At 47.9% G+C, this 72,089-nt stretch overlaps 1 protein-coding gene across 1 annotated transcript; it reads left to right on the forward strand.

Moving 5' to 3' along the window:
• Positions 1-12,397: 12,397 nt before the first annotated feature.
• On the forward strand, positions 12,398-17,807 carry LRRC3C (leucine rich repeat containing 3C). The gene is made up of 2 exons (XM_029573198.1): positions 12,398-12,742; positions 16,005-17,807. Exon 2 carries the CDS (start codon positions 16,093-16,095, stop codon positions 16,873-16,875), a length of 783 nt encoding a protein of 260 aa, XP_029429058.1. The 5' UTR covers positions 12,398-12,742; positions 16,005-16,092; the 3' UTR covers positions 16,876-17,807.
• The last annotated feature ends 54,282 nt before the right edge of the window (positions 17,808-72,089 follow it).

A 72,089-nucleotide genomic window follows, 5' to 3' on the forward strand; every position in this document is an offset into this window, starting at 1 on the left:
CCAGGTTCTGTTGTACTTGGCGTCTTTGCTCTGAAGTGAGCAGGTAAGAGTTTAGTTGGCGTATATCGGCCCAGTTGGGGTTGTGGCTGGTTACAAGCCCCGCTATCATTTCTATGAATTGTTTCGGTTTATCCTCGTATGATGGGCCATGTAACTTCCAGTTGAGCAGGTCGCTACTATTAAAGGGCACGTAGGTGTACACTGGTACTGGGACGGGTCGTACTCTACCCCCTTCTTCTTCTTGTGGGACATATGTCATGGTCTGTCTGATAGGGAACAATTGGGCCGTGGTTCCGGGTTGCTGGGACGGGCCCCCCTGGTCTGGAGGTTCGGCCGCTTTCCGGGGCCTTCTTCCCTTCCGGCACTGAGATGACTCCCTGCGTGCGTCCTGACACACATCCGTAGCCCTCGTCCTGTGGGCGGGCCCAGTGGAGGAACTAACAGGCTCTAGAGACTCCGCTACGTCCTCATAATCCGAGACGTCCGGGTCGGAGGTCTCCATCTTGTCTGCCTCCCTCCTGTGATGTCTGCGTGAATCGGGATATATCTGGACATACTCCGGGGGTGGCAAGTCTTCCTCATGACTTACAGGGAGTATGGGCTTAACTGGCTCACGTGACCGGCTGGGGTCGGTGACTTCGGGTTCCGGCACGCCACTCCCATCTCGTTTAGCCCTTGGACTTAAGGCAGGGAAAAGTGAAACAGTGCTTCTACTTCTTGCTGGACCCTTCTTCTTATTGAGGGTACTGAGCATAGTTAGAGCTGCCTTTTCTACTCCGGACTTGGCCCACTTAGGCGGATTGCGAATGACTTTAATCCACCCTTCAATATAGGGAATATCATCCGGGCATCCGGGGTTTCCCTCGACTATCACTATGTTCTGGACTCTAGCAGCCCGGCTAAAATCGAAGGAGCCCTCCTCGGGCCAGTCAACAGATTGTCCGAGGCCGGGCCACATAACCTGGCATCTCTGAATCATGCCGCCTTTTGTGCATTCGCTGGGGTTGAAAACTTCCTCAAAATGCCTAGTCATTAGAGACAAAGGTGTGGACCCACCCCCGCCCATCCTATACACTTTGCCAAAGGATAGGTGCACAGACAGAGGAGGGAAGGGATGGCGGACTGGTAAGGGGTCCTGATCCGCCAGACACAATAGGATCACACTCCCACCGACTGGAATGCGGTCGCCCGATCCAGAACTGCGATGAAACTCACCTCCCGGTACCTGGCAGGCGGGTTTCGGAACGTAGTTCCTACTAAGCGCCTGTTCTGTTTGGAGGGTGATCAGGCCTCCCTTCAGACTCAATGGAGTCTGGCCGTCTATCCCTGAGTATGCATACTCGCCTGGTTCTGGAATCTTCACTCTGGACAGGACAGTTCCTTCTCTCGGACCACCAATCCCCTCGGCCTCAGTCTGATGTGCCCACGGCAGCCCCTGGAAGCTCGGTCACTGAAATCAGGGGTGCGCACTCACTGAACGTCCAGGTGCAAGCCGTTGGCTGTCCCACGGGGTCGATTCAAAAATACAAAAGGGAAAGTGGGAAATACCCCAAATTCCAAAAGGCCTCCTGGCTGGCTCACCAATGTAATAGGGTACAAACAGCAGCTACAAACAGAAGACTTCAGGCACCTGGTCCGAGAAGGAAAAGTTTGTATTCTTTTTGCCAGCAAAAATAGATGCAGCTGAAATGGTTTTCAGTAAAACTGCACACCCTCCCAAGCAGGGAGTAACTTCTTATACATTTCACATTTCTTATCTTTTACACATGCGTGCCTCACATTGCTGAGCAAGCATATCCCGGCTGAGGGGCTACTGACCCCCTCCTCCTTCCCAACCTGGAACTTTCCTGAAACTTCTCCTGTGTTCTGCAGGAGAGACTGCCGGGACTTGCAGTTCTAGAAAGGAATTTGTGAGTCTGTAGCAATACTACCCTATACATAATACATTCATTGTTCTAATCATAGCTGTATGCTCAACAAGGTTACAGACTTGGCAGGCAAACAGTGAAAGCTTATCAGACAATAGGAACAGCGAAAGCCAAAAAATGAAAACGTGCTGACAGAGAATTTCTCACTGTCCTACTATAAGTTTTATTCTAGGCAGTAGATCCTTTATGAAGCGGGTGGTTCTGGTACATGAAGTCCTGCTGGTAGGAGTTTCAAGTTGTCCCCTGTCAGAGTGAAGTCTCTGCCCACTACATCTCTTTTTCCACCCTTAGGGGGTCACTTTATCTCCCTATGCCTGGGTTTACCCACGCAGAAACTGCAGTGCACATGTGCGATAAAGCTGCTGTGACATTCACACCCCCCCCCCCCCCCCCGAGGTGGCTGCCTGCACGTCGCTAAGGTGTCCTGATTAAATTCAGGCTTAGGCTGTAAGTGGCAAGTGAAGTGAGGCTGGCTCTGCCCCCCCCCCCCCTTCCCCCCCCCCCCCCGTTGCAGCCCTTTGCAAAGCATTTTTAATGGGTTGTTGTAGAGATCGGACCCTTCAGCACAGCCCCTGGTCCTTTCCCACACCAGTGAGCTGTCAATGACTGGGAAAGCAGAGGTCCACAGAATGGAGAAAGGTTCACCACCCAGAACCTCAGGAAACATCTTTGCTTTTATGGTTTACTCTTCAAGTCATTGACACTCCAAATTAAAAGCATACTGCACTTGCTCAGTGTGGGAACCATCAAGAGCTCCTGATCCAGTCCTGGCTTTCTGTCTCCCCCACCAATACAACTTCTGGTTTTGTACTAATCCAGTTCTTCCCAAGGTGGCTAGCTATCTTTCTGTTCAAAGGACTCTTTCCCCATGTTTCCTCCTTATCTTAATACCCCGTGTTCCTCTAGCCCAGGGTATGGTGGCAGGAAATCATGGCCTTCCCCTTTAGCCCCCTTCCCTCACATTAAGATCCTGACTTCCCATCCTCTGCTCTAATGTGTCAAGTCCCTTCTCCTTGCTCAGTGCACCTCTCCCCCAGCATTAGGAATAAGAACATAAGAAATTGCCATACTGGATCAGACCAAGGGTCCATCAAGCCCAGCATCCTGTTTCCAACAGTGGCCAATCCAGGCCACAATTACCTGGCAATTACCCAAACACTAAGAAGATCCCATGCTACTGATGCAATTAATAGCAGTGGCCATTCTCTAAATCAACTTGATTAATAGCCGTTAATGGACTTCTCATCCAAGAACTTATCCAAACCTTTTTTGAACCCAGCTACATTAACTGCACTAACCACATCCTCTGGCAATAAATTCCAGAGCTTTATTGTGCGTTGAGTGAAAAAGAATTTTCTCCGATTAGTCTTAAATGTGCTACTTGCTAACTTTATGGAATGCCCCCTAGTCCTTCTATTATTCGAAAGTGAAAATAACCGATTCACATCTACCCATTCTAGACCTCTCATGATTTTAAAGACCTCTATCATATCCCCCCTCAGCCGTCTCTTCTCCAAGCTGAACAGCCCTAACTTCTTTAGCCTTTCCTCATAGGGAAGCTGTTCCATTCCCTTTATCATTTTGGTAGCCCTTCTCTGTACCTTCTCCATCGCAATTATATCTTTTTTGAGATGCGGTGACCAGAATTGTACACATTATTCAAGGTGCAGTCTCACCATGGAGCGATACAGAGGCATTATGACATTTTCTGTTTTATTCACCATTCACTTTCTAATAATTCCCAACATTCTGTTTGCTTTTTTGACTGCCCCAGCACACTGAGCCTTTAGGCCCCATCCTTTCAAGATTCTTTGATGCTGTGGCTCTCCCTTGCCCTCCAGACCTGCCTCCTTATTAATTTATTTATTTTATACGCCTTTCCTTGTAAAATCAAAGTGATTTATGAAAAAATATAAAACGTTTTATGATCTGCTAAACAACACATATCCTATTTAAAAAAACAGCACACAACACCATCATAAAATAAAGCAAGCAATTGCATATTGCAGTTCTGGTGTGCTTTCGTAGGTTTTTCTGCCAGCTCCCAGGAAGGCAGGACCCAGGTCGCTCGCATTTCCCAACATGCTACAATTCCTGGTCCTGGGGATTGCATTCCATGGCTTTGCTTCCTAGTTTTTATTGTTCTTCAGGTTGCAAAACTTTTCCACTGCTGTGGTGCTGACTTGCATCCACTTAGGCTTTAAGGAGTCAGTTAAGAGGAAGCAGAAAGCTTCTAAGAGACTGCAGCTGGATGTTACCCAAATATGCCAGTGAGCATTCTGCTGTTCATGTTTCATACCCTCGCCTCGCACTGTTTCCACTTATTTTTATGCCTTCATTGATCGCCTCCCGTCTTGATGTGCCACCTTTCTCCTTTTATTTATTTAAAATGTGTTTATCTTCTGTCTGTAGCAACAATGTCATGCTAGACAGATTGCAATAAATACATAGAATACAACTATAAATCAAACATAAAATCACATAACAAAAGCAAGTGAAAATTCATAAAAACTACATTCCACATAATTAAAATTCTTTAAAAGCTTCTTGAAGTAAAAATGTTTTCAGCTTTTTCCCAAACAATTCTAAACTTGTACAGAATGTAGCTGATTTGGGAGTGGATTCCAAACCTTTAAGAGAAAGAGCATGACCACGTGTTTCATTCAGCACTCTTTCTCTTATAGGTTTGGAACCCACTCCCAAATCAGCTACGTTCTCTAAAAGGTTTAAAATTGTTCAGGAAACAGCTGAAAACCAGTGCCAGGTACTTCAAGCAAAGGTTGCAGAACAGGACAATATTCTTTACAAGATTAGATAGATAAACTGGTGCATTCTCTTGTAAAAGTTTATGAATCAATACCAAAGTTTTGAACTTAATACGCTGGGTAACAGGTAGCCAATTCCATGGTCCTGTGAAGAAGCTCCGAGCGGTAAATGAACAGTTGAATTTTGTAACAGCCAGAAAGCTCAGGTATGACATTGGGGAAGGTCTATATAAAGAGAATTACAGTCATCTATTATTATACAAAGAAATACTTGAACTAAGGTAAGAAAATCTGGGATTTCTAAAAAAGGTCCCAAAAGACATAATAGTTTTCTATCCCTGCACACAGAGAAGGAGAATTTAAATTCCCTACCCCCAAGTCTGTTCAGATTCAGGGGCTGCTACAGCCCTCAAACTGATCAAAGGCATGTGCTAAGCACATCACAGCAAAATAAAAAAAAAATCAAAGAAAGGGCACAAAGGAAGAAATCACAGGACAGCGCCAGAAACTGCAGAGAAACTCAAACATTGCCCAACTGTGTGGGTGTTTTGTAAGTAATCTTCCAGTAGCTGCAGAAAAGGCTCCTCTGATGCATTAAATATTGTGCAATATGGTACAGATGTTTAAAACCAAAAAAGGCAAAATTATAACTCCAAAGGTAATTACTAACAAACAAACAGGAGTGCCCGTAATATTAAGTCAACAACTTTTTTCATTATTCAGATTTTTTAACATAAAAAAAGACGTTTATAGTGGGACTCCAGTTCATTGGGGGCTGAATCTGGGGTGCAATGTAATCCCCAGGACCTATCTTTCTCTCTCAAAGGAAAGGTAAACAGTTGCTGGAGTGCCAGGGTTCCTCCAGCAGGGAAGAGGTTTATACTTCCAGGGCCCCTGGTGCAGAAATGGGAGTGTGCCCTCATCCAATGCAGAGGACAGTGGGTACTCGTATGCCTGACCTGCTGGGAAGAACGATGCACTCTTACAAAAACTGATGGAAACCAGTGGTAGTGTTCAACTGAAAAATCAATTTAAACAAGAGGATTGTCAAAATCATACATAGCAGAATAAAAATCATAACAAGAAAGGCAGTGGTTTCTTTAGCCATGGTGCTTCTTCTAACCACTTTCCGTCCCCTAACTGACACAGTCTCCCCTTAGAGAGTGGGCTGATTGGTAAAGGGGACAATCATAAAACTGGGGGTAACCCAAACCCCCAATTGCTTACAAAATAAATGTTTTGAAAAATTATCTTCTCAATCACAAATCCCCAGGTTCTCTTTTGCTGTTCACTGGGTGTAAAGACGGAAGAAGTCTGTCCTCCTAGAGATGGGGGTTTGCCTTGGAGCACTAGAGAGCAATAACCAAACTCCCCCCGTCTCACAGTCTCTGGTTTACATAGACCCCTTCTGCAGCTCCTAGGTCATTCCACCAGGGGAGCAGAAATCCCCTAAGGCCCCACAGAGGAAAAGATCCTGTGCTCATGCTCAGGGGAAAGGGCAGAGGTAAAGGCAAGGGGAGCACCCCCAAAATGCAGAACCCCTAAAGTGCTGTATGAAAACGGGAAAAATAGTAACGGGCTACATATTCATACATCCGATGAGGGCTCTCCTAGTCATCAGAATGCAGATAAACTGTAATCATAATGTGTCATAAAAACACCCAGAAGAAATGTTTACCACCTAACTGAAACAAATAAATAGTGGTAGAGAAATATAAATCCATAAGAATCAATACAGCTCCTCAACAAATAATAAATCCTATTCCTGAGGAATCGACGCAATTTCAAAGTCTTAAAAAACAAAATCTCAGCATCTTAAAACTCATTTACATGGACATCTGTGAAATCAGGAATTAATCCTTACCCTGGTGTTCTATGATGTTGTTAGAAAGGATGAGCATTAGACTGAAAAGCAACAGGTACAAACTTACAGGGTTATTCATCAAAATGCGTTATGGCATTATCGCGGGAGTTATTCATGCAAAGTTTATAGCATTTTGATGAATCTAGGTAGTGAGCCCACTGGGAACCCGAATGGAACTCTCAGCTACCACTCACAATGCCAGGGCTACACCTAAACAGAGAAAAGAAAAATAAGGTACACTGCTGTGTGGATTACTTCCTGTACAATGGTTGCTCTGCAGAGATGTTCAATTCTCTTAAGTTTTGGGCATTTTTGCAACTGAGGACCAAAATAATACATCTGATTTTACAATAAAAAATACCTCTTAGCTTAACTTGCCATTGTCTGTGATCACCTTTAGCTACCTTTTTTTTTTTTTTTTTGATAAATTTATATTTCCCCTTTCGTGACACTTCAAAGTGGATTACAATCAGACACAGTGGGAATTTCCATGTTCCCAAATGGGCTTACATTCTAACAAGTGTGAACTAAATCTGCATAGGTAAACAGAAGTATGCTCAAAACTCAAATTATCCAGCAAAATGATTTGAAACAGAATACTTCCCTTAAGCACTGTTGAATATGATGAATTCTAGCATTTCAAGTATTTGCAGGCATCATATTTTTTAAATGCTAGGGAAGTTGAAAACTGGATTTGGGAAGATTTATGCTATGTTTATATCTAGAGCTCAGTTCAGGCTTGCTCACCCCCACCCCCCTTAAACTCCTGTTTCCTTCTCCTTTACTATCCCTTTCAGGGAGGGACCCTGAAAGGGAGCATGTAAGTGGATGACCAAGATAGGAGTGGAATCATTTTTTCTGTAATGGTGTAGATTGGAGAGACTTTGAGATGTTCAACTACCCCAAGAATGTGTCCTGTTCTGGTGACAGCAAAATGTATTCTTTTGCTCTTCCCAGTATTAATATCAAATCCTGACCTATAGAATTGTGTAGGCATCAAACCAACACTCAAAATGTGATCAGACATATATTTCTTCTTAGCTGGCTGGTTGAAGGCTGGAAGAGTTATCCTGCCATGTTCACAGGTCCCCTCATATGTTACATGAAGAAATATCCCCCGATGGTTGCAACCCATCATGGGACAATTATGGCACTAAGAATTACTATTTTGCTATAATTCACCCAGAAATTGGGAGATGCAGATAATGTCTTAGACCCGTAACCTTTATTAATTTCTAGTGTTTGAGAGAACCGAATAAGAAAGAGATGCCAAATTAATTTCTATCCCGAACGGATTCCTGGAGATTATGGTGCTCAGCTTCAGCAAGGTTTAGGGGAAAAGGCAAGAGATGGGTTCTGAACCCCAGCGGAGACCCCAGGGCAGCAAACCCAACACAATGACACCTTCTTGCAACTTTCCTAGGAGCTGCTTTGGGAGTTTGCTGGTAGCTGCCCATGGTGCTGAATCCCCTACTCTCGTGGGCTCTCATATTTCAATACTGACATTTCACAGCTGCAAAGGAAGCTCAGATAACACCTACCTACCATGAACTAGGAAACAGCTGGTAAGAGAAGATCTTTGCAGTATACAGCATCTTCTAGCAAGTGCCAGAACAAAGTTTCTTAGATAAACTGATGGTCTGTAATGATATAACCATTGCCTGTCTGTAAAAAAACACATAAGGACTTCTAATGGTGCTTTCTACTCAGAACACACAACTACGGCAAATAAAAGACTGAATGTTTTCCATAGCAGGCCCCAAGTTGTGGAACTGTCTTCCAGAGTCATTACATCAGATAATGGAAAGAAAGAATTTCAAACAAGAACTGAAAACATGGCTTTTTAGACAAGCATATGATTTAAGTAAAATACCAATATGCTGATAATTTCAAAGTCAGTACCAGAAATAATGTCAATGCAAAGTGCAATAAATAATGAACGATATAAAGTGTATTGTTAGTAGAATTAGAATCTGTATTTACCCTTAGGTTGACCCAAAATGGACAAATATGAACTACATTAACCCCTTACGATGGTGATGTCCCAGAAAATGTATGAATATGAACCAGAACATGTATTTATTACGATGTTAACCTAGAATGTGAATGTTAACGCACAGCATGTGATCATTGACCAAGAATATGGATGATGATATTGTAAACTATTGTGATCTTCATTTGGAACCACCGTATATAAAATGCATAAATAAATAAATATCAGAAGAGAAGCTGAGCAGTGTCTGACAGGCTTGACATTGACTGTGCAGACGGATCGAGTGTGTTCCTGTAACATATCTGCCCTGAAGGTGGCAGGACTGAATAGTCTTGGAGCAGCAGGGGCTGAATTGAAGGCTTGATCAAGGACTGCCTACCTCCCTAAAAGCGAGAGGCCAGAGGCTCAGGTGTAAGCGGACAGAGACACCTGGTGGAGTCTGACAACAGAGACACCAGTGGCCAAGCCAAAGCCCGTCTGCTCTTGGTGCTCTCGGATTTCTGCAGCCCTGGAAATAAGAAGCGGCCTAGTCCCCATGCCAATAAGGCGAAGGCCCGAAGATTTCCCCCAAGGAAAGTTTTAGGTAAAGCCCAGCAGTCTCTAAAGAACAGCGCCCACTGCACAGGACATCATTTGTCCACACAACGCTTAATTAAAGCGCTTCTTCATAATGCCTTCAGCAGGCAAAAGAAAACAAGAGCTCTGGGCGAGCTTTTCATGCTTACTTTTCACACAATGAATAATTTAGGGCAGCAGGGCCTTGGCGGGCCAGGCAGGAGTGAGGGCTCCAGGGCAGCTGGGAGGAAGGACTTGAACAGACAAGAGGTGGCCTTGTCTGAGGGCCCCAACTACTGTTTGTACTCCCCCTGCCTCTCATGACTTCTTCCAGAAATAAGAACCTCTCTGGTGGCTGATATGGGAGGCAGCTGATTGGCCCAGCAGGGAAAGAAGTAGCCTTGGAGACGACTAAATGTTCCGACTCCTTAAGACAGAGTCAGGAGGGGATTAATCACCCCGGACAAGGAGAAGGGAGGTGCTGGGTAATTGATTAGGCCTCCTGAATACTAGAAGTCTCCGGCGTGCCTTAGAGGGAGTGCTGTTAGCAGAGCAGAGCCGAGGGATGGGGACTCAGCGTAAACTCCTTCAGCCTCTCAAGGGAAAGTCAGTCATTCAAGCCTCCGACTCTTAGCAATTAGAAGGGATCCCCGGGCAGGAAATCCTTCTAGCATCAGGAGAGAGGGAGGGAAGAAGGAGAAACACCAACAAAAAAGCTGTTTTGGTGAGTTTTGCGGACCACAAAGGGCCCCTTCTGCACATGGATATCTGCAGGTTGCTTGGAAAATCTGCCAAAGGCAAATTATCAACGATTTTTTTTGTTAAACATTCGAGACAATTAATGTAAGAATGCATACGATGCAATCAGGGCACGATCCCCTCTAGGGATGAGGATGACACATAGGAACCCCCCTTTCCCACTCAGATATCCCAGGGTAATGGAGCTGTTTAACTTAATTTGAAGCTTTATAGACTGCTTTTCCATTCTTAATAGGCTGCTCAAAGCAGAATCCAATACCATAAGCCTCTAACAGCAGACAAACAAAACAATCCAGACACTACTGTGGCAGCAAAGAATGAGGGTGAGCCGTCCTGCACAGCCTCATCATTGTGCTTGATGGAAAGGATTCATTTAGCATTACTCTGCTCCTTAGCTTCTGCCTGTAAGAACTTGGTCAGATATCACCTTGCTGCAGGAGGAGGGCTCAGAGGAAAAGTGAGAAGATACTTCTGTAATGAGAGGCTGGGAGAGGTCTGGAATGGCCACTGGCAGAGATGGTGACAACTCCAGTACGCTCGGGACAGATACAGAGGTCAGTGGTAGGAAAAAGATTAGGAAGACTGCAGAATTGCAAACAACCCACCCTTCACTCCTTCCAGAGCAGAGCTAAGGAGGAAACAAGGTGCAGAGAAAGGAAACAGGACCCAGTGATACTGCAGAGTCCGGGGGAAACGGTGGGAACCAGCTGCATCAATGTCAGCAGGCTGACAGAGGCCAGGTACATCCAGCAAGACAGTAAGAACCCAGATGCCAGGGTTTTCAAGCATCAGTCTTCCTTGATTTGATAGCTGTTTAGATTACAAAGTTTGGGGTAAAATGTGGGGGTGGGAGAAGGTCAGGGATTGGATTAAATATGAGAATATGTGTGCTAATCTACCCAGGGTGCTGGCGATTAGAGAACCAAAGAGAACAACAACAACAACAAAGCATTTAGATAAGAGGGAAGATCCTACAAGCAGTCGACCTTCTATGTTTGGCAACTGGGGAATATCGGTTGCAGTATAAACCAAGAAAACGGAGCAGACTGGATGGGCCAACTGGTCTTTATCTATATTATGTGTATCTGCATGCTCTACACCAGAATCCATAGAAGAGCTTTCTCTCCTCTTCCTGTCCACCAGGAAATCTCTCTGCTTATCCCCAGGCTTTTCTGAATTCTCTTACTGTTTGGCCTCCCTCACCTCTCTTTTCAGTCTATTCTAGCAACGGTAACATGGAATAGACTTAGTTTTTGGGTACTTGCCAGGTTCTTATGGCCTGGATTGGCCACTGTTGGAAACAGGATGCTGGGCTTGATGGACCCTTGGTCTGACCCAGTATGGCATTTTCTTATGTTCCCACTGCTGTTTCTGTGAAGAAATATTTTGCAGTTTTGCTCCTGATTCTATCCTTTTAACATCACACACATCTGTGTGTGTATGTATATGTATGCATATACATACACACACAGATACAGATACACTCATAAACTCTCTCTCTCACACACACACACACACACACACACAGATACACACACTGTCTCTCATATACACACACACTCTCTTTTTCACACACAGATACAGAGATACTCACACACACAAACATATATACACACACTCTCAGATAAACACACACACATACAGTACTCTTTCACTAATGTGATGGATTACTCCCTCGGAAACGTTTTGCATCTAAGGAAAGTCTATCTCTCTCTCTCTCTCCATGCCCTGCTCCTCCCACCCCCCACCCCCATCTGTCTTTTTTTTTATCAGCTCCTGCTTCTTTATCTTCTTCCTCTCTGTCTTCCTCCCTTTGATTCCTTTTATTTCTCCAGTCTCTCTTTCTCCCCTTACTGACTCATTTTTAGTGTGTATGCCCTCCCTTCCACCTCAGGTCTTACACTTGGACAGTCCCATCAACTCTTTCTCATCTGGAAGAGGACACCCCCATTGTAAGGCAGAACTGCACAGCCTTATAGATAACAAGAACACATTTATCCAAAGCCATAATCAGCTCTACTGGCTACTCATTTAATGTCCTGGAGCTCCTTATCTCTGTTTCAAAGGATTTATCTTAATCCCCAGTATAGTACTTCAGAAAGCAAGCAGGAAATCCTCAGTCTTCCTAGACTCAATAAATAAAGTGGAGAGCATGAAAACCCATGGCTGGGACCTCTCTTAAATAGCATTCAAATGTTAAACACCCCAACTAACATCTGCTAAGAAATACAGGAGGATCTATGGTGGGGTGATCCTGCACCCCACATCCCCTGTCAGCCAGAAGAGAGGAACATTCAAAGCTAATCAGAAGCTGCTTGCACTGAAAAGAATCCTATGTTTGTCTGGATTTATGGGCAGGAGATCGACCCAAAGTCAATTCTCTGCTGCTGTGCCTTTTAACTCTGGTTGCATGGAGACTGGGATCCTTCTCTCTCTCTCTCTCCCTTCCTCACTCTCTCTCTCTTTCCAGGGCGGAGTTACGGCCCCCAAAGGAGGGGGATCATTGTCTAACAGGGAAACACACAGAGCCATTTACTCAGAGAGAGAGAGAGAGAGAAAGAGAGAGCAGCAAGCTGCTTGCACAGGCTGAACTCACTCATCCCCCACCTGCTGGCTGCAAAGCTGGATCGGATCTCTGACTGAAGGAGAAGTACCGCTCCCTTTCCCACAGCTCTTCCACCCCTGCAACAGGACGATGAAAGAAGTTGCTGTGGAAATATTAGCGGGAGCTAGGCAGACTACCAGAGCAGGGAGGGCGGCAAGGCCAGGAGATGCCGGTTGCTCTTGAAGAAATTTTGGGCACTTTCTCCCTATTCTGTCTTCTTCCTGGTGATGGGACTTCGGGCCACAGAGGAAGGGCAAGCAGTCAGATGGACCGGTGAGTCAGTTTGCTAACACATGTATAAATACATTGCAACTAGAGGGATTATAGGTGATCTGTTATTCCAAAGATATCAAGGCTTCTGCCAGTGTCAGGGGAGAACAAACCTGCACTTTACTTTTTCATAAAGTGAAAAATGATAGTTCTGAGGTGCAGGATGTAAGAGAAAAAATAGTACTTCTCACTTCAACAAAGGCAGAATGAAAATCCCCCCATTGAGCTAGAATTAAAAAGCAAAAGCAGGTTCCCTGAGGAAGGTGCTTCTCAGATTGACATCTCTCTCCTAGTCAGCTTGGCTTTGAGGGCTTCAGGAAGAGATGATGGAAATGCAGCCAACTTGATTTAACTTTTGACAGCAAAATCCTGGGTCTGGGGGATCCCCACGATCCAGGGGAAGGGAATGTGGGAGAGGGAGTTTCCTATGGGAAGGGATGAGGAGGGAATTCCTCTTTCAGTGCAGTACTATTATTTTGAAGATTGATGGTGTGTGTGTGTGCACATGTGTGATTGTATGCGAGTGTGTGTGCATGTGTATGTGCGCGCATGTGTGTGCATGTATGTCTGCATATGTGTATGCATGTGTGTGCGTGTGTAGGGGACTCTCCCTTGCTATGTGAAGCTCTTTGTATTCTGGTGTCTGACTTTGTGACCTCTGCTGCTCTCTCTGAAGGGCTGGGGATTCATAGACTCAGTAATAGGGAGACCAGGGAGGACTGAGTGGTCCATTGGGACTATCTCACCCAGCAACCAACCCAGCTCTGTATGGGTCTAGTACTAACAGGAGGAAGTCTCCCCCCAATCAAGTTCTTCACCTAACTGAGGGGAGGGGGGTGTTTCCATTTTAATTCATACTATTTCATGAATAAAAACAGAGTTCTCTTGCTAAACACAGTGATTTGGGGACCTCAGCCTCCCTAGGTCTACACCAGGGGTGGGAAAACATTTTATAACTGGGGCACATTACTGGTTTTCATTTGTAAAAGAAGTTGGGGGTGGGGGTGGGGGGGAATTTCCCTTGGAACTCTCTCCCTCTCATTCACACAGGCCTTCACCTCTCCCTCTCTCATTCTTCTCTCTCTCGGGCAGGGGAGGAGTGGAGCCCTCTTAAAGCATTTTCCCTTTCTTTTTCTCTCATTCACACATGCTCCCTCCCTCTCTTACTCACACATGCTCCCTCTCTCACGCACACAAGCTCTCTCCCTCTCTCTCATGCATACACATGCTCTCTCTTACACTCTCACTCATTTTCACTCACATTTTCAGCTGCCCCAGGGGTCTCCATTCCTCTTTGGCTGCCAGAGGGATGGGCTCCACCAGTAGCCCCAAGGTCTCCCTTTCTCTCAACTGACATCTTCAACAGATGACATGCGCAATGGCAGGACCTATGGGGATGACACTGGTTCCTAGCACCAGTGGGCCAGACACAAAAGAGCAGCAGCATGAGGTGATGGGCCACCTCTGCACCAGGGGCTGCAGTTTGCCCAACTCCATTCTAAACTGTTTTCCATGAATGAACCCCTCCCTCTCTCCTCATTTACAAGGAACCCTTTGGGATGTTTAAGTTTTCATGAGTGATGGTGGCTTCTACAAAATATCAAAGCAATTTACTAATCAAATACAAACCAATGCAGATATAATGTGCAAAGGCTCCCTGCTAGCAGATCACAGAGGGAGACTTTATTTATTTATTTATTCATTCATTATGAATTATTGCTTATTCTTTTTATTATTGCTGCCATTATTACTTATCTGCAGAACATGCCAAGACAGACACCAGATTGTTTTACTGTCCCAGTCTTTTCCTTATGGTGTGGATATGGCCCAGAAAAGGCTTTCACAATAGTTAGTAAATCATGGTAATGTGAGGACCTGTTCCTTGGCTTCTTAGCTCAGAGCTGGTTATGCCCCTTCGTCCAGTGCTTTTCTTCTATTCCCCTCTTCCCCCAACTCTCTCTCCCTCTCCTCTCCCCTTTTTCCGAATCTACAGGTCTAGCTCTAGTAATCTATTATCTAGATTTATTATTCATTGACTATATATTGGGGTTTCTAATTTGTGCCCTAATTAGCCCTATGTTTTGCTGATGTGTGAATGCATTTCTTAGCTTGACTTCAGCTCAAAGTTCTTCCTAATCCTAAATAGATCAGTCAGATAAGTCTACCAGGCTTGTTGCCCCTTTTCTCAGAGAGAGAAACATTGGGCCACAGGCTTTGCACCTGTGCTCCCCGGATCTTTCATTTGCATTCATTCCAAAAGCCACAAGAGAGCCATTTACAGGGCCCCCATGGCAAAGGGAGGCAGAAGGACTCTGCCCAGTGCTGAATAGAAGATTTTGGCACCCAGAGTGCCACGGTGTTGCCCCTTTGAAACTGTGCCGGCACATGGCCATAAAGCAAGCAGCAGTAGGTTCCTCTTTGGCCTGGATATTTGGCGCCATTATAATTTGGTGTCCTGGGCAGTTGCATGTACCTAAATCCGGTCTTGACTCTGCCCATGTCAAAGGGATTTGGTATCATTCATTTTCTTTCTCTCCTTTCTTTCTCTAGCACAGCTTAATGGGAAAACTGATACAGTGAAGATTTTTTTTTTTTAAATAAAAAGGATTTTATTTTAAGTACTTTTCAGTTTATTCATTCAATTCCCAGGGAAGACACGAATGACAGGACAGCTTCAATAGTGCTTGAGGACCCTGTAGTGTAAAGTCTGCTTGCAGGACCCTTCAAACATAGGAAAAGGAGTTACATTCAAAGTTCATATACTGTACCATTGTGTGTGTGTTTAAAGTTTTAATTTCTACTCTTGAATTTTCCCCTAGTCTCTGCAGCACAGCTAAACTGCTGTTAATAACACTGACTAATTAACTCATTAATCTTAATACCATGGTGTGTCTGCCTAAGAGAGGCCAAAACCTCCGAAGGTATTATTTTATATGACTATGGAGAAAATATGATAATTTCAACCAGTTCATTTTTCAAAAGAAAATTAACTAAAGAAAATGCAATTAAGAGTCTTTGATGTGTGTGAACGTCATTGAGGGGGAAAGCAAGAGAAAACCTCTGGTTTTGGGAATATAATTATGTTTTTCTCGTTACATACATTGCTCAAAGGGAATTAGTAGAAAATCAGTTTCAGTAGTTAGATATCCATACTTCTAAACATTATATCTGCCACTGTAAGGAAGTGTGTGTGTAGCTTGGGTTGCTGAGCCTGCTCCGTCATGCCACTTTCCACCACTGGAAAATATTTTTCCTTTCTTTATAGGGTGATTGTGAATCTGGGATCAAACCCAGAGACTGCATAAAAGTGAGAGGGATCCCTGAAGACCATATGATTATGCAGATTTCCCAACATGCCATTCCTGGACTGGTTCTTCCGCCACTCGGTTGTGATGTGGCTATTCCTTCAAAGCTTTGTTCTGATGACATTCTGCTTTCACTCAGCCACCACTTTCCCAAAGGGCTGCTACCAAGCAGAAGAAGATGGCTACAGGACCTTCAGGTGCAGCAATGCCCAACTGACAGAAGTTCCCAAGGACATTCCTAATGATACCAAAAAACTCTATCTAGACTTTAATCAGATCAAATTCATCCCCAGTGATGCCTTTCAGAATCTGCCTGTCTTAATGGAACTAGATCTTTCCCACAATGCCATCAGTAGGCTAGAGACTGGAGCTTTCCGGGGTGTGTCAGAACACTTGTATTCCTTGGATTTGTCTTCAAATAAGCTGGTGTCAGTCAACAAAGATGTCTTCATCAACCTGAAGGCCAAGACCAACCTGTCCAGCAACCCTTGGCTCTGTGATTGCATGTTTCAGGAGTTGATGCAGTTGGTTGAACTGGACCCAGGATCATCCAGTGGCATCTTGTGTGACATGTCTATTCAGGAGGAACATGTGGGCAAGCCTTTCTTCCAGGCAATGAAGGATGTGGACTTTTGCAATGTTTACAAAAAGACAACAGACATAGCCATGTTGGTTACCATGTTTGGCTGGTTCACCATGGTGATATCCTACTTGGTCTATTATGTCCGCCAGAACCAAGAAGATGCTCGGCGGCATCTTGAGTACCTCAAATCCTTGCCCAGCAAGCAGAGGAAGTCGGAGGAATCCTCCACCATCAGCACTGTGGTGTAATGGGAATCCGAATCCCTGTCTTATCAGCAAAAGAACTACAATACCATCCCATCTTGTACAACTGCTTCAAGTTTTTCTTTAGAGATTGACACCTCCCTAGTTTTTCACCATAAAAAATTAGCTTTTTAATTTTTTTTACACTAAAGTTATTTTGTTTTCTATCCATAGTCAAACCATTGTGCTTTTTCCCTTTTTGTGAAATACCAATTATATAGATAAATTTAACAATAGCTGCCAGGAAGGCAGGGAAGGAGAAAGCAGTCTGCAGCGTAGACTGGGCATTGGCCTTCTGCCCACCTCCTGGGTGCTTCTTGCACTCTGCAGTAGTAGTACAAGCAATATTTGTATTATCTGAAAAAGTTGCAGTACTGTGATTTGTATAAAAATAGGTTTGGTCTAAGGAAGCTGGAAGAGGAGAAGTGGAATCCTACAGAATACAAAGCTAACTGGAGAAGGAAGACAGGAAGGGAATAAAAGGATTTTTTTCAGTTTGGAAAATTTGTTGGGAGAAGCCTGGTTATTAGCAAAATAAAAAGAGACCAAATGAAGCTGAGTGTTAGAGACTGATAGTGACTAATCAGGCTTGCTCCCTCTTCTCTGTTCTAGCCCCCAATAATTTGGAACAAAGCTTAGCCCTGAGTTAAAGATCTTTTCCCCTTTTTTTTAAACAAAGAACATATGACACCAGGCAAACAAAAATGTTCCATTCTTTTTTCTTGTCGATCTGAAAGATGTTTTTAGATTGTAAGTGTAATAGGAACACACTGTTCTAGCCTGGACCAACCATTTGAGCTCTGCAGGTGCCCCTTCCTCTTCCCAGTTAGAGTCAATTGGAATTCTTCATCTACTCAGTACATTTCATTTATCGTGAGACAGCTTTTTTTTTTAACTGGAAAACACTTGCCTTAAAGAGTTATTATGAGAAAAATTAATAAAGCCAATGTTTTCTTTCAAAAAATATGATCTGTATTTTTCATTTTTAAAAATGCATCACCTGTGCTTCATGTTTCTTTATTGCACACTGTATATAACTTCCTGTTGTGATGTTCTGCCTAGACCAGAAGGGAAGAAGCTGGGACAGTCTCAAGAGATATACTCACACAAGTTTGAATTTAATGGCAATACATATCAGCTGCGGTGAGCAGAAGCACAAACACATTCATTATAGTGTGTGTATTTTCAGGCACACCATCACCAAGTCCACATTTTTTCCTACAGAAAAATGCAGTGGTCTATGGAACAAACATTCATAGGAGTATTATCACTGTAAGATAAGAACATAAGAAGTTGCCATACTGGATCAGACCAAGGGTCCATCAAGCCCAGCATCCTGTTTCCAACAATGGCCAATCCAGGCTACAGGTACCTGGCAAGTACCCAAACATCAAGGAGATCCCATGCTGATAATAGCAGTGGCTATTCTCTAAGACAACTTGATTAATAGCAGTTAATGGACTTCTCCTCCAGGTACTTATCCAAACCTTTGTTAAACCCAGCTACACTATCTGTCCTAACCATATCCTCTGACAACAAATTCCAGAGCTTAATTGTGCATTGAGGGAAAAAGAATTTTCTCCAATTTGTTTTAAATGTGCTACTTGCTAACTTCATGGAGTGCCTCCTAGTCCTTCTATTATCCGAAAGAGTAAATAACCGATTCACATTTACCCGTTCTAGACCTCTCATGATCTTAAAGACCTCTATCATATCCCCCTTCAGCCATCTCTTCTCCAAGTTGAACAGCCTTAATCTCTTTAGCCTTTCCTCACAGGGGAAAAGAAAATCTTTCTTTTGCTCAGCATCTGAATAACTGGAGAAGGTGAGGACAGCCCATGCACCTTGAGCTGTTCCCTCTCTATGCCCACATCTAGAATTCTGCTACAATTTTCTGGAAAAAGCCCTGTACATCTCAAGACAGAGCAAGCAGTGGGAGGGAAGCTCTTAGATCAGCAGTTGCAGGTTTTATTTTCCACCGTGGTGTTTCCAGTCATCCAGGTGACAGGTGCTCCTCTATCCCAGTAAGAAAAGAGACACAAGTGAATGGTCTAAAGCTTCTACTCATATCCATGTCAACTGAACAATGTCTAAGTAACAGAAGGAAAGAGAAGGGAACTAGTAGGAGGGAAGTAGAGAGCAAGAAGCCATGAGGCTCTGGATCCCAAGAGACAGGTGAGTCTGTCTTGGTTTATCAACTCTTCTCTCAAAAAGACAATTTCTCAATAGGAAAACCTTTTAGACAGGAGCTGAAACTCTCAGAATGATTCATTAAGAGGAGAGATTTTTATTGGCTGGATGAAGATCATCAGTTTGGAAAAAGCCGGATGAGAGGGGACATGATATACGTTTATAAAATCATAAGAGGGGTGGAATGGATAAATAAAGGATGATTATTTACCATTTCAAATGATACTAAAACAAGAGGACCCTCCATGACACCAACAACCAGCAGATTCAGAACAATCAAGCTGTGGAATCTGTTACCAGAGGATGTGGTCAAGGTAATAAGCACAGCACAACTTAAAAGAGGTTTGGACAAGTTCCTGGAGAAAACATCCATAACGCATTATTAGCCAGGCAGACTAAAGAAAGCCATTGCTATCCCTGGGAGTGAGCAACAGAAATGAGATCTATTTTTGGGATCTGCCAGATAATTGTGATCTGGACTGACCACTGTTAGGGACAGTGTTGGGCTCGATGGACATCGGTCTGACCCAGCATGGCATGTTCTTAATGCAGTGTGCTCCTCGGCAGGGTGGTATAATGTTAGAGAGCAGAAGGAGGAGGAGGAGGGGGTCATATCTGGGAGAAAAGTTTCCTTACAGCTTTCCAGTTTAGGAATAACAAGCATTCCCTTTTAAAGCCTTTTGAATGTCATCTATCTCCTGACCAGGATCAGCTGCCTTCTTCCTGTCAATGTTTTGGAGTTTGTATATTATATTTTCATAATTTGGCTCATAGACCCTCCTACTCACCACAAATAATTTCTCCCAATGAGGCATAATATCAGAGAGAACTCTTCAGCTTGAAATGACCCTTTGGCATTTGCTTTTTTTTTTTGTCAGGTTCTGCCAGGTCGGTTATCTCATTCACAGCCAGTCTAGAATTGAGGCACTGCCTGTGACTGCCATGCCTGCCTGCTGCCCCCCCCCCCCCCCCACTACTATGGGAGATGTGAGGATTTATGCCTCCTCCCTTTCACTACAGGAACTAAGGGAGCAGCAAAATGGGATGAGTGACAGTCACAGACAAACTTTATATCAGGTGGAATATGACAGCAATTTTTACATTGTGGGGTTATTGACTGGATAAAATGTTTGATGAACACTATCATCCTTGAGTTGTCAAAATCCAGATGTCTTTTATTTGCATTAAACATTCATAAATAATAATTGGACAGTTGCAGTTTGTTTGCAAATGATGACTAATGATTATTGATAAGGTGATGAAGGCCAATCTAGCCAGTAGTGTCTAATATGACTGGTCACTGGCTCTCTTGTAGTGTGAGTGGAGTTACTAGAGGGTTTCCTTTGGACATAAGTTATATTGTGGAAGCCAGAGAGGCACTTTTCTCTTTTGCTTGTATAAACTGAAGCACACAGAATGCCCTCCTGATATAAATTATACATCCTGCTGCAGGAACACTGGAACTGGAGGTATAACATGATCCGACAAAGAGTGCGGTAACACAATAGCAGGCACTGGTATGTTTGTGTGCAAGGTTTCCCCAGGCATAGCAGCTCTGCATCTCAGAGGTGGCTCTGTTCCACAGCCTGATTTGCAATGCAGATTTCCAGTAGGAATCTGAACTGTGCTAATTTTGTCCTTTTAGTGTTCACTTTCCTTGACTAAATATCAAGTATACTCTTGTTCGGCAGAAATAAAGATCGACACACAAATTGTAGGTAAGATCTTTTATTGCACAAAGTCCAGACACAAGGATGCTCGATTCAAGATTTTGTATTCTGGCACAGGTTAGGAAAAAAACCCCATCAGTGGGAAGATAGGATCCATGGGCACACAGTAAATGCCAATATTTGAAAGGTCTGGGTGGGTACAAGAGAGGATTGTTTTTGTTTACTACTGAAATGTACTGGAGTTTAGGAACTTCAGCAGGTCACAAGTGGGAATCTCTCTCCTGTGAAAGGCTCTTAGCAATAGCAGTTCTACCCATTGATTACGGCAATTCTGGATGCAAGGCCTTCAGCTATTGCATTCATTTTACCCACGATCCTCCTTAGTTTGAGGGCACCAGATGGCCCCAGATTACCAGGGGACATGAAGTCAATCCTTTGTTTTTTCCCACTGTGGCTCTGGATTTGCAGCCCTGCTTTTCTTGTACTTAAGCTACAAGTCCAGACTGCAAAGGCAGGTAGTAGGGCCTTGGGTCCTGTGCAAGGGAATCATTTGGGGCCTCTCAGAACCATAATAATGATTATCTCTAAGCAAGTCAGATGTTTTTATTTCAATTTCACTTTATCCTATTCATGAAACTTCAATGAGAATATCAATATAACATTGATAGTACAAATATTCAATGTTGCAAACTTTTTGAGCCCCCCCACCCCCAAAAAAAATAAATGTGGAGCTCTAGCTGATGGCTCATTTTGCCCTCACCTAGAGGCCTCCACTGAAATGAAGGTGGGGTCAAAACTAAGATTGGTTTAGCCTACCCCGATAACATGGAGGCTAGAATGGAACTCAAGGAGCAGGGCTATTGCAAGGATATTAAGGCTTAAGTCAGCCTTCAGCCTACCTCGCACCTCCCCTACTTTCCTATTGGTGGAAGCTCTGACACAGTGCTCCTCACTATGGCAGCAGCAGCTCTAGTATAGCATCCCTCTCCCTCTATTCAGCTCATCAGCAGCAGCCCTTGTAACTGTCCCCCATCAACAGTACCCAGCATCCTCTCTACACCCTCTGTTCAACATAGCATCATCTCTCACTGTTGCCTGTCCACTCTTCTTCCTTTGATCCTCAATCATTTCTCTCCTCCATTATTCCATCCACCTTCCTTATCAAGTCTCTATCATCCTCCTCCATGTCCCCTCTAGCAGCAATCCTCTCCTTTGGCCTCAATCCCCTCCCAGCCTCATTTTCTCCCTCAGTATCAATCTTCCTGCTCAGCAACTCTTCTCATCTTTCATTGGGGGGGGGGGGGGGTGAGGGAAGGGAGGCCTTAGGTAAGCACACCAGCCATATTCCTCTGGTTGACAGAGCCTTCTCCTTTTCTTTGACTGGAGAGGCCTAGAGACCTCTACCAGCCATTCCCCTCCACCCTGACTCCAGGGCCTCAAGAATCTCACCAACCATGCTCCTCTGGCCTGGCTCCACCTTTGTCTTTAGTTCTTCAATTGGTGGGCACTGGAGTAACCCCTATTTACCTTCCTCTGGCCTGGTTCCACCTTTGTCTTAGTTCTTCAGCTGGTGGGGCAGGAGTAACCTGTGACTTATGTTCCTCTGGCCTGATGGATGGGGCATCAGTACAGCATTTTCTTACTGCCTCCCAAATTTTGGTGCTCTAGGTGTTCACCTAGTTCACCTGATGGCCCTGCCAGGAAACACAGTTGGCAACTGCTCCAATAGGTATTCTCTTTCTTTAGCTCCCATCCCTAGATATTCTGGGATGGCAAACATTGCAGGCCTTATCCCACGTGTCCCCCATGGGAAAGTGTTGGGTCTTGTGACACTGCATTACCTGGCTCATTTTCCATTGTTTTGCACTGCACACGAGAATGCCATCTGGAGAAAAGGTCGGTTGTCCCCTACCACTGCATTTAAAAAAGGTTACTAAGAGTCAAGAGAAACAGATAAGTATGAGAAAAAAAAAGTGTGAAAGCTTGCTGGGCAGACTGGATGGGCCATTTGGTCTTCTTCTGCAGTCATTTCTATGTTTCTATGTTTCAGTCCTCTTTCTGTTTACATACTACTGGTTAATATTAACATAACACTTCCAGTTTTCTTCCTGCCATGATTTCTCCCTGTGTGTCTGAATCTAACATTACTTTTGCTGCCACTTAGCAGCAAGGAGGAAATTGTTCTTTTTCTTAATGCTCAATTAAGTGAGGAGGCACGATAGGGGCATACTGAAGAGTCTCGCTGCAGAGTGGCCTCAGGTGTGTTGGCAAGCGGAGTGGCTTTAATCACAGGAGCAGCATGGAAATGAAGCATGGCTCAGGCACTTGCCCTGGAAAGCTTCATTACCAGTTTATCACAAATAGCAGGCAAAACAGGCATAGAGCTGGCTGCTGGCATCTGTGGCTCACCTACAGGCCGATACAGTACAGTATGCTCCGGTGGAGAGCACTGTTAACCTGCATTTGGACGTGCGTTTTCGACGCGCTAGCTTTACCCCTTATTCAGTAAGGGGTAATAGCGCTAATTCAGTAAGGGATAATTCAGTAATAGCGCTAATTCAGTAAGGGGTAATTCAGTAAGGGGTGATTAACACCTACCCAAAGGTAGGCGTTAATTTCTGCTGGCGCCAGGGAAGTGCACAGAAAAGCAGTAAAAACTGGCGATATTAAATCGGAGGTCCCAAAAATTAAAAAAAGTTAAAAATAATTAAAAAAAAATTTTAAATCAGCCCGCGGCTTGAAAACCGGATGCATCGGCTGTCAAACCCATTGACAGCCGCCGCTCCTGTCCAAAAAGAGGCGCTAGGGACGTGCTGGTGTCCCTAGCGCCTCTTTTTACCGCGGGCCTTAATTTAAATATTTCCTAGCGTGTAGCAGATGGACTCAAAACAAATGGGTATAGTGTGCTCGTGCTAGCAGTTGGAGACGGATCTGACGTCAGCACGGGTACATATACCCCCACAGGAAGTGAAGCAATTCAGTAATTTCCGTCTCCAAAGCAGTTTGGAGCTACCCATGCTTGCTGAGCGTGTTTTCCAAATTCTATCGACTAAATTCTTAGAAGAAATCTACTGAAGACGAGCCCCGCACTCCTGTGGTGATACCAGGTGGTCACTCACCCAGTTGAGTTTCCCGAGCTGACTTCCGTGGTCCCTCGGAGGTAGGAGCCTCGGTCCGGTGGCCGGTTCGCGGCAGGGACCCAGCCCCCGAGTGAGAAGGGTTCGGGCGCGGCCTAGAGGCAGCCTCGGTCCCGGCGTGGACTTGGCCCCCGAGCGGTTCGGGCGCGGCCTAGAGGCAGCGGGTGCACTTTCTTAAGCGCGGCGGTGAAGGTATTCCCCTTTTCTCCCCGCAGCCGGAGACCGCCCGGGTCGCAGCCAGGAAGTGCCGAAGACAAGGTAAGGCATACATCTTTACTTGGTCTCCGAGGAAGTGTGGATTAACTGGGCCTGCCTACGAGGCCGCCCGCCTGGGAGGTCGCCATTTTTTGCCTGCCTACTTCTCCTTTCTAATTAAGCGCTTTTTGCTTGCTGAACGCACGTTGTTAGCGCACGCGATAGGCGCACGTTGTGAACGCCCACGTTAGGCGCACGTTTTTGGCGCACGCTACTAGGATACGCGCACATATGCTAAGACGCCCGATTATAGGCGCACGTTTTTGAGACGCCCGTTTGATAGGCGCACATTATAAGACGCCCACTATAGGCGCACTGTTTATAAGACGCCCGCTATAGGCTTACGTTTATAAGACGCCCGTTTACAGGCGCACTGTTTATAAGACGCCTGCTATAGGCGCACGTTTATATAAGACGCCCGTTTATAGGCGCACGTTTATATAAGACGCTCGTTTATAGGCGCACGTTATAAGGCGCCCGTTCATAGGCGCAGGCTGTTACGCGCCTGTGTTAGGCGCACATTGTAGGACGACACCGCATTTGAGGCAAATGGAGCGTAAGAAGGCCTCTGCGTCTGCAGAGCTGGCACCCCCAGAATCAGGCATGAACGCTCTAAGCCTCTGCTCAGCATGCAACCTTAGAGCCACACAGAGCGAGGAAGCAGACTCCCTATGTGCCCAATGTGAGGAAGCCATGGCAGTCCCAGGACAGGACCGATCCCAGCCCAGCGGTTCCTTAGAGAACACTCCGGACTTAGCAGGCCGCGGCGAGCAGCCAGGGAATCCGAGAGATCTGGTATCCCTGCGGCCAGATCTGGCTTCGCTTTCCTGGGTGGAATTGTTTAAGGGGATTCACGCCTTTGTCCAGATGCAGTCTGCTCCTCGGATGGGTCTTTCCGTCCCGGTTGATCCGGTCCCTGGACCCTCGAGACCTAGGCGCAGCCATTCACCACCCGACAGCCCCAATCATGGGGATTCAGATTATTCACAGGTAAGTGAGGAGCCCCCCGAAGAGAATGAACTTCCCTCGGAGATAGAACCATATCGGACCATGAGACACTTCTTTCGGAGAGAAGATCTGCCGGGCCTTGTCTCACAATGCTTATCGGAGCTGGCCATTCCAGGCCAGGACCCCCCAGGGGTCCCTATACAGAACCCTCTGCTAGAGGGCCTGCGCCAAACGGCTCACCACTTTCCCCTCCTACAAGCAGCACAGCAGCTAATCGAGCTGGAATGGAAGGCACCGGAGGCCTCATTCAAAGGGGGTCGGGCCTTGTCTGGCATGTACCCTCTAGATCTGACAGCCAAGGAACTGCTGGCGTGCCCCAGGGTAGACGCCATAATTAACGCAATTGTGAAACGCACCACCATTCCGGTGGAGGGGGGAGCGGCTCTCAAGGATGCGCATGACCGACGCATGGACACCATTCTGAAACATGCCTTTGAGGTAGCAGCCATGTCCCTTCGAATCGCGACTTGCTGCACCGTGGTGACGCGCTCCTTTTTATCACAGGTAAGAAATAACACCCCAGGAGAAGACATGGAATCGGCTCTCGCATTTCTCACAGACGCAGCCTCCGACCTCGTCCGTACGGCAGCCAAGGGATTGTCCTCCTCAGTGGCAGCCAGAAGACAGCTTTGGCTACGCAATTGGGCGGCCGACTCGCCCTCCAAGACTCGACTCACAAGAATGCCCTTTAAGGGTTCCCTACTGTTCGGCAGCGACCTTGAGAATTGGGCTACTAAATGGGGTGCTTCTCCGTTACCCCGTCTACCAGAAGACAGGTCAAGGAGGAACCAGCGTTCTGTTTCTAGACCATCCAGAGGTAGAAACTCGCAGTGCTTCAACCCTTACCGGTCTCGCTATCAGGCACTTCGTTCTCAGGCCAGGAATCAGCCCTTTCGGGCTAAGCACACCAAGAAGAGAACCGGCCCGGGTTCTGGCCCTGGCCGTAACCCACAATGACAATCAGCCGACCCATCCGAGGGTAGCAGCCATAGGGGGCAGGCTAACCCTCTTCTACCGCAGGTGGGTCGAGATCACTTTGGACCAGTGGGTCCTCGCCATCATCCGGGAAGTGGGTCCTCGCCATCATCCTCGCCATCATCCGGGAAGTGGGTCCTCGCCATCATCTAGTCTTAACTAAATAAGTTGATTTGTTAAATAAGTTATTTTGTTACTGTATTTTACTGTTTTAATGTATTTTAGAATTCACCTGTTATTATACTGTTATATGTACAACGCAATTGCGTTTTTATCGTTCTATGTACACCGACGTGATATCTTTGATGAGCGGCGGTATATAAAAACCAATAAATAAATAAATAAATAAATAAATATTACCTGGATTTCTTTCGGCTTCCGCCGAACAAGTTTGTGGAATCTCCTTGTTCGCCACTCAAGGCAGTGGCACTAGAAGTGACCTTACAGAGGCTCCTGGCCCTAAAAGCCATAATCCCAGTACCTGCGGAAGAGGTACCTTCTGGGCATTATTCCATTTATTTCATAGTACCCAAGAAGGAAGGCACCTTCAGGCCCGTCCTGGACCTCAAGTCAGTCAACCGACCCCTACGGGTCCCCAGCTTTCGCATGGAAACTCTACGGTCTGTCAAGAATTCAGTACAGCCAGGGGAGTTTCTCACCTCCCTAGATCTGTCAGAAGCCTACCTGCATATCCCAATTCATCGGGATCATCAGCGCTATTTACGCTTCAAAGTCCTGAATCAGCACTTCCAGTTCCGGGCCTTACCCTTCGGGTTAGCCACCGTGCCACGGATCTTTACCAAGGTAACATTTGTAGTGGCAGCGGCACTCAGGAAGGAAGGAATCCTCGCCCATCCCTACCTGGACGATTGGCTGATCCGGGCAAAGTCACTGGAAGAGAGTCACCGGGCAACCAACAGAGTTATAGCTCTTCTGGAAAGCCTAGGATGGGTAGTCAACATAAAGAAGAGTTCCCTACAGCCATCCCAGTTGCTGGAATACCTAGGGGGTCCAATTCGACACCCAGGAAGACAAGGTCAGCCTGACCTCCAAGAGAAAGTCAAAACTCCGGACTCATCTGCAGGTCTTGCTGAGCGCCAGCCGGCCCACAGCTCGAGATTATCTCCAAGTCCTCGGCCTCATGGCATCCACCCTGGAGGTGGTGCCATGGGCGCGGGCTCATATGAGACCATTGCAATGCACCCTTCTATCTCGATGGAGTCCATGATCACAGGACTACACCATACACTTGCCTCTACCAGCCAGAGTGCGGAATCAACTGCGCTGGTGGTTATGGCCCGGCCACTTGAGCCGGGGGTCAAGAATGTCCTCCCCAACCTGGATTCTGCTCACCGCCTGAACGGATGGGGAGCGCACTGCGAGGAGCTCACCGCCCAAGGACAGTGGACCAGAGAAGAGTCAAGATGGAATATCAACCGACTAGAGGCACGGGCAGTCAGGCTAGCGTGCCTGCGATTTGCCCACAGACTTCGCGACAGAGCGGTCAGAGTGATGTCAGACAACGCCACCACAGTGGCATACATCAATCGACAGGGCGGCACCAGAAGCCAACAGGTGTCCCTCGAAATAACTCCCCTGATGATTTGGGCAGAGGCCAATCTTCAGGACATCTCCGCCGTACACATCGCCGGGAAGGACAACACTGCAGCAGACTTCCTCAGCAGAGAAAGCCTAAACCCGGGAGAATGGCAGCTGTCACCCACAGCCTTTCAGATAATTGTGGATCACTGGGGGACGCCAGCCATGGACCTATTAGCAGACAGGTCCAATGCTCAAGTTCCCAGATATTTCAGCCGCAGGCGGGATCCTCGAGCTCAGGGGATCGATGCCTTGGTACAGCCGTGGCCTCAGGGGATCCTACTATATGCATTTCCTCCATGGCCCCTGTTGGGCGCCATTGTTCACAGGATTCAGCGACACAGAGGTCTAGTTCTTCTAGTGGCCCCGGACTGGCCAAGAAGACCCTGGTACGCAGACATGAGAAACATATAGAAACATAGAAACATAGAAATGACGGCAGAAGAAGACCAAACGGCCCATCCAGTCTGCCCAGCAAGCTACGCAGTTTATCCATTTTTTTTTTTTTATCTTCCCCCCCACCCCTTTTTTTCTCCCCCTCCCCTGTCACTATTGGCTTCCAGCACCCTCCGGCCCCAATTCCCTTCCACCCCTCTACCAATGCAGAGAGCAGTGCCGTATCCGCATCCCAATGAACATCCAGTTCAATCAGGGGTAGCAACTGCCACAATAAACGGCCACACCCCTGCCCCATACTCTTACCCACCTCTGTTTTGCTTGTTTGTTTTTTGTTTTGGTTTTTTTGTTTTTTGTTTTTTTGGAGATGGCAGCCCTCCAACCTTCCGCTCCGTGAAGGTGGAACACAAACCACTGGCATCCCGCTCCGTGAATGCCTCTGTGGCTACTGCCGCTCCGTGCAGTATTTTGCTGCCTGAAGGTGGAACAACTACTTGCCACTGGCATCCCGCTCCGTGAATGCCTCTGTGGCTACTGCCGCTCCGTGCAGTGTTTTACCACCTCCTCTATATTTATGCCCACTAGACTTGATGGATCCACAGTGTTTATCCCACGCCCCTTTGAAGTCTTTCACAGTTTTAGACTTCACCACTTCCTCCGGAAGGGCATTCCAGGCATCCACCACCCTTTCCGTGAAGAAATACTTCCTGACATTGGTTCTTAGTCTTCCTCCCCGGAGCCTCAGCTCGTGACCTCTGGTTCTGCTGATTTTTTTCCGTCTGAAAAGGTTTGTCGTTGTCTTTGGATCATTAAAGTTTTTCAAGTATCTGAAAGTCTGAATCATATCACCCCTGCTCCTCCTTTCCTCCAGGGTGTACATATTTAGATTCTTCAATCTCTCCTCGTACGTCATCCGATGAAGATCCTCCACCTTCTTGGTTGCCCTTCTCTGTACCGCTTCCATCTTGTCTTTGTCTCTTTGTAGATACGGTCTCCAGAACTGAACACAGTACTCCAGGTGAGGCCTCACCAAGGACCTGTACAAGGGAATAATCACTTCCCTTTTCTTACTCGATATTCCTCTCTCTATGCAGCCCAGCATTCTTCTGGCTTTTGCTATCGCCTTGTCACATTGTTTCGCAGACTTCATATCATTAGACACTATCACCCCAAGGTCCCTCTCCTGCTCCGTGCACATCAGCCTTTCCCCCCCCATCGAATACAGTTCATTTGGATTTCCACTCCCCATATGCATGACTTTGCACTTCTTGGCATTGAATCTCAGCTGCCATATCTTCGACCACTCTTCCAGTTTCCTTAAATCCCGTCTCATTCTCTCCACTCCTTCCGGCGTGTCCACTCTGTTGCAGATCTTAGTGTCATCCGCAAAAGACAAACCTTACCTTCTATCCCGTCCGCAATGTCGCTCACAAAGATATTGAACAGGACCGGTCCCAAAACCGATCCTTGTGGTACACCACTTAAAACCGCTCTCTCTTCAGAGAAAGTTCCGTTTACCATCACACATTGTCTTCTGTCCGTCAACCAATTTGCAATCCAGGTCACCACCTCGGCCCTCACTCCTAAGCTTCTCGTTTTATTCACCAGTCTCCTGTGCGGAACCGTATCAAAAGCTTTGCTGAAATCCAAGTAGATGACATCGAGCGCTCTTCCTTGATCCAATTCTTTGGTTACCCAGTCAAAAAAGTCAATCAGATTTGTCTGACAGGATCTTCCCCTGGTGAATCCATGTTGCCTCTGGTCCATTAATTCTCCTGACTGTAGAGAAGACTACTGGCAGGGAATCCTCTACCTCTGCCTCCATACCGGGACCTGCTACAGCAAGGCCCCATCCTCCACGAGGATCCAGCTCAATTCTCTCTTATGGTCTGGCCATTGAGAGGGCTAGACTGAAGGAAAGAGGATACTCAGAGCCGGTGATAGATACACTCCTCCGAGCACGCAAGTTCTCCACATCGCTAACATATATCAGGATCTGGAGAATTTTTGAAGCCTGGTGCGATTCTCACAGCACCAATTCGCATACCGCACAGATTCCTATCATTTTGGACTTCCTACAAGATGGACTTCAGAAGGGTCTCTCCCTCAGCTCCATCAAGGTTATTGAAATTTAACTTAACTTATTCATGATTGTTCTCTGTAAGCTCCTCTAAGTTCCTCTATGCACCTTCATATTTTTGTTAATTGTTAATTGTTTCTATGTAAACCGCCCCCCAAGGCGACAGTTTCTTCCTTGTAAACCGGTGTGATATGTATATTATACAGGAACATCGGTATATAAAAACAATAAATAAATAAATAAATAAGGTACAGGTAGCAGTGCTGTCTTGCTACGGTCCCAGACGTGACGGCAAATCCATTGCCCAGCACCCAGACGTTTCACGCTTCCTGAAAGGAGTTAAACACATTCGCCCGCCACTGAAGTGGCCTGTGCCCTTGTGGAACCTTAACCTGGTATTGGAATTTCTAGCGGGATCAGCCTTCAGGCCCCTTCGAGGCCTGTCTCTCCGTTTGTTAACCTTGAAGATGGTGTTCTTGCTGGCTGTGTGTTCAGCACGCCGCATCTCAGAGCTACAAGCACTATCCTGTCGTGATCCATTTCTTAGAATCACTCCAGAGGCTATCCATCTTCGTACAGTTCCTTCCTTTTTACCCAAAGTGGTCTCCCACTTTCACCTCAATCAAACCATATCCTTGCCTACCACGGAAGGTTTGAAGAAATCGGAAGAAGGTCGAATACTACGTCATCTCAACATCGGCAGACTGCTGTCCAGATATCTGGAAATGTCAGAAGCAGTACGAAAGACGGACCACCTGTTCGTCCTGCACAGCGGGAAGAAGCAAGGGGAAGCGGCCTCATGGCTGACCATCGCCCGCTGGATTAAAGAAGTTATCAAGGCAGCCTACGTAGAGGCAGGAAAACCACCACCTCTACAGGTCAAGGCTCATTCTACCAGAGCACAATCAGCCTCTTGGGCAGAAGCTAAGCTGCTGTCGCCTGCAGAGATATGCAAAGCGGCAACGTGGTCCTCCCTCCATACCTTCTCCAGATTCTACCGTCTGGACGTTCAGGCCAGGGAGGACACAGCATTTGCGAGGGCAATCCTAAACGGTCCTCGGGCAGCCTCCCGCCCAATCCAGGAGTAACTTTTGTACATCCCATTTGTTTTGAGTCCATCTGCTACATGCTAGGAAATGTTAAGATTACTTACCTGGTAATCTCCTTTTCCTTAGTGTATGCAGATGGACTCAGCATCCCGCCCGGCTGCCAGTATACATGGGGATTCGCTGTCTCACGGTAAGCCATGTTTTGCTTATAATAGGGCTTCCACCCTGCCGGGTGTCGACGCCTTCCGGTTGAGAACACTGGCGGTCTCCAGCTACCATCAATTGGTCAGGTAATCCTGTTGATTAATCGATCGGTCAGTACACATATGGCTATTGTTGCGGTCTGTACCGCTTCCCCTCTTTTTCCGGTGAATAGCGCCTACCTTCAGCTCAACAAACGCCGTGGGTTCCACCTTCCAGCCTCCGGGGCCGCGCATAGGCCCATGTGGCCTCCGCCATTTCCACGCTCTGATTCCTGCGGCCTCGCGCGCCCGCGAGTGCGGACGTCTTGTGCGCCCAGACCCCGGAAGTCCGGCTCCGCCCGCACTGATGACGTCACCCGCCATCCCAATATAACCGGCGCTCAGAGTGTTCCTCTTTGCCTTGCAACGAGGTTCACTACAGTCTTGTAGCTCTGAGTTGCGTTCCTTGCTTGCCTGCTTCCTGCCTGACTCCGGACTGCCTGACCACGCTTTGCCTGCTGCCTGCCTTGACCTCGGATTGCCTGACCACGCTTTGCCTGCCGCCTGCCTTGACCTCGGGTTGCCTGACCACGCTTTGCCTGCCGCCTGCCTTGACCTCGGATTGCCTGACCACGCTTTGCCTGCCCCCTGCCTTGACCTCGGACTGCCAGACCACGCTTGCCTGCCGCCTGCCTTGACCTCGGACTACCAGACCACGCTTCCTTGGCTACCTGCCTTGACTCTGATTCTTCGGAGCGTGCCCAGCCTACTTCTGGTCCTGCGTCCAGCTTGGCCTACCCGAGTGCCTGCTTCGCCTTGCCATTACTCCGGACCCTACGCCAGGTATCCTGTACCCCTTCTGAGAGATAGAGTGTTCGCTGTTCTCCTAAGCCCCAAGGCGTCGGAACCCTACGGGCTCCTCCTGGGGGGTTCCAGGCGTCCGGGTGAAGCTCTTGGTTTACACTCTAGTCTCCTGAACTATCTAGTCTTGGACTGCTGGCTTTCCTCTCTAGCACCCAAGTCCCAAGGCGCCAGAACCCTACGGGCTCCTCCTGGGGGGTTGCTAGGTGTCCAGGTGAAGAGCTTGTGCTAGTACTCCCAGGGGTACCTGTCTCATTGTTACTGGACTCTCGCTTCTCTGGGGCCCAAGTCCCAAGGTACCAGAACCCTACGGGCTCCTCCTGGGGGTTCTCGGGTGCCCGGGTGAAGAGCTTGTGCCTGTCCCTGTCGTCTGTGGATTATCTAGTTCTCTGTTGCTGGACTCTCTCACTGGGGCCCAAGTCCCAAGGTGCCAGAACCCTACGGGCTCCACCTGGGGGGTTCTGTGTACCCGGGTGAAGACCTTATTCAGACTCCTGCCGCTACACCTCACCCTCTGAGTCTTGGCTCCGCCTCCCAACCGGCTCCGCCCCTCGGGGTGGGTTGGCCCAAGGGTCCACTATTCAGCCGCAGAACCCGGCCGCAACAGTTTGCAAGGCCATGGACTCGGCGGAAGCCCCGAGCCTGCAGGCCATTCCGGGAATGGCCCAGCGTCTCCAGCAGCAACAACAACTGTGCATCGATACATTGGCCGCAACCGTGGAACAGTTGGCTGCTCAACTAGAGGTCTCGGCTCGAGCATCTCGGCAAGTATCAAATGCCTCTCAAGTGTCAGCAACGCAACTCCCTACGCCTCCCCGGTATGCCGGGGATAGCAAGTCCTGCCGAGGGTTTTTAAACCAATGTCAGGTGCGGTTTACCCTCCTTCCGGCTCAGTTCCCTTCAGATGCGGAGAAGGTGGCCTTCATCTTCTCTCTATTGGATGGTAAGGCCCTTACCTGGGCTTCTCCCTTATGGGAACGGCGAGACCCTATGCTCCAAAACATGGAGGAGTTTCTCACAAACTTCCGGCTCGCCTTTGACGACCCTGCTCGCCTCAGTACAGCAGCCTCTGAACTCCTTACCCTTTGGCAGGGAGCTCGCTCCGTGGCTGACTATGTCATTGAATTTCGGACACTGGCTATGGAGGTGGCTTGGCGGGATGACTGTCTGAAGGGCATTTTCCTGGAGGGATTGTCTGGCCGGATCAAAGATGAATTAGCAGGCCGTGATCTCCCAGGAGATCTGAATGATCTTATCGACTTAGCCGGTCGGGTGGACCGGCGCCTTCAACAGCGAGCCAAGGAGACTCGCCCTGTCCGCAAGCTCCCGTCTGTCTCTAGACCTAGAAGTACCGGCGCCTCTCTCACGTCAATGGTCGCAGGGGAACCCATGCAAATGGGCCGGTCCCCGTTAGCCCCTGAGGAGAAGAGAAGACGCCGTACACTGGGGCTCTGCCTCTACTGTGGAAGCAAGGGGCATTTCCTCTCGACTTGCCCGGAACGTCCGGGAAACGCCACTGCCTAGGCTATATGGAGGAGCTACACCTAGGCATCTCTGAAACCGCTCCTCTCTGCACCCTACCGGTCACCCTAAAGTATCCCGGTGGGGAGTTTCAACTACGGGCTTTCATTGACTCAGGTGCGGAAGGGAACTTTATAGTATCCGACTTGGTGACCCAGCTAGCCCTTCCCACCATCCAAAAAAGCCCTCCGTTGCGAATCTCGTCTATCCGAGGCACCTTGCTCCCGGGAGTCATCACCAGTGCCACCGTACCCATTACTCTACAGACCGGATTACTCCACTCTGAACAGATTTCATTACTTGTTCTGGAACGAGCAGTACATCCTTTGGTTCTTGGTCTCCCTTGGCTCCGCCTACATTCACCTCTCATCCAATGGGACGACTTCCAGTTGATCCGGTGGGGCTCGGCCTGTTTTGGCCGTTGCCTTCAATCTACGTCTCCGTCCAGGCCCCTGACGGTCTGCTCTTCTCAACTGCTTCCGGAACCATACCGGTCCTACGAAGACGTCTTTTCCAAGGAGATGGCGGAGATTCTCCCACAGCATCGGCCGTTTGATTGCTCCATTGAACTACTCCCGGGCTCTACTCTGCCCCGCGGGCGAGTTTACACGCTCTCATTACCTGAAACCAAGGCCATGTCAGAATATGTAGCGGAGAACCTAGCCAAGGGGTTCATCCGGCCGTCTCGTTCGCCAGCAGGAGCTGGCTTCTTTTTTGTTGCCAAAAAGGATGGCACACTTCGGCCTTGTATCGACTATCGGGGACTAAACGCTATTACCAAGCGGGATCGTTATCCCCTCCCGTTGATCCCGGAACTACTGGATCGCCTCCAAGTGGCGCGGGTGTTTACCAAACTGGACTTGAGGGGGGCTTATAACCTAGTGCGCATCCGTCCCGGAGATGAATGGAAGACGGCGTTCAATACCCGGGACAGGCACTATGAATATCTCGTAATGCCCTTTGGCCTCTGCAACGCCCCAGCCGTATTCCAACACCTTATGAACGAGGTGCTACGGGAGTTTTTGAATTCCTTCGTGATAGTTTACCTGGATAACGTGCTTATATTCTCCAGAGATCTGGCGTCCCATCGTCAGCATGTGAGACAAGTCCTCCAGGTTCTGCGTGAAAATCACTTGTACGCTAAGATGGAGAAATGTACCTTCGAAGCAGAATCACTGCCGTTCCTGGGTTATATAATTTCCTCCACCGGGTTCCAAATGGACCCAGAAAAGGTAACAGCCATTACCCAGTGGCCGCAGCCGAAAGGACTTAAGGCTCTTCAGCGATTCCTGGGTTTTGCAAATTTTTACAGGCACTTCATTCCCGCCTACTCCCATCGGGTGGCTCCTCTCACGGCTCTGACTCGGAAGGGCGCTGACGCAAGGAACTGGCCCGAAGACGCGGTTAACGCATTCACTGATCTCAAGAAGGCCTTCCTGTCGGATGTCCCTCCAGACCCTTCATTGTGGAGGTCGATGCTTCCAGTGTCGCCGTGGGGGCGGTACTGAGCCAGCACTCAGACTCCGGGAAGCTACTGCCCTGCTCATATTTTTCCAGAAGATTCTCTCCAGCTGAAGGCAATTACCCCATTGGAGACAAGGAGCTACTAGCCATAAAACTGGCATTAGAGGAATGGAGACAGTGGTTGGAGGGGGCTCTGCACACCGTCACTGTCTTTACCGACCACAAGAACCTTGAGTTTTTGTCTCAAGCCCAGCGTCTAAATCCCCGCCAGGCCCGGTGGGCTCTATCTTTTAGTCGATTTAATTTTGTGTTACAATACCGTCCAGCGGCCAAGAACGTCCGGGCTGATGCCCTGTCCAGGTCCACCTGCAATAAAGGAGATCCGGAGCCGCCCCAATTCATCTTGGACCCCAGTAAAGTCCGTCTTTCGGACATGACGGTACTCACTCAAGACAAAACCCTAGTTCCTCGCAAGGATCGCCTGACGGTCCTCCAATGGGCCCACGACTCCCTCATCGGCGGCCATGCTGGCCGTGAAAGGACTTTAGAGCTACTAAATCGGTATTATTGGTGGCCTAATCTTCGACGGGATGTCACTGCTTACGTGCAGTCCTGCCCAACCTGCGCTCGTCAGAAACCCAGTCTGGGCTTGCCGTGTGGCCTTCTTCAGCCTCTGCCTATCCCCACGGACCCATGGACCCATCTAGCCACAGATTTTGTGGTAGATCTGCCATCTTCCAGCGGCCATACGGTGATCTGGGTAACCGTAGACCGTTTTTCGAAAATGGTACACTTGGTCCCGCTTCCAAAGCTTCCCACGGCTCCAGAACTTGCCCTTCTGTTCGCCAAACACGTCTTTCGCCTGCACGGTCTCCCCCAAGATATTGTTTCAGATCGTGGGCCCCAGTTCATGGCTCGATACTGGCGAGCCCTTTGTAAATGTTTTAAGGTGAAACTCAACTTTTCTACGGCGTTCCACCCGCAAAGCAATGGACAGACTGAGCGGATGAACCGCACCTTGAAATCCTATATCCGCTCCTTCATCAATGAGCGTCAGGACAATTGGGCTGAGTTACTGCCATGGGCGGAATTCGCTTATAATAACCAGGTCCATGCAGCCACAGGGATGTCTCCCTTCCAGGTGGTGTATGGGAAGGCCCTAAGACCACCACTCCCTCTTGACACCTCAAGCACCTCGCCAGCTGCCCAAGCCACCGCTCGTCAGCTTCAGGTCCTTTGGCGAGGAATCCAAGGCAAACTACGCTGGGCGGCTGCCTCTGCGGCTTGCGGACTGTCATCGACGACCAGCTCCTGCTTATCAACCAGGAGACCGGGTATGGTTAAACACCAAGAATATTCGTCTTCGACTCCCCTCCCGGAAGTTTGCGCCCCGGTTCTGCGGACCGTTTCGTGTGGCTGAGAGAGTGGGCCTGGTGTCCTACCGCCTACGGTTGCCTTCATCCTTCCGGATCCATAACGTATTCCACGTCTCTCTCCTGAAATCGGTGGTCCTCTCCCGGTTTCACAATACTCCTCCGGATCCTACGGATACTTCCGTCGAAGAGGATCCTACCTTTCAAGTACGAGAAGTGGTGGACGTGCGTTTCCATAACCGCCGGTGGGAATACCTCTTGTCCTGGGAAGGATGTAGCGATGAGGACAATACATGGGAACCTAGTCGTAACATTCTGGACAAGGACCTCCTGCGCCAGTTTCACCAGGATCATCCTGAGAAGCCTGGACCCCTCAAGAGGGGCCGTAAAGGGGGGGGTACTGTTGCGGTCTGTACCGCTTCCCCTCTTTTTCCGGTGAATAGCGCCTACCTTCAGCTCAACAAATGCCGTGGGTTCCACCTTCCAGTCTCCAGGGCCGCGCATAGGCCCATGTGGCCTCCGCCATTTCCACGCTCTGATTCCTGCGGCCTCGCGCGCCCGCGAGTGCGGACGTCTTGTGTGTGGACCCCGGAGGTCCGGCTCCGCCCGCACTGATGACGTCACCCGCCATCCCAATATAACTGGCGCTCGGAGTGTTCCTCTTCGCCTTGCAACGAGGTTCACTACAGTCTTGTAGCTCTGAGTTGCGTTCCTTGCTTGCCTGCTTCCTGCCTGACTCCGGACTGCCTGACCACGCTTTGCCTGCCTTGACCTCGGATTGCCTGACCACGCTTTGCCTGCCGCCTGCCTTGAACTCGGGTTGCCTGACCACGCTTTGCCTGCCGCCTGCCGTGACCTCGGATTGCCTGACCACGCTTTGCCTGCCGTCTGCCTTGAACTCGGACTGCCAGACCATGCTTGCCTGCCGCCTGCCTTGACCTCGGACTACCAGACCCCGCTTCCTTGGCTACCTGCCTTGACTCCGATTCTCCGGAGCGTGCCCAGCCTACTTCTGGTCCTGCGTCCAGCTTGGCCTACCCGAGTGCCTGCTTCGCCTTGCCTTGCCATTACTCCGGACCCTACGCCAGGTATCCTGTACTCCTTCTGAGAGATAGAGTGTTCGCTGTTCTCCTAAGCCCCAAGGCGTCGGAACCCTACGGGCTCCTCCTGGGGGGTTCCAGGCGTCCGGGTGAAGCTCTTGGTTTACACTCTAGTCTCCTGAACTATCTAGTCTCGGACTACTGGCTTTCCTCTCTAGCACCCAAGTCCCAAGGCGCCAGAACCCTACAGGCTCCTCCTGGGGGCTTGCTAGGTGTCCGGGTGAAGAGCTTGTGCTAGTACTCCCAGGGGTACCTGCCTCATTGTTACTGGACTCTCGCTTCTCTGGGGCCCAAGTCCCAAGGTACCAGAACCCTACGGGCTCCTCCTGGGAGTTCTCGGGTGCCCGGGTGAAGAGCTTGTGCCTGTCCCTGTCGGCTGTGGATTATCTAGTTCTCTGTTGCTGGACTCTCTCACTGGGGCCCAAGTCCCAAGGTGCCAGAACCCTACGGGCTCCACCTGGGGGGTTCTGTGTACCCGGGTGAAGACCTTATTCAGACTCCTGCCGCTACACCTCGCCCTCTGAGTCTTGGCTCCGCCTCCCAACCGGCTCCGCCCCTCGGGGTGGGTTGGCCCAAGGGTCCACTATTCAGCCGCAGAACCCGGCCGCAACAGCTATAACAGCTTTTGCAAGGAAGATTACTGAATTGCTTCACTTCCTGTGGGGGTATATGTACCCGTGCTGACATCAGATCCGTCTCCAACTGCTAACACGAGCACACTATACCCATTTGTTTTGAGTCCATCTGCATACACTAAGGAAAAGGAGATTACCAGGTAAGTAATCTTAACATTTTGTTTTACTGTATCGCGTGTACAGGACACTGGCCTGTGTGCGCGCCAGGAGAGCGGGCGCTCACCCGCTCTCTCGCGAACTTTACTGCATCGGCCTGCTAGGGATTAAAATTGAAGAATGATGAGGGGGCAGTGTATTGTGTAATGGGACCAAACAGGAGTGTGACAGCAGTCTCTAACTGACCACTTGTGTACTTTCCTCCCCATGTGGATGCCACATTCAAGATTCTTCTTCCCATTATCAAGGAGCATATTAAAAGATCACTAGCTGCTGACTGTATTACTGGAGATCATCGGCACCAAGGGAAGCTGAAGGAGAGGAAACAAGGGGGCCGATGCAATAATTGTCGCGGAAAGCAGGAGCTGACTTTTCAGCGCCCGCTTTCTTAATGCATGCATGGCACCCGCAAGGGGGGGGCGCCATGCAATGTGTAAATTAGGGGGTCGCGCTAGGAAGGAGGTGCTAGGGTCGCGTGCGCAACCTTAGCGCCTCCTTGCTAACGCGACCCACCACTGCTGCCGGTTATGAGGACCAACGCCAGTAAACTCGGCCTTGGTTTTCTTTACCTGCCTGTCTGCCAGTAATGAAAACGGCTGCTAAGTTTACCAGCGTCGGTCTTCATAACTCGGCGGTCTGCAGAGTTCTTTTTTAAATTAAAAAAAAAAAAAAAGTACTGAAAAGCAGTTTTTTCTGCTTTTCTGTACTTCTTTTAAATGCGCTCAGCTATTAACACCTGCTCCAGGCAGGTGTTAATATCTGAGCGATAAATGTGCTTCTGAGATGCACAATTACCTTTTTGCATTTGGAGTGAATGAATAATAGCCACATTCACATGCATTTGCATGTGATGAACTCTAACTCATTCACTCCTTGTCCAGATGTGCGTTAAATAGGCGCTAATCCCCTTATTGCATTAGGGGGTGGATTAGCGCCTATTTAACATGCGTTTGACAGCGGGTTAAACAGTGCGCGTTGCATCGGCCCCAAGAAGTGGCTTAGTAGGAAAGAATTCAGGAAAAGAAAGAACAGCAAGCACCTTCAGCTCCCACATTCACATCTCCACCCAGATTTTCTTGCATTTTTCTCTTTCTCTGCAATTTGCTTATTTTATTGTTTCTGTGGCTCAATCATCAGATGTGCACAAGTCCATGCTACTTATCATTTCTAGAGTGCTAGTAGGGATATGAAGCATGGTACAGATACACATAACAAACAGTCCCTTCTCCCTAGAGCTTACAATTTATTCAAGACCTCATGCATATTCATTTTGGATATCCTAAAAATCCGACTGCATGTGGGGAAGCCCTACTTGAGCAAGAATTTCCTTGCCTTTTCTAGGGTTAGAGTTCTTCACTGCTTCCTTACAGCTGGGGGTATCTTTTAGCCTCAGGGAACAGCCTGGCTTTAACCATTTTCCATAATGAATGCAACTCCGTCTTGAATAAATTGTAAGCTCTAGGGAGAAGGAACTGTTTGTTATGTGTATCTGTACAGTGCTTCATATTTCTACTAGCACTCTAGAAATAATAAGTAGCTTGAACTCATGCACATCCGATGATCAAGCCACAGAAACCATAAAATAAGCAAATTGCAGAGAGAGAAAAATCCAAGAAAATCTGGGTGGAGATGTGAATGGGGGAGCTGAAGGTGCTTGCTGCTCTTTCTTTTTTGGAATCCTTTCCTACTAAGCCACTTCTTGTTTCCTCCCCTTCAGCTAGTGATCTTTTAACATGCTCTGTGATAACGGGAAGTATAATCCTGAATGTGGCATCCACACGGGGAGGAAAGTGCACACGTGGTCAGTTATTAGTGACTGCTGTCACACTCCTGTTTGGTCCCATCACACAATACCCTCATCATGCTTCAGTTTTTTTTAATTCTTTATTTATGAATTTTCATTTTTTACAAAGAAAAAATTGAAAAACAATTTGTATTCATTTACAATAACAGAAATGAATTCTTATGGAAACATTGGATCAAAGAGCTGGGGCAATAAGAGGAAGTGGTGTTACGCCACACGGTGATCCTGCGTCAGACCAGGGACTTTTAAAAAAATTAATGAATCCATCTGCCTCAAGTGTTAAGTTTGAAAAAAATCAAAAAGTGTCATTAGAAATGTTGTGGTCAGCAATAATGACATTACATCAGAATGTAGAAAAAATGAGTAGTAATATTAGAGATGTCCAATCCACACTGCAAAACTTAAGCCCCTTAGTGACAAATAATGGATCGACTCTCAAAAAAGTAGAAACAGATATTATTCAAATAAAGGATGTTCAAACGTCTATAATAAAAGGAGAGACCATGCTATCTAGAAAGGTTGAAAACTTGGAAAATTTGATACGGTATTCTAACCTTAGGTTTGTTAACTTTCCTAAGTGTAGCATGGTCTCCCCTGTGGAACAGTTACGAAACTATTTTAGTGAAGTTTTGTCTTTGGCTCCAGATAATCTTCCTCTGATTAAAACAGCATATTTTTTGAATATGAGAGCACAAAATCAAAATTTAAATCAATTATTGCAGGAGTCTCCATTAAATGTCACTGATTTGATAGAGTCGTCATTTAGTACCCAGATAGAGATGAGGGGAACTTTAATTGTAAAGTTTGCCCTGACATCGGACAGGGACAAGATATTGAAGAAGTTTATGGAAAAGAGATCCTCCCTCTATCTGGGCCAAAAAATATGGGTCTATCCTGATGTGACCAAAGATACCCAGATAAGAAGAAAAAATTTATTGCCTTGGCTGGATTGGCTAGAACATTTGGAATACAAATAAATATAAAATTCCCGTGTAAATGTTTAATGAAGGCAGAAGGAATAAAATATGTTTATTATGATCCTTTAGATTTAGAAAGGTTCCTGGAGGAACGCAGGTCACGAGATGGTGAACCAGAATCCTCAAATTGAAGTTTGTTTGATTTAATTAAAGTTGCAATACTTCTGTCTATATTAGAAAATTTTACTTTAAGGTAATTATGTACAAATGGGCACGCTTCAGTTTTAATCCCTAGGTGAGCCACAGATAAAGTTTTCTGAATATTTTCTGCTCTCTCTCAGGCTGATGCAATATCATGTGCGTAAAATCATGCCTCCAAACTGGGCACCTATTTTTCAACGGGTGTGCATTCACCTCTCCTGGGCGAGCGATGTTATATTTTAATGAGCTGCCATGTTAAAAAGGACACACTCAACTAAAATTGTGCGTCCCTAGCGCTCAAAAGCATTGGGTGCCCGGGAGACATGGAGGTGCGTGGGCCAAGAAAACAGGCACTCAATAATAGTGTCTGTTTTCCCCGCCACAGATAATTCACGTGCACAATATACACATACACATGCAGCGTGTATCTTGTGCCCAGAAATTTTTTTTTTGTAATCGAGCCCTTACATTTTTCCCTTAATTTTAAGCGCCGCAAGCAGTAGAACTTAGTATTGCAACAATACTAAGTCGTAGGAAGCATTGAGACCAGTTTTTTTTTTTTTCATGTGCTCTTGACTCGCAATATAACAATGTTAGCTCCTGGGCTGGTGCTAAATTTTCCATGTTAAAAAGGGTGCGTTGGTCAACCTGTCATTTTTAGTATCGGGGGAGGGGGGGGAAATAATAGCTAACAGCCTCATCTACATGGCATTTACATGTGATGAGTGCTATTAGCTGCATGTTTTGGACATGCTGATCCCCTTATTGCTTCAGTCTAGTGCGTCCAACCATGGATTAACATGCGCACTAGGCTGAGAACACTTTATTGCATCGTTCCCTCTAAGTGGCTAATTTTCAATGTTTCCTTGTTTCATTATTGTCACCCAGCATCTATTAAAGCCTGCATCAGACACTCCTAAATAAGGCAAGACTGGTTTTAGCTATACCTTGTTTTATTGTACCATGTTCCTATTTGACTTTATTGTGCCAGGTTTAAAATAAAGAGATTAAAAAAAAAGTCTGTATCGGAGAAGTGCTTTTGTGAACCAAATACTCGGACTACCCTGCACTGTCTCAGGATTTGATGGGTGAAGGCTGCAACCCCATCTGTGCTCAGCTGTGCCAATATTGGGTTAGTGTCCGTGTCTTCGCAAAGACCAGAACTGAGCGCTAAAACAGTCTCAATCTGCACATTTGGGATTCAGCTTTGCTTAAGTTCCTTAACTGGAGAACATTCAAATACTTGGAGCTGTTTGGCTTACAGTATTAAGGTATTCATGTTGCCTGCAGAGATTTAGATCTTCAACATTTTTCAGAATTGAAAGACCATAGGAAAATTGGTTCTTACCTGCTAATTTTTGTTCCTGTAGTACCACAGATCAGTCCAGACTCCTGGGTTTTGCCTCCCTTCCAGCAGATGGAGATAGAGAAAGTTTTGCAGGCACCACCTCTTAACCAAGTGTACCACCTGCATCTCTTCAGTATTAATCTGTACCCAAGCAGAAAATTCCAATAAACATTGAACATAAGAACATAAGAAAATGCCATACTGGGTCAGACCAAGGGTCCATCAAGCCCAGCATCCTGTTTCCAACAGTGGCCAATCCAGGCCATAAGAACCTGGCAAGTATCCAAAAAAAGTCTATTCCATGTTACCATTGCTAATGACAGTGGCTACTCTCTAAGGAGCGGATTTTAAAAGGCCTGCATAGGCCGCCGGCGCGCGTAAAGCCCCGGGACGCGCGTAAGTCCCGGGGGTTTCGAAAAGGGGCGGGGGGGGGCGTGTCCGGGGGCGTTCCCGAAACGACGCGGCGTTTCGGGGGCAGGCCCGGGGCGTGGCGCCGGCCCGGGGGCGTGGTTGAGGCCTCCAGACCAGCCCCCGGGACCAGAACATGAGCGGGGCTGCCGGCCAGTGCGCGCAAAGTTACGCCTGCTTTCAGCAGGCGTAACTTTGCCGACAAAGGTGGGGGGGGTTTAGATAGGGCCGGGGGGGGTGGGTTAGGTAGGGGAAGGGAGGGGAAGATGGGGGGAGGGCGAAGGAAAGTTCCCTCCGAGGCCGCTCCGAAATCGGAGCGGCCTCGGAGGGAACAGGCAGCGCCGCTGGGCTCGGCGCGCGCAGGTTGCACAAATGTGCACTCCCTTGCGCGCGCCGACCCCGGATTTTATAAGATACGCGCGGCTACGCGCGTATCTTATAAAATCCAGCGTACTTTTGTTCGCGCCTGGTGCGCAAACAAAAGTACGGGATCGCGTATTTTTTAAAGATCTACCCCTATGTGAACTTAATAGCAGGTAATGGACTTCTCCTCCAAGAACTTATCCAATCCTTTTTTAAACACAGCTATACTAACTGCACTAACCACATCCTCTGGCAACAAATTCCAGAGTTTAATTGTGCGTTAAGTAAAAAAGAACTTTCTCCGATTAGTTTTAAATGTGCCCCATGCTAACTTCATGGAGTGCCCCCCCTAGTCTTTCTACTATCCGAAAGAGTAAATAACTGATTCACATTAACCTATTCTAGACCTGTCATGATTTTAAAGTCTGCTAGAAACTTCCCCATAATGAGCAAAGGAAAAGAAGGGAACTATTAAAATATGAGAAACAATACCAAATAGAAAAACCTATGCCATTCTTCCAATTTTCAGAGAATCAAAGCAGACAGATCGAGTAGACTCTCTCCAAGCTTCTCCACTCCCCCGGGCAGGCATCTGTACTGATCTGTGGTTCTACAGGAATGAAAATTAGCAAGTAAGAACCAATTTTCCTTTCTCTGTATGTACCCAGATCAGTCCAGGCTCCTGGGATGTACCAAAGCTTCCCTAACCGGGGTGGGACTGTGAGAGTCCCACTGGAATAACACTTTCACCGAAGCTGCTGCTGTCTGGGGTTTGGGCGTCCAACCGGTAATGTCTGGAAAAGGTATGTAAAGACTTCCAACAAGCAGCCCTGCAAATCTCTTGCGGCGACACAAGCTGACATTCCGCCCAGGAAGCCACCTGGGAATGGGTCGAATAAGCCTTTAACCTCTCTGGGACCGGACGACTACAGGATATGTAAGCGAAACCAATCACTTCCTTCAACCACCTTGCTATCGTGGCCTTAGAGGCTTTCTGGCCTTTCTTGGCACCACTCCAGAGCACGAAAAGGTGATCTTATAGTCTAAAGCTGTTAGTGACCTCCAGGTACCGCAGAAGAGCTCGCCGAACATCCAGATGTCAGCTCTTTGGTGTGCGGAGAACCGGCCTCTAAATTCGGAAAAGCCAGAAGTTCCACTGACTGACTCAAATTAAATGTTGACACCACCTTAGATAAGAAGGAAGGAACCGTCTGCAAAGAAACCCCCGAATCGTTATCCAAAGAAAGAATCTCCGCAGGATAGGGTTTGTAGTTCCGAGACCCTTCTGGCGGAACAAATTGACACTAAGACCACCTTCAGAGTGAGATCTTTTAAGAGAAGCTCTCTTGAGAGATTCGAAGGGCACAACGCACATGCTTTTGAGGACAAGATTGAGGTTCCAGGGAGGACAAACCTGATGAACCGGGGGCCTCAAGTGTTTCGCTCCCTGAAGGAAGAATACAATATCCGGATGTTTGGCCAGACTGGCCCCATGAATCTTGCCTTGTAAACAGCCAAGAGCAGAAAGTTGGACCTGCAGGGAACTGTAAGACAGGCCCTTCATCAGGATCTGCACCACCGACACTATGCAAGGAGGTCCACTGCTTGCTCTGCACACCAAGACTCGAAGACACTCCAAACCCTGACATATGCTAAGGAAGTAGAGGGCTTTTGAGCTCTCAAAAGTGTGGAAATCACATCTTCCGGGTATCCTTTCTCCTCAGTATCCTCCTCTCAAAGCCAGCCCTAGATAAAAGCAATCCGCTTGATCTAAAAGATAGGACCTTGCCAGAGAAGGGTCTGAGATGGCCCAGTCTCAGGGGGCCGTCCATTGCTAGCTTGACCAGATCTGCGAACCAAGGGCGTCTTGGCCACTCTGGAGCGACGAGAATAACTCTTCCTGGGTGAAGTTCTATTCTTCTTAGAACTTTGCTCACTAGATGTCACGGAGGGAACATGTACACCAGAACCTCATGAGGCCAAGGTAGAACTCGAGCATCGACTTCTTCCGCCCCATATTCCTTTCTGTGACTGAAGAAGCATGGGGCCTTGGCGTTCTTCCATGTCACCATCAGGTCCATGTGAGGAGTTCCCCCACCTGCGTGAGATGAGGTCATTGCTTCCTCGGATAGTTCCCACTCTCCTGGATCCATTTGCTGGTGGCTGAGGAAATCTGCCTGAATGTTGTCGGAGCCTGCTATGTACGATGCCGCCAATATGGCCAAATGTTGTTCCGACCAGGTCATCAGCAGTTCCACTTCCAGAACTACAGCTTTATTCCTGGTATCTCCCTGGCGATTGATTTGTAGGGCCACCATTGTCGCATTGTTTGAGAGAACGCGGACCGCGCGGTTCTGCAGAAGAGGGAGAAACTCCAGAAGCGCTAACTGCACAGCCCTCATTTTCAGACGATTGATGGACCAGGAGGCTTCCTCCTCCGACCACTGTCCCTGCACTGAACGGGACTGGCACACTGCACCCCAACCTGAGAGGCTGGCGTCCATCATCACCACTATCCACTATGGCAGATCAAAATCCACGCCCCACTCCAAATGGGCCCAGCACAGCCACGAGAGACTGGATCTGGCAGACTCCTTAAGTGGTAGAGGAAGATGGAACTGCTCTGACCTGGGATCCCATCTGGAAAGTAGAACTTCTGAAGTGGTCGCATATGAGCAAACACCCATGGGACTAATTCTAAGGTAGGGCCATGGAGCCGAGAACCTGTAAGTAGTCCCATACTGTGGGGATCCGCATGTTCAGAAGCCTCTGAACTTGTGACAGCAACTTGGTAGTTTGTTCCTCTGAGAGAAAAACCTTGCCAGCACGGATATCGAACCTCGTGCCCAAGAACTCCAGGACCTGTGAAGGCGAGAGACAGCTCTTGGCGAGATTGACTACCCAGCCCAAGGATCTCAAGCGACTCAATACCAAGTCTAAAGCTTGACAACAAGGTCCTGTGACATCGCCCAGATGAGCCAGTCGTCAGGTAAGGTTGAGCCAGTATCCCCTGTTTTCGGAACGATGCCGCCATCACCACGACTTTGGTGAAGGTCCTCGGAGCTGTGGCTAGGCCGAAGGGTAGTAGTGCAAAACTAGAAATACTCTCCAAGGATCGTGAACCTGAGATATCTCTGGTGATCCCGATGTATTCTGATGTTGCAGATACGCTTCCGTTAGGTAGAGAGATGCCAGGACTGGGACCAGGACTGAGACCTTTCCGAAGTCTGCCACTGATCTGCACTTGGAGCTCTGCTCTGTCGGACCGTCTTTGGTTCCAAATCGAAAACGGAACTGGTTGAAACCCTTGGATCCTTTAGGCTTGTCTTCCGGCAACTTATGCAACCTTGTTATCCCCAACTGTTTGATCAGCTGCTCCAGGACTTCTCCAAAGAGAAACTTGCGATTAAAGGGGAGGCTCCCAGCTGCACCTTTGAAGAGACATCTGCTGACCAGTTGCGTAACCATAAGAGTCTCCTGGCCAAAACCGCAGAAAACATGGTCCTGGAAGAGGTGCGGATAAGGTCATACAAAGTATCCACCCCATAAGTGACCACTGCTTCCAAGCACTCTGCTTGCTCCGATTCACTGGGTGACAGATCCTTGGCACTCTGCAATTGCTTGCACTCATCTTCAAGCTAGCATGGAACATGAAACTATTGCATACCGCAGCCATGCCCAGAGCAGATGTTGCGTTCGTGGCTGCTCTACGCCTCTCTCCACCCTCTCTACCTTGTGGCGACTCCCTCCGGGTCTGATGGATGGCTTGCTGCCGCGGCGTCTCCATGCCACCTCTCTCCGGCATACCCGGACCGGCTCAACGCTGCGGATCCGCCATGTTCCTGATGATGTAGGGCGCGCCGCGCTCTGATGTATGTAGCAAGGGCGCGATTGTATGCAGCAAGGGCGCGGAACCTCAGGGGCGTCCCTGAGATGATTGTCATCCGCTTCCAGTATAAAGGTCTCATTATTTTCGCTAACAGATTGAGTTAGCAAGGACTACGAATCGGGACTACGAATCGGACATGAATTCGGTCTTTGATTCGGACTCGCTATGGATTCCGTCCAAGCTACTCTGCCTCCTTGGACTTACCAGGGGTACCTGCTCCTTGAGGGCCTCGCTCTCTTTTCTCTATTTCAGATTGCAGATAGGAACCGGTACTCGCTCCTCGAGGGCCCACGTTCCTGGACACTCTGAAGATTCTCTACTGCCTGGAAGCTATCGCAGATACAGACATTTGTGAGTTACCATCGCTCTCTCAGAGCTTTCCCTGGAACCAGGTACTCGCTTCTTGAGGGCCTAACTCTTTCCAGCTACTGAGCCTCTTTAAGACCTTATGTGAGATTTGTCATCTAGTTCTGGCTATGAATACAGCATACCCTGTCTACTCACTATTTATAGTCTTTCTACAGCTCAACAACCCTGGGAGCGCTCTTCCAGTATCTGAGGGACTTCAGCCCTGCCAGGCATAACAGCTCACTACTGCCACCTCTGGTGGGTCTACTAACCTGTCTAATAAAAGAACTATCTGTGTCTGTCTCCATAACCAAGCCTAGCCAGTGGTTCCTCTCAGGATATCCTCCTGGGGGCGCTGTCATTTGCCATCAGCCAAGGATCCACCTATTTACATTCCTCTACAGCTGAGTGCCCTCTCTAACACTCTGCTGATACAGATTGCTACTCCTCCCTCATTGAGGAGTAGACCATATCAGATTGCTAACTCCCTAGCAGATCCATAACAAGATTGCTAACTCCTCCCTCCGCTGGGAGCCAATTCCTAACAGATTGCTAACTCCTCCTACCCATCAGGAGTCTTCAGCATCAGATTCTTAACAGATTGCTAACTCCCATCTGCTTGCTCCTCCCATCAGCATAGCAGATTATAACAGTGGACACCTCAAACATCTGCTTGAGATGAACCATCTAGCTTTCTGTCCTGCAAGTCCTTCAAGGCCGCCACACCGGCGACTGGAATCATGGTCCTCTTCGTGACCGCGGACACGGAGGCATCCACTTTCGGCACCCAGAGAAGCTCTAACGTATTTTTGGGCAAGGGATATAAACTTATCCATTGCCCTACTGTCCTTTAACCCGTCTCTGTAGTGTCCCACTCTTGGACTACAGCTGCTTCACCATCTGGATCTACCGAATCTTGAACTGGTCCTCCTGCAGGACCTCGATTCCCAGCTCCACTAGGTCATGTGGTATGAGGGGGCCACATTCCTCCCTCTGAAACAACTACTCTGGGATCATCGCCTCCATAGAAGGCAGCACCCCAGGATCTGGCCCTTCAGGGTCCTGTCCTGCCTTGGGCGAAAGGTCAGACGAGGAATCATTAGGGGGAGACCCCTGGATCTGGGACCCTTGAAGAAAGGGGTCCTGTGGGGGCCTACGGCCTTCCAGGGTCGGATCATATGGACCTCTTGGTCCCCGATGGTTCAAAGTTTTTGGCCCTTTTTGGGGGGGCTCCCAGATGGGCCTCTATTTATTTATTTAATTTATTTGTTTTATATACTGTCAATCTGAAACAATCTCGATGGGGTACATTCCATTATATAGAAAACCTATATATAATACAATAAACAAGTTCTAAAAATACTCACATTAAAAACACAAAGAGCCAAATGCTTAGCCCCCCCCCCACCCCCGGGCTAAAAAGCCTGGTGCATCAACAAAATAAACCTCCCAGGGAGAAGGAACTGTGGCTCATCCCCCTCCAAGGGAATCCACATCTTCTTCCCTGGCCCCTCCATGCCCCCCTGGGGCTCCTCAGGGCTCGCAGCTGCCAGCTACAGCGGGAGATCCTCTCCCCTCACCGCTCTGTCCTCCATGCATGCGAAGGAACTCAAAATGGCCACCATTCCCGTGCTCACCAGGAACGGGTTGGCCTCACCAGCAGAAACAGAACACGAAGGCTGTGATTCACGCGGTTGAGTGAGTGCCAGTCCTGTCCCCCGAGAAGAGCCCTCTCCACCAGGGAGACAGCGGGAGCAAGTGCCTGCCTGCAAGAGCCGCGAAAAGATCTCCCAGCAAAAGGGACAGCAGCTCGGAGCGATCCCCAGCTAAAAATATCTTGCGATGTCGACCCTGCTGCCTGGGAGTGCGGAGAGCAAGGTCAGCCCGGAGATGAAGTCTGAAGGCCTCCTCGATCTGACTGCTGTCTTTCTTTCTTTTTTTAAAACAACTTTAAAGTAATAGTACAAGAGACAGCAAATACTTCTTTGTGGGCAGAATGGCAGAGGCTCTCCAGGACACTTTACTGGGAAGGGAGGAGCCAGACCCCTGGCTATCACCCCTGGCGCACCAGCCAGAGCAAATTTGGGGCCCCAACCCCTGCTCGAGGAAGTCTACAACTAGGAGGGATGGTCCCTCCAGGACCTGACAACCTCCAGTGAGAATTATGCTCTCTAGCCTGAAGAAGAAACCCTCTAAAGCTTTTTTTGGCTAGGTACAGAAGGAAAATTGATTCTTACCTGCTAATTTTCGTTCCTGTAGTATCACGAATCGGTCCAGACTCCTAGGTTTTGCCTCTCTTCCAGCAGATAGAGACAGAGAAAAACTTCAAGAGCACCCCCTCTTAAGACTACCAAAGCAGAAAAATGAAACAAAATCAACTGTTATGTCAAGCAAAGGACAAGAGAGAAATGACCAATTTACATGTGTACATTCTCTGTGAATTGTACATGTGAATTCTCTGAGCAGGATAAAGAGAAACCTGTATCCTTCTTCAGCCGAAACAAAATACTTGTTGCGCTCTGCTAGCTGGGAGCGTAGGGGTAAGATGTGTGCCCCTTGCGGTAAGACGGACCTCGTCTAGGGTTGGAGGTGACCAGGCCCCTGCCGACCTGCATGCCTGAATGAGGCCAACCACGCAAGGTTGGTCTCTGAGTGGTCCTCCGACTACTCCCAGCCCTTTCGGACCTGCTGCAGGGAGCAGCACAGGCGGCAGGCCAGACAAGAGACGAGGGTGGACAAGGGCTGAAGCTTGAAGGCTGAGACAAAGGCTTCAGGACTCAGGAGAAGAACACAAGGCATCAACAACAGGAACGAAAGACCTCCGGAAGGGCAAGCGGGTGGAAGCTCTCTCATGGAAGGCATCTGGAAATAGAGTAGATGGAGGCTCAGTGCATCAGGAACGTCCGAGGCAAGGATAACTCTTACGGACCTTGGGAAATCCAGACGAGACGAAAAGGACTAGGAAGACTTAGACGAAGACAAGTGGGCACTGTTCCTCAGGGCACCTTACACAGCTCAGGTAGTGGGCTGTGACCCAATGGGCTGGTCATGGACCAACCTGTCCTCTACGTGCCCTACACAGCCTAAGGAGGCTGGTCACAGACCACACGGGAGCGGGGCAGGCTCAGGAAAGGAATCCAACTAGCAGGGGCTCCAGTGACCAGAAACAGGAACCGCCAGAACGGATTTACCCTCAGGGTTGCCATCTGAAGGACTCAGGGAGCTTGAACATTGCAGGAACAGACATCAGGAAGATCAGGTACATAAGGACCTCTAGCCATCGAGGACGTCAGGTCTTCTGTAACATCAGGAGGGCAGAGATGGAGGACGACAGGAACATCAGGACATCAGAGACCAGGATCAGGAACAGCAGAGACGAAACAAAGAGGGATCCCTTGGAATACTGGAACCCAAGCAAGAGAAGGAACATGGAGTCCAAGGGGAAGGAGGAGCTCCTCAGACGACCTGGCTCATTGCGAAGGCCAAGCTGACTGGAAGTGAAGTCCTTTTATAGGGCTGAAGACAGGCAACTCCTGGGAGGAGTTTGGATGGGCCACACCCTAGCTGGCCCTATAACTGAGGAGAAGTGCTGCGGGCCGGCCCTTAGGGAGAATGGCGTGGTCCAAATCAGGAAGTCCATGCAGACCCAAGCAAGCCTCAGGCAGGCCCCAAGGACATCAAAGTACCAGGGCATCGACCACTTCCGCTCTGTGCTCTCTTCTGCGACTGAAGAAATGTGGCACCTTGGCATTCTTTTGAGTCGCCATCAAGTCCATATGAGGAGCACCCCCATCTGTGAGAAATGAGGGCCATCGAGCTTACAGACAATTCTCACTCTCCGGGGTCTAGCCTTTGGCGGCTCAGAAAATCTGCTTGCACATTGTCGGTCCCCGCTATGTGTTGATGCCGCTAGCAAGACTAAATGCTGTTCCACCCAAGTCATCAGCATCTCCACTTCCAGAGCTACCGGACGACTTTTGGTTCATCCCTGATAGTTGATGTAAGCTACTGTCATCGCACTGTCCAACAGAACCCGGACTGCCTGGTTGTGCAGGAGTGGAAGAAAATTCTGTCATTGCTAAGTGCACCGCTCTCGTCTCCTGACGATTGTTGGACCACTTTGTCTCTTCCATCGACCATTGGCTCTGGACAGAATGAGACTGGCACACTGCTCCCCAACCTGAGAGGCTGGTGTCTGTGGTCACTATAACCCACTGAGGCAACATCAAGGTCCAGCCCACCCCAAGTGGGTCTAGGATAAACCACCAACCAAGACTGGATCTAGGGGACTCTGAGCACTAAGGGAATCTGAAACTCCTCCAACTCGGATCCCGAGAGATCATTACTTTCTGTAAAGGCCTCATATGAGCAAATGCCCACAAGACCAACTCAGAGTGGATGCCATGGAGCCAAGGACCTGCAAGTATCCCAGACCCGGGTACAGGAGCTCCAGAGCTGTTGACCTTGGGTCTGCAGTTTGGTGATGTGTTCCTCCTTGAGGAAAACCTTGCCAACGCTCCTAAGTAGTCAAGGATCTGAGAAGGATGAAGATGACTCTTGGCCTGATTGACGACCCAACTGAGGGATCACAGACAGTGCAAGACCTTTTCCCAGTGCTGCCTGCAGAGTTCCTCCGACTTTGTTCAAATGAGTCAGTCATCTAGGTACAGGTGAACAAGCACACCCTCCCTTCTGAGGGCTGCCTCACCACTGGTGAAAGTCCTTGGAGCCATAGCCAGCCTGAATGGGAGGGCACAGAACTGGAAATGCATCCGAGAATCATGAATCGGAGAAACCTTTGATGATTCCTGTGGATACCGGTGTGTAGATATGTTTTCTGTCAGACCCAGGGAAGCTAAGAATTCCTGCTGCGCATCGCCCACAATGACTGAGCACAAGGTATCCATCCAGAAAACGAGGAACTTTGAGAGTCCTGTTCACTTCTTCAGGGTCCAGGGATCAGACGAAAAGACTCTTCCTTTTTTTGGCACTAGGAATAAATGGAATAACGCCCCATTCTCCTCTCTTCCTGGGATGGGAACGATGGCCCCCAGGCACTTTAATCTGTGGATGGTCTGCCGAACAATTAGTTTCTTCATTGGTGAACCGCAGGGAGAAATCATAAACAGGTCTCGAAGAGAGCATAGCCTTGTTCTATGAAGCTTGGAATCTACTGGTCCAATGTTATCTTGACCCATTCCTCGTAAAAAAGGGACAGACATCCGCCAATTACTGTGATGGAGGAACGGGTCGGACATATCTCATTGAGATGAGCTGGATCCGAGGGACCCCTGACTGGCTCCATCTTGGCTCACTCTATGTCCACGAAAGGACTGAGACCAGGATTGGGACTACCCCAAGGTCTGTCTCTGGCCCGTATCAGGCGCCCTACTCTGGCAGAAGTACCTTTGTTCCCAAAAGCGAGAGCAGGTTGGAAGAAAGCCCTTAGTCCCCTTAGGTTTATCTTCCAGCAGTTGTGCACCTTATTGTCGCCCAGAACTTTATCAGTTATTCCAAGTCCTCTCCAAAGAGAAGCTTGCCTTTAAAGGGAAGCGCACTAAGCTGAGCCTTGGAGGAAACATCAGCAGACCAGTTGTGTAACCACAAAAGCCTCCTCGAGGAGACCACTGACATCATAGTTCTGGAGGAGGTACGAAGGAGGTTGTATAAGGTGTCTGCTCCATAGGCTACAGCCACTTCTAAGTGCTCTGCCTGTGCCGACTCATGAGGCAGGAGGTCTTTAGCACTCAGTAACTGCTGCACCCACCTCAGGCTCGTCCGAAGTATGAAGCTGCTGCAGACTGCAGCCCGAATGCCGAAACTTCAAAGATCCTCTTGAGATGTACCTCTAGTTTTTTATCCTGGAGGTCTTTCAGGGCTGCCACCCCGGCTACCGGGATGGTGGTTCTCTTGGTGACAGCTGACACTGAAGCATCCACCTTGGGAACCTTCAAGAGCTCCAGTGTTTCCTCAGGCAAGGGATAGAGCTTGTCCATAGCCCGGCCTACTCTCAGGCCCATCTCCGGAGTATCCCACTCCTGGACCATGAGCTGTTGAACCATTCTATGAAAAGGAAAGGTCTTGGTCGGACCTCGTACCCTGCATGACTGGATCCACCGTGACCTAGCCCAGGTCAACCTGGGGGACTGCTATGCCCAGCTCTGCCAGGATGTGCAGGATCAGAGGATTCATAGAAACATAGAAACTAGAAATGACGGCAGAAGAAGACCAAACGGCCCATCCAGTCTGCCCAGCAAGCCTCACACTTTTTTCTCTCATATTTATCTGTTTCTCTTAGCTCTTGGTTCTATTTCCCTTCCACCCCCCACCATTAATGTAGCGAGCAGTGATGGAGCTGCATCCAAGTGGAAATGTCTAGCTTGATTATTAGGGGTAGTAGAGGTAGTAACCGCTGCAATAAGCAAGCTACAACCCATGCGTATTGTTTTAACCCAGACTATGTTTATACAGCCCTTATTGGTTTTTTTCTTTTCCCCTGCCGTGATTGAAGCAGAGAGCTATGCTGGAAATGCGTGATGTATCAGTCTTTCTCCCATGCCGTTGAAGCAGAGAGCCATGCTGGATATGCATCGAAAGTGAAGTATCAGGCACATTTGGTTTGGGGTAGTAACCGCCGTAACAAGCCAGCTACTCCCCGCTTTGTGAGTGCGAACCCTTTTTTCTTCTCCCCTGCCGTTGAAGCAGAGAGCTCTGCTGGATGTGTGAAGTATCAGTTTTTCTTCAGCCCTGCCGTTGAAGCAGAGAACTATGCTGGATATGCATTGAAAGTGAAGTATCAGGCTTATTTGGTTTGGGGTAGTAACCGCCGTAACAAGCCAGCTACTCCCCTCTTTGTGAGTGCAAATCCTTTTTTCCATATTTCCTCTTGCTGTTGAAGCTTAGAGTGATGTTGGAGTCACAGTAACCATGTATATGTTTATTGAATAAGGGTATTGTCTCCAGGCAGTAGCCATCATTCTGGCGAGTCCCCCACTCTTCATTGGCGGTCTCTTGAATTTATGGATCCACAGTGTTTATCCCACGCCCCTTTGAAGTCCTTCACAGTTCTGGTCTTCACCACTTCCTCCGGAAGGGCATTCCAGGCATCCACCACCCTCTCCGTGAAGAAATACTTCCTGACGTTGGTTCTGAATCTTCCTCCCTGGAGCTTCAAATCGTGACCCCTGGTTCTGCTGATTTTTTTCCTACGGAAAAGGTTTGTCGTTGTCTTTGGATCATTAAAACCTTTCAAGTATCTGAAAGTCTGTATCATATCACCTCTGCTCCTCCTTTCCTCCAGGGTGTACATATTTAGATTCTTCAATCTCTCCTCGTACATCATCCGATGAAGATCCTCCACCTTCCTGGTCGCCCTTCTCTGTACCGCTTCCATCTTGTCTTTGTCTTTTTGTAGATACGGTCTCCAGAACTGAACACAGTACTCCAGGTGAGGCCTCACCAAGGACCTGTACAAGGGAATAATCACTTCCCTTTTCTTACTCGATATTCCTCTCTCTATGCAGCCCAGCATTCTTCTGGCTTTTTGCTATCGCCTTGTCGCATTGTTTCGCAGACTTCATATCATTAGACACTATCACCCCAAGGTCCCTCTCCTGCTCCGTGCACATCAGCCTTTCCCCCCCCATCGAATACAGTTCATTCGGATTTCCACTCCCCATATGCATGACTTTGCACTTCTTGGCATTGAATCTCAGCTGCCATATCTTCGACCACTCTTCCAGTTTCCTTAGATCCCGTCTCATTCTCTCCACTCCTTCCGGCGTGTCCACTCTGTTGCAGATCTTAGTGTCATCCGCAAAAAGACAAACCTTACCTTCTATCCCGTCCGCAATGTCGCTCACAAAGATATTGAACAGGACCGGTCCCAACACCGATCCTTGCGGTACACCACTTAAAACCGCTCTCTCTTCAGAGAAAGTTCCATTTACCATCACACATTGTCTTCTGTCCGTCACCAATTTGCAATCCAGGTCACCACCCTCGGCACTCACTCCTAAGCTTCTCGTTTTATTCACCAGTCTCCTGTGCGGAACCGTATCAAAAGCTTTGCCTCTGAAACAGTCGAACTACCTTTGGATCATCCCTGTCCAAAGGCAAAGCCTTCTCCAGCTCCTCTTCCAGATCTGTTCCACTAAAGGGGGGGGGGGGGTGGGCTGAGGAGAGACCATCGCACAAGGGCCCTGCAAGGTCGGTCACTTTCGTCACCCTGTGGCGAGGGGCCCTTGACCTTCCGGATCCTAATGGCTCCCTGTGGCTCAGTCTGCTTGGGAACCCTTCCTGAGCAGCCCTCACCAAGCCTGCGCCTGGAAGAATCCCCTTGTTGGGACTGGCCAAGTAAGCCTTGTGCATTAAAAGCACAAAATCAGCAGTAAAACCAGCTGGACCCCTCAAATCCCCCTCCAGGAGATCAGGGTCATCCTCTGAGAACTCATGTAGGGATTCCTCAGGGATCAAGTTGGCTGGCAACAGATCTGGTGGGAGATTCCCTCCCCCTGCCTTCTTTTCCTTAGAAACTGAGAAAGTTTACAAAATGGCTGCCGTTCCCGCACTGAGTGGGAACGGGTTAGTCTCACTCTCTGGGACAGTGGGCCGCTTGCCTGCACCATGGAGCTTCCCTGTTGCTGCTGCTCCTGGCGAACCCTCCCCGCCGGGGAGGCAGCATGAACAAAGCCTGTGCGGGAAGAGCAGCGAAGCCAGCTCCCCACAAGCAGAGCAACGAATATCACGTGGCATGGTCAGTGTGAATACGAGCGCGCGGCAAGCGCCGACAAGGAAAAACTAAGAAGCAGGACCCGGGAGCCTCTATCACAGTCCTGCCCACTTTTAGCAACGGGACTGCTGCCACGCGGCTAAGCAACATTAGCCTCTCGCTGTTTAAAATATATATTTTTTAATGAACTTTACTGGCAAGGAGGGCAAGGCTTCTCCAGATCCAAGCTGGAGGGGGAGGGAGCTGGATCATTGGCTGTCACCCCTGGCGCTTAAAAACACGAGCAATTTGGGTTCCCAACCCTTGCTCCTCCAATATCTGCTACCAGGGGGGATGGTCCCACCAGGACTTGCCAACCCCCTGGGAGGAATTGCTATTACTTCTTGTCCTGCTTGATTTTCTTTTCTTTTGAAACCCTTAAGATTGGATCAGAACCACAGGTTTGCATCACCTCTATCTGCTGGAGACAGAGAAATACGGAAGAGATGCAAGTGGCACACCGGATTAAGAGGGGGTGCTCTCAAAGTTTTTCTCTGTCTCCATCTGCTGGAAGGGGGGCAAAATCCAGCAGTCTGAACTGATCCGGGTACGTACAGGGAACTCTCTTTTTCCTCCTGGTTTTGAATCCTCATTAAAGACACTTGTAAGTTGGTGCAATGTAAATATCTCCCCACTGAGGTGTGGACTATTGTAATAACTTACTAAGCTGTTGCCCAAAGGAGCTGCATCTTATCTCCTCATCAAGAATCCAAGCAAGCAGCTCCAAGGTCAATGTCGTCAGCTACCTATGCTTTTGAGGGGATTGGGGAACTTGACAGATTCCTGTGCAATCTTAAGGTGAGAAATGCAAAATGAAGTTGAGAGCCTTAACAGCACCAGCTACCTCACTTGGGCTCTTGACTCAGGACCATAATAAGGGGTGGGTAAGAAAGGTAGCTATCCAAAGCACAAAGCTTTTGCAAAAAATGTTAAGTTTGAGCCAGGAGTGACTGAAAACGTAGAAAAAGTGCAGCTTTTCTCCTACCATCCCGGTGGAGAGTAGAGACTGGGAGCAAGGATTGGGTAATAAGAATGGAGGCAGTGGAGGAAGACAGCAGCAGGGAGCAGGGTAGAGATGAAAATATGCTTGCCTTCCTCAAGGTGCTAAAATGCCTATGGTTCTGCCTTGGGGAATCACAACCCAGCTATTATTATCACAGTCCCTCGTGGTATAAGGAAAAGCACAACAAAATGCTCTTCAAAATTTCCCATGTTCTCTCTCTGACTAGCTGACTGTTTCTGGAATTCCATCACAGGCTTGTCACTGCATTTACAAGTTATGGAAACGCTTCCCGTCACTGACACTCAGGGTGAAAAAAGCTTTTACCTGACAAGCAGCCATTCTGTATGCTGGCAATAGATAGCACAAGACACAACACTCCTGCTTGCAAGTGTGCAAAGCCTCATTTTCAACAGATTTTTTTATATCTTTGTAGAGTGAGTATTCAATGACTGGAAAAGGAACAGTGTGCAAATCCAAGGCTCTCGTGCTAAACTTTCAAAAGGGAAACTTTGATAAAATGAGAAAAATTGTTAGAAAAAAACTGAAAGGAGCAGCTACAAAAGTAAAAAATGTCCAAGAGGCGTGGTCATTGTTAAAAAATACCATTCTAGAAGCACAGTCCAGATGTATTCCACACATTAAGAAAGGTGGAAAGAAGGCAAAACGATTACCGGCATGGTTAAAAGGGGAGGTGAAAGAAGCTATTTTAGCCAAAAGATCTTCATTCAAAAATTGGAAGAAGGATCCAACAGAAGAAAATAGGATAAAGCATAAACATTGGCAAGTTAAATGTAAGACATTGATAAGACAGGCTAAGAGAGAATTTGAAAAGAAGTTGGCTGTAGAGGCAAAAACTCACAGTAAAAACTTTTTTAAATATATCCGAAGGCAGAAAGCCTGTGAGGGAGTCAGTTGGACCGTTAGATGATCGAGGGGTTAAAGGGGCACTTAGAGAAGAATAAGGCCATCGCGGAAAGATTAAATGATTTCTTTGCTTCGGTGTTTACTGAAGAGGATGTTGGGGAGGTACCCGTAATGGAGAAGGTTTTCATGGGTAATGATTCAGATGGACTGAATCAAATCACGGTGAACCTAGAAGATGTGGTAGGCCTGATTGACAAACTGAAGAGTAGTAAATCACCTGGACCGGATGGTATACACCCCAGAGTTCTGAAGGAACTAAAAAATGAAATTTCAGACCTATTAGTAAAAATTTGTAACTTATCATTAAAATCATCCATTGTACCTGAAGACTGGAGGATAGCAAATGTAACCCCAATATTTAAAAAGGGCTCCAGGGGCGATCCGGGAAACTACAGACCGGTTAGCCTGACTTCAGTGCCAGGAAAAATAGTGGAAAGTGTTATAAACATCAAAATCACAGAACATATAGAAAGACATGGTTTAATGGAACAAAGTCAGCATGGCTTTACCCAGGGCAAGTCTTGCCTCACAAATCTGCTTCACTTTTTTGAAGGAGTTAATAAACATGTGGATAAAGGTGAACCGGTAGATATAGTATACTTGGATTTTCAGAAGGCGTTTGACAAAGTTCCTCATGAGAGGCTTCTAGGAAAAGTAAAAAGTCATGGGATAGGTGGCGATGTCCTTTCGTGGATTGCAAACTGGCTAAAAGACAGGAAACAGAGAGTAGGATTAAATGGGCAATTTTCTCAGTGGAAGGGAGTACAGTGGAGTACCTCAGGGTTCTGTGTTGGGACCCTTACTGTTCAATATATTTATAAATGATCTGGAAAGAAATACGACGAGTGAGATAATCAAATTTGCAGATGACACAAAATTGTGCAGAGTAGTTAAATCACAAGCAGATTGTGATAAATTGCAGGAAGACCTTGTGAGACTGGAAAATTGGGCATCCAAATGGCAGATGAAATTTAATGTGGATAAGTGCAAGGTGATGCATATAGGGAAAAATAACCCATGCTATAATTACACGATGTTGGGTTCCATATTAGGTGCTACAACCCAAGAAAGAGATCTAGGTGTCATAGTGGATAACACATTGAAATCGTCGGTTCAGTGTGCTGCGGCAGTCAAAAAAGCAAACAGAATGTTGGGAATTATTAGAAAAGGAATGATGAATAAAACGGAAAATGTCATAATGCCTCTGTATCGCTCCATGGTGAGACCGCACCTTGAATACTGTGTACAATTCTGGTCGCCGCATCTCAAAAAAGATATAATTGCGATGGAGAAGGTACAGAGAAGGGCTACCAAAATGATAAGGGGAATGGAACAACTCCCCTATGAGGAAAGACTAAAGAGGTTAGGACTTTTCAGCTTGGAGAAGAGACGACTGAGGGGGGGATATGATAGAGGTGTTTAAAATCATGAGAGGTCTAGAACGGGTAGATGTGAATCGGTTATTTACTCTTTCGGATAGTAGAAGGACTAGGGGACACTCCATGAAGTTAGCATGGGGCACATTTAAAACTAATCGGAGAAAGTTCTTTTTTACTCAACGCACAATTAAACTCTGGAATTTGTTGCCAGAGAATGTGGTTCGTGCAGTTAGTATAGCTGTGTTTAAAAAAGGATTGGATAAGTTCTTGGAGGAGAAGTCCATTACCTGCTATTAAGTTCACTTAGAGAATAGCCACTGCCATTAGCAATGGTTACATGGAATAGACTTAGTTTTTGGGTACTTGCCAGGTTCTTGTGGCCTGGATTGGCCACTGTTGGAAACGGGATGCTGGGCTTGATGGACCCTTGGTCTGACCCAGTATGGCATTTTCTTATGTTCTTATGTTCAACTGTAAAGCTGATGCAATGTAGCTAAAATGCAGCATGACTGTATAAATCTTTTTAAAGGGTAACATGGCTTATGCAATAAGAAAATTGGTTCTTACCTGCTAATTTTTGTTCCTGTAGTACCACAGATCAGTCCAGACTCCTGGGTTTTGCCTCCCCTCCAGCAGATGGAGTCAGAGAAAGTTTTACTGACACTGACACTTAAGACGAGGTGCCACCTCAGTATTAATCTGTACCCAAGCCAGAAATATAAAGAAGAATCAAGTAACTAAGCTTACTCCCCTAAATGAGCAGGGGGAAGAGGATAACCATAAAACAGGCAACAACAAAACGCCCTCACACCAAAAACCTGTGTGGAATCAACAAACCCTGTGCTTCATCATAGACATTAAAGCAAAAACAGACAGATCTAGCGGACTCTCCCAATACCCTTTGCTAATCAAGGGCGGGACTCTGGACTGATCTGTGGTACTTCAGGAACGAAAATTAGCAGGTAAGAACCAATTTTCCTTTCCCTGTACATACCCAGATCAGTACAGACTCCTGGGATGTACCATAGCTTCCCTAAGCAAGGTGGGACTGGGAGGGTACCGCTCGCAGCACACTTGCGCCAAAATTTCCAGCCCCGGGGACTGGACTTCTAAGCGATAATGTTTGGCAAAGGTGTGCAATGACTTCAACATAGCCACCCTACAGAACTCCTGAAGAGAGACTAACTGACACTCTGCCCAAAAGGCTGCCTGAGAGCGAGTAGAATGTACCCAGAGATCTTCCGGAATCGGGCGACCCTGACAAATATATGTGGAATTAATCGCCTCTTTCATCCACCTTGCAATAGTCGCTTTTGATGCCTTATGCTCTTTCTTGGCACCGCTCCACAACACAAAAAGGTGATCTGACATCAAGACATTTATCTTCTCCCAATATACCACCTCCTCTCAAACCTTAAACTGACTCACTTCATTTATGCTGATGACATCCAAATACTTATCCCAATACACAACTCTCAGGAAGACATCTACAAAAAAACAGCCAACTACCTCACCAAAATAAAGCAACTACTAACCAACATGAGACTTATCCTAAACATTGATAAGACAGAAATAATCATGCTGGATAGAAAGAATAACCCTACGCACATACCACCACTCAACATAATGAACCAAAAGTCAGCAATCTCTCCTGTCACCCATGCCCGCAACTTAGGAGTAATAATTGACAAAGAACCACATCTCTGCAAAAATCAAAGACGGATATCACAAACTCCTAACCCTATGACACCTAAAACCTTTCCTTTCCCCTAACGACTTCAGAATAGTCCTCCAACTATTCAACTTCTCCAATCTAGATTACCGCAACTCCCTGCTTTTCAACTTACCTCTCACCACCATCCGACTGCTCCAAATCCTTCAAAACACAGCTGCCAGAATACTCACAGGAACGAAAAAATACGATCACATCACTCCAACACTCATTTCACTACACTGGCTCCCAATAAAATACAAGATTGACTATAAAATACTATCGATAATACACAAAATAATATGTGAAAAACAAACAAATTGGCTAAGTGCATCCATAAAACTCCACTCACCTAACCGAAATCTCCGTTCAGCTAACAAAAGTCTATTAAAAATTCCACCTGCTAGTCACAAACTTACTTCAACTCGGAAGAGAGCCATATCCCTAGGAAGCCCCGAACTATGGAACTCCCTCCCAACCGAACTGAGAACAGAAGAAACCTAAAAACCTTCAAAAAAGAACTAAAAACGTGGATGTTCACCAAAGCCTACCAAAACACCCTGGGGCGGATTTTAAGAGCCCTGCTTGCGTAAATCCGCCCGGATTTACGCGAGCAGGGCCTTGCGCGCCGGTGCGCCTAATTTACATAGGCCTGCCGGCGCGCGCAGAGCCCCGGGACTTGCGTAAGTCCCAGGGTTTTCCGAGGGGGGCGTGTCGGGGGCGGGGCCAAGCGGCGTGCCGTTTTCGGGGCGGGACGCGGCGTTTCGGGGGCGGGCCCGGGGGGCGTGGTTTCAGCCCGGGGCGGTCCGGGGGCGTGGCCACGCCCTCCGGAACCGCCCCCGGGTTGCGTCTAGGCGCGCCAGCAGCCCGCTGGCGCACGGGGATTTACTTCTCCCTCTGGGAGGCGTAAATCCCCCAACAAAGGTAGGGGGGGGGGGTTTTAGACAGGGCCGGGGGGGGGGTGGGTTAGGTAGAGGAAGGGAGGGGAAGGTGAGGGGAGGGCGTTAGCGAATTCCCTCCGAGGCCGCTCCGATTTCGGAGCGGCCTCGGAGGGAACGGAGGTAGGCTGCGCGGCTTGGCGCGCGCCGGCTACACGAAATCGGTAGCCTTGTGCGCGCCGATCCAGGATTTTAGCAGATACGCGCGGCTACGCGCGTATCTGCTAAAATCCAGCATACTTTTGTTTGCGCCTGATGCGCCTACAAAAGTACGCAAGGGCGCCCTTTTTGAAAATCTACCCCCTATGAATCTATGCTACAACTTCCCTCCATATCGGCCCATATAAACATACAGATCCAATCCAAAACACGTAATTTAACATGTACAATTTACAACCAAACTGACAGGCCGATACAGTACAGTGCGCTCTCAGGTTTGGATGCGCGTTTTCGATGCGCTAGCTTTATCCCTTATACAGTAAGGGGTAATAGTGCGTCGAAAGCGTGCGTCCAACCCCCCCGAAACTAATAGCGCCTGCAACATGCAAATGCATGTTGATGGCCCTATTAGTTATTCCCGCGCGATACAGAAAGTAAAATGTGCAGCCAAGCCGCACATTTTACTTTCAGAAATTAACGCCTGCCCAAAGGCTAGCGTTAATTTCAGCCAGCTCCGGGGAAGTATACAGAAAAGCAGAAAAAACTGCTTTTCTATACACCCTCCAACTTATTATCATAGCGATATTAAGTCGGAGGCCCCAAAAGTAAAAAAAAAAAGTAAAAATTAAAAAAAAAAATTAAAAATCGGCCTGTGGCCCGCAGGTCGGAAGACTGATGCTCAATTATGCCGGCGTCCATTTTCCGAACCCGTGGCTGTCAGCTGGTTTGAGAACCCACGCCGGCAAAATTGATAGTAGGCTGTCAAACCCGCTGACAGCCGCCGCTCCTGTCAAAAAGGAGGCGCTAGGGACGCGCTAGTGTCCCTAGCGCCTCCTTTTACCGCGGGCCCTAATTTGCATAGGCCACCCTCCTGAATCGCGCGCCCAGGAGAGTGGCCTGTGCGCTCGCCAGCTCTCCCGCGCGTTTTTCTGTATCGGCCTGTATGTATATAACGAATAAGATAACTGTTAACAAGCGTATGAATTTTTGAACATTGAAACTTTGTAAACCATTGTGATGGCGAAACCAAACGTCGGTATATAAAACTCGATAAATAAATAAATGAATAAGGTGATCTCAGCAAGGCTCGTTTGACATCTAGGCAACGCAAATCTCTAGTGTGCGCCACTGCCAGATCTAAGTTTTCGAAGAACAGGAGCTCCAGCGACTGATTAACGTGAAAGGAGGACACCTCCTTGGGCAAGAAAGAAGGCATAGTTCGCAAGGAAATCCCCTTGTCTGAGTGTCTCAAAAACGGCTCCCTGCAGGAAAGAGCTTGAAGTTCTTAAATTCTGCACACCAAACAGATAGCTACCAAAAAGACCACTTTCAAAGTGAGATCCTTTATAGTTGCACACCACAGAGGCTCAATGGGGGGTGCACAGAGGCTCTGCAACTCCACATTAAAGTTCCAAAATGGGCACAGCTGTCTAATGGGAGGACGCAGGTACTTCATGCCTCAAAGAAAATGGACAACGTCCAGCTGTCCCGAAAGCGATGCACCACGAATCTTGCCTCGGAAGCAACCTAGTGCCACCATTTGAACCTTAAGCGAATTATAGGACAGCCCTTTTGTCAAACTATCCTGAAGGAAAGCCAAAATATGGCGCACAGATGCTCTTCTGGGGTCCACCTTCTAGCCGGAACACCAGGAATCAAAAATACTCCACACCCTTGCGTAGGATACAGAAGTGGAAGACTTCCTAGATTGCAAGAGCGTAGCAATGACCGCATCTGAATAACCTTTTTCCTTCAGACACTGCCCTTCAAAAGCCAAGCAGCTAGACAGAATCGATCTACCTGATCGAAACAAACAGGTCCCTGATGCAGTAGGTTTGTCAGATGGGCGAGCCGAAGAGAACCGTCCACCGCAAACCATGGACTCCGCAGCCACTCTAGTGCCACCAGAATCACCGGTCCCGGATGAACCTCTATTCTCCGGAGAATTTTCCCCACCAGAGGACAGGGAGGAAACCCTTACAGCAGGACATCCGTCGGCCAGGGCAACACCAAGGTGTCTACTCCCTCTGCTCTTCTTTGTCTCTGCTGACTGAAGAAACGTGGAGCCTTAGCATTTCGGAAGGTCAGTATTAAGTCCATGCACGGGGTCCCCCACCGATGACAAACGAGGGACATCGCCTCCTCAGACAGCACCCACTTCCCGGGATCCAGCTGCTGGCGACTTAGAAAATCCACTTGCACACCGAGCCCAATATGTGTGAGACTGCCAGACGTTCCAGATGCTGCTCTGCCCACTCCACCAGAAGCCAAGACTCCTGAGATTCTTTGGTGCCTCCCTGGCAGTTGATATAGGCCACCGCTGTTGCATTGACTGACAAGATCCTCACTGACCGGCCCCTCACCAAGGGGAGAAACACTAACAGGGCCAGACATACCACCCTGGTCTCTAACCGACTGATGGCCCAGAAAGCCTCCTCCGGGTACCAACGGCCTTGCACCGACTGATGCTGACATACGCTCCCCAGCTGAAAAGACTGGTATCAGTAGTATCGACCGTCCAGACTGGAACATCGAGGTCCATGCTGCGACTCAACTTGCCCTGGCGGAGTCACCATGAAAAACTGGACCGTACAGACTCTGGGAGAGGGAGAGGTAGCTGATAACACTCTGACATTGGGTCCCAGCGAGACAGTAAGGCTGATTGCAGAGGCCTCATGTGAGCAAAAGCCCAGGGTACCAACTCCAAGATAGAAGTCATAGACCCGAGCACTTGTAAATAATCCCACACTCTGGGAATCCGCTTGTCTAACAACTCCCAAACCTGAGACTGAAGCTTGGCAATGCGCTGCTCGGTAAGGAAGACTCTCCCCGTCCTCGTGTCAAAAAGTGCCTCCAGGAATTCCAGACTCTGGGAAGGAACCAGACTAGGGGGCACTCCATGAAGTTAGCATGTGGCACATTTAAGACTAATCAGAGAAAGTTCTTTTTCACTCAACGCACAATTAAACTCTGGAATTTGTTGCCAGAGGATGTGGTTAGTGCAGTTAGTGTAGCTGTCTTTAAAAAAGGATTGGATAAGTTCTTGGAGGAGAAGTCCATTACCTGCTATTAATTAAGCTGACTTAGGAAATAGCCACTGCTATTACTAGCAACAGTAACATGGAACAGACTTAGTTTTTGGGTACTTGCCAGGTTCTTATGGCCTGGATTGGAAACAGGATGCTGGGCTTGATGGACCCTTGGTCTGACCCAGTTGGCAAGTTCTTATGTTCTTAACCAGATGACTCTTGGCTAAATTGACAATCCACCCTAGCGATCGGAGATGACCGAGGACCAAATCCACCGCCGTCCAGCACAGGGATTCCAACTTCGCTCGAATCAACCAGTCGTCCAGATAGGGATGAACTACAATACCCTCTCTTCGGAGAGCCGCAGCGACCACGACCATCACCTTGGTGAAAGTCCTGGGTGCCGTAGCTAGACAGAAGGGGAGAGCGCAGAACTGAACGTGATCACCCAGAATCATGAACCTCAGATATCATTAGTGATCCGATCGGATTCCAATGTGCAGGTAAGCCTCAGTCAAATCCAGAGAGGCCAGAAACTTCCCTTTGTGGACTGCCGCAATCACAGAGCACAGCATTTCCATCCGGAACCATGAACTTTCTTTAAGTCCAGGATTGGGCAGAACGTGCCTTCCTTCTTTGGAACGATGAAGTAAATGGAATAGTGTCTGGATCCTCGTTCATCTGGAGGGATGGGGACAATGGCTCCCTACTGACACAGACGGCTGATAGTGGTCCTCACCGCGAGTTCCTTGCATCGATACGAGCAGGGAGACACGAGAAATCGGTCTCTGAGTGGCTGAGCAAACTCTAAAGCGAAACCGTGCCTTATCACACTTAAGACCCACTGGTCCGACGTGATCTTAGTCCACTCCTCATAAAAGAGAGCTAGGCATCCTCCTATCTGCAGAACCGAAGAGTGGACCAGCCTCGCCTCATTGAGAGGACATGGTGCCACTGCCTCCCTGGGAGGATCCATTCCTGCCGGGTCAACAACCTCGAAAGGACTGAGACCAAGACGGTTGTCAAGCAGAGATTTGTCTCGGAGCTGGACCTGAGGGTCTGGGCCCTCGGAATCTTCAATTCCCCTTGAAGCGGGAACGAAAAGATGGGAAACTCTTGCCTTTCAGCCTGACCTCAGGCAACTTATGGACCTTATTCTCTCCCAGAGACTTGATCATTTCCTCAAGATCCTTGCTGAAGAGTAACTTTCCTTTAAAAGGCCAAGTTCCCAACTGCGCCTTGGAGGAAACATCAGCCGACCAATTTCTCAATCAGAGGAGGCGCAGGGCCAACACTGTTGACATAATAGTCCGAGAAGAGGCCCTGAGGTCATATAAGGCATCAGCACTATACGCCACGACGGCCTTAGATAAAGACTTGTCGTCTTGCAGCTGCTGAACCCAGCGACCAGCTCGCAGCATGAAACTGCCTCACATGGCGGCCTCAAAGATCTTCTTGAGGTGTACCTCCAGTTTTCTTTTTTTTTTTTCTTTTCTCTTTATTAATTTTTCAACAACTTACAAAGCATCCACTTTGTCATGTAATATGGTTTAAACACTTGAAAGGAAATCAATTACCATTAGCAATATGAACCATCTTAACAATACAAATTCAATTGTTAAATTAACCCATTAGACCCCTATATATTGGGGGGGGGGGGGGGGGGCAGAGTACATGCAAATTAAAGGAGAAATCCAGGAAATATTAGCAAAATAGGAAAAAGACGACTTGTCAAAAAAAAAAAAGATTGCTCAATTGGATATTTTTTTGCCTCGATAAAGCTTTTGAGCTGTTCAGGTTGGAAAAATATATAATTATTTCCTTCAACTTTTACTACTCATTTGCAGGGGAATCTAAGAAAAAAAGAGGCTCCCACTGCTAGTGCTTCCTGTTTTAATGCTAAAAGGTTTTTTCTCTTCAGCTGTGTCGTTTTGGTTAAATCAGGAAACATTCTCACATTTGCTCCCATAAACATAGCCTTAGTTTTCTTAAAGTAGGCATGCATAATATTCCCAAATTGTTCTCGTTAAAGAAAGATATGAGTAAAGTTGTTCTTTCTGCTATTTCATATTTTGATGTTTCAAGAAAAGTTGTTAAATTTTCTAAAACATTAGGAGCCACTTGGATTTGCTGGTTACTACGTATAGGTAGAAACTAGACCTTGTCCAGTTTGCTCTGGGGAAATTTCCAATACATTATGGAAGTAACGTTTGATAGTTATCCTGGGAATTTCTCCAGTCACCCTGGGGAAATTTAGTACCCTTAAATTCAAATGCCTCATTCTGTTTTCAATATTTTAAATTTTTCTGTTAATGGCGCCACAATCTTGTATTATGGTTGCCTGTACTTCTTTAACTTGTTTATGGTCACTGTCTATACTTTGTAATTTTTCCGAAGTTTCCTGCTTATGTACCTGGAATTTTTTATTCAATATTGCCATTTGTTGTGACACTGAACTTATTTTCCCCGAACAGTCCACAAGAGCCTTTGCCAAGGCTGAGGTTAGATTCCATAGCGAATCTAATGTTACTACCTCCGGTTTCGACATGACCAAAGCAGCTTCGGGAAGGGAAAGAGGGCACGACGCAGATCTCTCACCTCCTTCACCCAAATGGTCACCTCCTCTTTCCAGCTCCAACTCTGCGATGATGCTCTCTCAGTTGTTTGTGGAGTTCAGCGCGGGGTCTTCCATCGCTGCTGCCCCCTCCAATTGAGCACACTCTCCCACTTCGGGGCTTGGTCCCAATCGCGGTGTTGAGGTCCCTCGCACTTCCGGGGGTAAGCATTCATCCAGTGGGCTAAGGGATGCTACTTCCGAGGTCAGGTCATATTCTCCTTCCTGTGACCCGACAGCTGGACCTCCTAGCTCCAAAACAGGTTTGACGAAGCACTGTGAGATAGTCCTCTGCCCCGAAGGAAGTGCAGAAACCGAGTGTTAGTTCCTGGTTTTCCCTTTCCTTTTTGGAGGCATATTTGATTTTAGAAATCTCTTTTGAGGCAGGGGGGCGCTGTTTCCGGTGGATGCGTGCAGTCACATAAAGCCTTTGCTCTGTTCTCCCGCTCGCTAAAAACCCCGTTAGAATCAGCAAAACACCGCGAAATTACCGTAATTTGACCATAAAGTGTGCGGAATCCCTCCTCTACTTGAAGCTATGGCCGCTAAAAGAAAGACCACAGATTTACGGCAATTTTCGTTCGGCAGGTCGGCGGCCCTGTCGAGCCAAGATGGCGGTGCAGAGGCTGCCGCGGTGGGGGGAATCGATCCCCTTGAACAGGAAAAGACAGGGGCACAGAGCCACGGCGATGCTGGCCTCGACGCAGCGCTGCTAACTCGGGCAGAAGCCAGGACGTGGTTTCTGGAGATCAGAGCAGATTTAAAGCAGCATCGTGCAGACATCATGGTGTCCGTGGCCGACTTGAAGGAGGATCTAGCAGCATTAGGGCACAGAGTGGATGAAAATGAAACGAGGATTGATGCACATGGTGACTCCATAAACACGCTTGCTACTCAGCAGGCTTCTACTTCCTCTGCCATATTAGAACTCCAGAACAAAGTTGAAGATTTAGAGAACAGAAACAGGCGCAATAACTTATGCATACGGGGTGTACTGGACACACCAGAGTATGCAGACGTGGAGGTGGTAGCACTTCAAATTTGTCAGCACATCCTGCTTCAAGAATCGGAGGGCGATCAGGCTGGCAATTCAATTTGAAAGAGCGCATCGAGCGCTGGGCCCTAGAACAGACCAGCGACCCCGAGACATAGTGTTGTGCTTCTCCAGTTTTCCCATCAAGGAGCGGATCTATATCGTGGCCAGGAAGCTGAAGGACATTCGCTGGAAAAATCACGCCATATCTATTTATCAGGACTTGTCTCCAGTTACGCTGAAAAAAAGATACGAGCTGCGTGAAGTTACAGCACAACTCAGAGAGCGGAATATCAAATATAGATGGACATTTCCTTTTGGCCTATATTTTCAGCTCCAGGGAACCAGCTATAAGGTTACAACGTTGGCTGAAGCAGCTGTGGCGTTTACTAAAGCGCAACTCCCGGTCACATTTCAGCATGCTGGTGAACAGACTCAACAGCAGAAGATGGATAATGCACCACGCTGGCAAAGGGCAGATAAAGGGGGAAAGAGACTCCGGAGACAACCAGATCAGAGAAGACCGGCAGAGCAGGAGCACGGATGAGGAGGCCAGCCCAACAGGACTATTGTGGTTATTCTGGGACTAAGGTTTGATGCAGTGGCCAGGCCTTTTGATGCCACTGGGGGTTTTCGCTAATAGGCGATATTGTTACTTAACTTTATTGCAGTTCAGGATGGGGCACCTGTGGGTTGAGAGTGCTCTATACTCTGGTTACTAGAAGGGGTTTTTGTATTATCCTTTATTGTTTATGTTCACAGGATGGGACGGAGCGGTATTGGGATTAGTACGCACCGTGCGAAATCACCGACCTCCGGAGGAGATGTATCCCATGGAGGGTTGCAGGGATACAGTAGGACTGATTGGGGGGAATGCTGGAGTTTCTGTTTGTATGTTTGGGTATCGGTATGTATTTCAGGATCCGCTTGCTTTAGTTATTCGCAAATCAGCACGATACACTGGTCACAGTACATTTGTCAACAAGAGAGGTGGGAGTAGTGCACCTTGGGGTAGGAGTTGGTCGACTACTGACAGTTTAGATGGCGACTAAATTATTGTCATTAAATGTTAAGGGGCTCAATTCACCAGGGAAGCGGTCTCTTCTGAAACGGGAAATGCAGAGGCAACAGGCGGATATAGTGTTTGTACAAGAAGCGCATGTCAGAAGGCACCATCAGCGACTTCTATGCTTCTCTAATTACCCTACAACACACTGGGCGGCTAGTACCAAAACCTCAAAATACACAGGGGTGGGGGTGTTGATAGCACCTACATTTGTTCATGAGGAACTATCACACGTGTATGACGCCCAGGGCCGATATATTTTACTCAAAGTGAGAGTGGTGATGTGTGATGGTAAATGGAACTCTCTCTGAAGAGAGAGCGGTTTTAAGTGGTGTACCGCAAGGATCGTTGTTGGGACCGGTCCTGTTCAATATCTTTGTGAGCGACATTGCGGACGGGATAGAAGGTAAGATTTGTCTTTTTGCGGATGACACTAAGATCTGCAACAGAGTGGACACGCCGGAAGGAGTGGAGAGAATGAGACGGGATTTAAGGAAACTGGAAGAGTGGTCGAAGATATGGCAGCTGAGATTCAATGCCAAGAAGTGCAAAGTCATGCATATGGGGAGTGGAAATCCGAATGAACTGTATTCGATGGGGGGGGGGAAAGGCTGATGTGCACGGAGCAGGAGAGGGACCTAGGGGTTATAGTGTCTAATGATATGAAGTCTGCGAAACAATGCGACAAGGCGATAGCAAAAGCCAGAAGAATGCTGGGCTGCATAGAGAGAGGAATATCGAGTAAGAAAAGGGAAGTGATTATCCCCTTGTACAGGTCCTTGGTGAGGCCTCACCTGGAGTACCGTTCTGGAGACCGTATCTACAAAGAGACAGAGACAAGATGGAGGCGGTCCAGAGAAGGGCGACCAAAAAGGTGGAAGGTCTTCATCAAATGACTTATGAGGAGAGATTGAATAATCTAAATATGTACACCCTGGAGGAAAGGAGGAGCAGAGGTGATATGATACAGACTTTCAGATATTTGAAAGGTTTTAATGATCCAAAGACAACGACAAACCTTTTCCGTAGGAAAAAAATCAGCAGAACCAGGGGTCACGATTTGAAGCTCCAGGGAGGAAGATTCAGAACCAATGTCAGGAAGTATTTCTTCACGGAGAGGGTGGTAGATGCCTGGAATGCCCTTCCGGAGGAAGTGGTGAAGACCAGAACTGTGAAGGACTTCAAAGGGGCATGGGATAAACACTGTAGATCCATAAAGTCAAGAGGCCGTCAATGAAGAGTGGGTGGCTCGCCAGAATGACGGCTACTGCCTGGAGATAATACCCTTATTCAATAAACATACACATGGTTACTGTGACTCCAACATCGCTCTAAGCTTCAACAGCAAGAGGAAATGTGGAAAAAAGGATTTGCACTCACAAAGCGGGGAGTAGCTGGCTTGTTACGGCAGTTACTACCCCAAACCAAATAAGCCTGATACTTCACTTTCAATGCATATCCAGCATAGCTCTCTGCTTCAACGGCAGGGGAGAAGAAAAACTGATACTTCACGCATAACCAGCATAGCTCTCTGCTTCAATGGCAGGAGAGAAGAAAAACTGATACTTCACGCATATCTCTGCTTCAACGGCAGGGGAGAAGAAAAACTGATACTTCACGCATATCCAGCACAGCTCTCTGCTTCAACGGCAGGGGAAAAGAAAA

Source organism: Rhinatrema bivittatum, chromosome 12, assembly GCF_901001135.1.
Source record: "Rhinatrema bivittatum chromosome 12, aRhiBiv1.1, whole genome shotgun sequence".
NCBI classification, from domain to species: domain Eukaryota; kingdom Metazoa; phylum Chordata; class Amphibia; order Gymnophiona; family Rhinatrematidae; genus Rhinatrema; species Rhinatrema bivittatum.

Bases quoted from the DNA above. Each gene is read 5' to 3' on its own strand.
- LRRC3C (XM_029573198.1), top strand. From the start codon at position 16,093: ATGCCATTCCTGGACTGGTTCTTCCGCCACTCGGTTGTGATGTGGCTA.